At 33.9% G+C, this 72,089-nt stretch overlaps 1 protein-coding gene and 2 long non-coding RNA genes across 7 annotated transcripts; all 3 read left to right on the forward strand.

The window, feature by feature from the left end:
- The first annotated feature begins 20,876 nt into the window (after window positions 1-20,876).
- On the forward strand, window positions 20,877-28,439 carry LOC140183812 (uncharacterized). Its single transcript, XR_011880045.1, has 4 exons — window positions 20,877-21,455; window positions 22,873-23,092; window positions 23,594-23,634; window positions 24,506-28,439. It is a non-coding gene; the product is annotated as an uncharacterized lncRNA (long non-coding RNA).
- A 3,764-nt stretch (window positions 28,440-32,203) lies between these two features.
- Window positions 32,204-34,748, forward strand: LOC112790566 (uncharacterized). 4 transcript variants are annotated; one of them, XR_003196685.3, is made up of 5 exons: window positions 32,515-32,871; window positions 33,265-33,382; window positions 33,680-33,884; window positions 33,999-34,118; window positions 34,304-34,748. It is a non-coding gene; the product is annotated as an uncharacterized lncRNA (long non-coding RNA). The 4 variants fall into 4 exon arrangements; XR_011880048.1 differs by having other exon boundaries at window positions 32,505-32,871; window positions 33,265-33,884; XR_011880047.1 differs by having other exon boundaries at window positions 32,518-32,871; window positions 33,999-34,748.
- An 11,519-nt stretch (window positions 34,749-46,267) lies between these two features.
- LOC112790567 (probable flavin-containing monooxygenase 1) lies at window positions 46,268-50,251 on the forward strand. Of its 2 annotated transcripts, XM_072233154.1 has the most exons (6): window positions 46,320-46,873; window positions 46,957-47,008; window positions 47,724-47,961; window positions 48,408-48,583; window positions 48,759-49,117; window positions 49,653-50,251. In XM_072233154.1, the coding sequence occupies exons 1-6, from the start codon at window positions 46,803-46,805 to the stop codon at window positions 50,005-50,007; spliced, it is 1,251 nt and encodes a 416-aa protein (XP_072089255.1). In that variant the 5' UTR covers window positions 46,320-46,802; the 3' UTR covers window positions 50,008-50,251. The 2 variants fall into 2 exon arrangements, with proteins under 2 accessions (XP_025688804.1, XP_072089255.1); XM_025833019.3 differs by lacking the exon at window positions 46,957-47,008 and having other exon boundaries at window positions 46,268-46,873.
- The last annotated feature ends 21,838 nt before the right edge of the window (window positions 50,252-72,089 follow it).

The following is a 72,089-nucleotide window of genomic DNA, read 5'->3' on the forward strand; positions in this document are numbered from 1 at the left end:
TTTAATTTGATTTTTAATTATTATTTTATTTTCTAATTATTTTATGAAATTACACTACTAACCCTACTTTTAATGAAAACACCTAAACTACTCCACACCACCCGCAAACCCTAACACCTTACCCCACTCACCCTCAGCACACATGAACAAAACACTCACCCACTCACTGCAACAGAAAAGAAAGAAGAAAAGGGAGAAAGAAAAGATAGAGGAGGCAGAAGCAGGGGAAGAACAGAAGAGAGGGAAAGGAACAAAGAAGTGGGAGATGCGTCACGGCTAGGGGGCCTCGCTGCCGTTGCTGCCATGCCATCGAGAGACCAGAAGAGAGGGAGATAGAGCGCGGCCCAAAGAGAGAGGGGGAGTGGCCACCGTCGCATCCTCGCCACCAGCTTCGTCGGATCTTGCTATCGAACCCGTCCTTGCCGCTGCCGTTGGAATCACGAACAGGAGAGGGAGAAGAAGATGTGAGCCATGGTCGAAGGGGAGGAGGTGCCGTGTCTGGTAACTGCCGTCGCGTCGCCGCTGTCATCCTCACCTCGCCGCTATCATTCTCATCGCAGGGTCAGTCGCTGTCATTTATGGCAGAGCCAGAGAGAGAGCTCGGGAGCAGAAGAGAAAGAGAGATCTGGGGTTGAGCTGGGGTCCAACCACCGCGCCCAGCATCTGTTCGCATCGCCTTCGCCGGAGCTGCCATCACCGTGACCTTATTGCTTCGGGTCAACCATATCTCTGCCTCTGATGTACCTTGTCATGCCATATTCGTTAGAACTGTTGCGGTTGGAGCTTGTTATTAGAGAAAGCAATTTACTGCCACCATCTTTTAGTCTAGCCAGCCTCATCCCCTTTGTTCCAGTTCCAGTGCCAATTTCTGTTTCTTAAGCCTGTAACGCTTTCTTCCTTACTCTTTTATCATTTTTTCATCCGTTATACTCTGTCCTAATTTATGGTAGCATATGGTTTTATTCTAGTTGTCAATTTATCTCTTGAGTAATCACAATTGGTATTGAGATCGTTGCTGTTGCTACTACTAGAGTTGTGGGTGATGCATCTGCCGTTCCGGTTGTGTTGGAGTGACTACTGCTGCCACAAATTGGGGATAAAGGAAATTGTTACATTAAATAATACGATTGCAACATCGAGGTAGGGGCCTTTCTGAAAATTATACTTTATAAATTAGAATTATTATATATGGATACTGATGTAAGAAAATGTATATTTGGTGATTGTATAAGTCTTATGTATTGTTTGGTTGTCTTGAATAAATACGAATGTTTGTTTGACTGGATTATTGTTCGGTTTTGTGAGATGGAATGTTTTTGAAGTTGTTTCTTTTAAAGACTTGAAATCGAGTTTAATCCGTTGATTGATTTGAGTTGAGTTCATTTTCTTGAAAATATGAAAATGGAATACACTTTGGATTCAGCCTGTTTGCTTTAATTGATTTAGTTTTGAAACCTGTTAAAGTGGGTTGCGGATTGGTTTGGTTGGGACTCGAAAACGGTGGCAGAGTCCAAGTTTTAGGGGAGATGCTGCCGAAATTTCTATAAAATTCCAGTCTTTTATTATCTTTACTTGGATCAATTATGAAAACGATGAAGCTATGTTTTGAAAAGAATTATTGAAAAGAGAATTATGACTTCTCCTTGTTTCCTAAGAAAACTATTATGTCTTTGGGTGCAAGTCATTCTAAGGAGATTTATGCTTTAAGGCTGTTTTAAAGGTAAAAAGGGTTTATGTTTTTGAATTTAACTTAAAGATTTCCACTTGGAGGAGTTTTAGTGACTTTGAAAGAATTTGGGTTTCTTTTCACCAATCTCATTTTTTTGACATTTTAGATAAGTTTTAAAGTATCCTTTGAATTCTAGTTTGGCAAAACAAAAATTGATTTCTGAGCTGTTGGAAATGCTTCAGATTTTATCAACAGGTTGAAACTGGTTTTGGTTCAAGTGAACGAGATGGTTTGAAAATGTGGTTGGAATAAGTGATTACATGACTCGGCTTGGCTTAGATTCTATTTTTATTACTCAAATCAAGAATTTAAGGCTTTACCGATTTTAAACAAATTTGAGAAAATGAGTTATGTTATTCTCCCCTAAAGTCTTGAGACTTGGCTGAGGAATTTTATTACTGATTCCTATATTAGGATGAATGATTTTGAATCCTTCAAAGGATATTTTAATTTGGCCTGGTTTTGGAATTTTTGGAAAGATGATGCTGAGGGTGACTTTGTTTTAGAAAATAGGAATTTACGTTTGAGGAAAAGTGGCTTATGAGCCTGAAAAGATTTGTGAAATGGGAATTTTAAAGCCAAGGCTGGGAATAATTGATTTTGAATTCAAAGTAAAGTGAACTGGGAAAAAGTGATTTATGGCTTGAATGATGATTTTATGAGTTTGATGATGTTGAATGGTGGAAGTGTTGTTATGTTATGAGCAGAAATGGCTGTATATAATAATGAATTATGGCTGATTATGGAATATGTTATGAGCCGGATGGCTGAGTATGAATATGGATGATTTTTGAGTTGATAAAGTGATTGTTACACTTCTAACTATCTGAGATACGAGTTTCCCTGGGTAAAAGCAGTGGCTAGCCACCACATGCTCCAGGTTGAGACTCGATACTCTGCTGACCCTATGTCGTAGGTGTTGTCGGACACTGTGAAAGTTTTGGATGAGCTCTCCCCCGTGGATAAACACCAGTGTGGGTGTTGTGTGATTATGATTATGATTGTGAATAACTCGAGTTGGGGATGCACGACAGATGGACAGTCTAATGGTTAGCTACCTGGACTTGTCGGGTTGGCTTTATAACTGACATATAAGACTCATCAGTCACTAGGACAGGCCTTCATCATATGCATCTATGTGACATTGTTAGGGTGTGCATATTGTACTTGGTTTGCCTATGTGATTAATTGTGTTTAACTGCTAATTGTTCTACTTGATGTAACTACTTGTTTGTGCTTGAGCTTTCCTACTTGTGTTTGTGATAGAAACTCTGTTGGATTGTGATCGATCGGTTAGGGATTAAATTGTTTAGGCCTAGGGCCATGACTGAATTTGAGATGGGTCGAAGGCCGTGTTTGGTTTGTGTTTTTGGCTTAGAAAAGTATGAAAAACTAAACTGGTTCAGCATAGACTTAATAAACCTATGCTTGGAGCAGGTTGGTTGGTACGCAAAATCGTGATCTCACATACTTTCTTCACAACTCCGCGTAGCTGACCAGCAAGTGCACTGGGTCGTCCAAGTAATACATTACGTGAGTAAGGGTCGATCCCACGGAGATTGTCGGCTTGAAGCAAGCTATGGTCATCTTGTAAATCTCAGTCAGGCAGATTCAAATGGTTATGGGATTTTGATAATTAAAAGACAGATAAGACATAAAATAGGATAGAGATACTTATGTAATTCATTGGTAGGAATTTCAGATAAGCATATGGAGATGTTTGTTCCTTTTGAATCCCTGCTTTCCTACTGCTTTTATCCAGTCATGCGTACTCCTTTCCATGGCAAGCTGTATTGCTTGGAAGAGTGCTAGGAGGAGTTTCAGTAACCTTTTACTCAGCTGACCCACTTGTGCCTCTAAATTTCTAATGGAGGATCTTGTTTCATTCATGAAACTTAGTATGGTCTTAGATAGATCAGAGACTATGGTTGCTAAGCCAGAACGACTCTGCTCAGAGTTCTCTGTCTGTTGTTGAGAAGATGATGGAAAAGGCTTGGTATTGCTAAACCTATTTCTTCCATCATTATTTTTGTTGAAGCCTTGTTGAGGCTTCTGTTGGTCCTTCCATGAGAGATTTGGATGATTTCTCCATGAAGGCTTATAGGTGTTTCAATAGGGTTCTCCCATGTAATTCACCTCTTCCATTGCAGGGTTCTCAGGATCATAAGCTTCTTCTTCAGAAGATGCTTCTTTATTACTGCTGGATGCAGCTTGCAATCTAGTCAGATTCTGAGAAATCATATTAACTTTCTGAGTCAATAATTTGTTCTGAGCCAATATGGCATTCAGAGTATCAATCTCAAGAACTCATTTCTTCTGAGTTGTCCCATTGTTCACAGGATTTCTTTTAGAAGTGTACATGAACTGGTTATTTACAACCATTTCAATGAGTTCCTGGGCTTTTGAAGGCGTTTTCTTCAGATGAATAGATCCGCCTGCAGAATGGTCTAATGACATCTTGGATAACTCAGACAGACCATCATAGAAGATACCTATGATGCTCCATTCTGAAAGCATGTCAAAAGGACACCTTCTGATCAATTGCTTGTATCTTTCCCAAGCTTCATAGAGTGATTCACCTTTCTTCTGTTTGAAGGTTTGAACTTCCACTCCCAAGCTAAATTCTTTTGAGGTGGAAAGAATTTAGCTAAGAAGGCATTGACCAGCTTTTCCCAAGAGTTCAGGCTGTCTCTAGGTTGTGAGTTCAACCATATACTAGCTCTGTCTCTTATAGCAAAAGGGAAAAGCATAAGTCTGTAGACCTCGTGATCAACTCCATTGGTCTTAACAGTGTCACAGATTTACAAAAATTCAGTCAAGAACTGATGAGGATCTTCCAATGGAAGTCCATGAAACTTGTAATTCTGTTGCATCAGAGAAACTAATTGAGGCTTAAGCTCAAAGTTGTTTACTCCAATGGCAGGAATAGAGATGCTTCTCCCATAGAAGTTGGGAGTTGGTGCAGTAAAGTTACCAAGCACCTTCCTTGCATTGTTGTTGGCTTTGGCCATGGCTGTTTTGTCTGCTTCCTTTTCAAAATTTTCTGTCAGGTCCTCTTCAGAGTATTGTGCTTTAGCTGCTCTTAGCTTCCTCTTCAAGGTCCTTTCAAGTTCAGGATCAGCTTCAACAAGAATGCCTTTATCTTTGTTGCTGCTCATATGAAAGAGAAGAAAACAAAGAAAGTAGAGAATCCTCTATGTCACAGTATAGAGATTCCTTGATGTGTCAGAAGAAAAGAAGAATAGAAGGATGAGGTAGAGAGAAGAACTTGAACTTATAGAGAGGGAGGGGTTCGAATTATTAAGAGAGGAGAAGTGTTAGTGATTAAATAGAAAGAGATGAGAGATGGAATTTTTTAAAACTTTTAAATAAAATAAAATTAGAGTTTAAAACAATTAGTTAATTAAAAAGAATTTTGAAAAAAGATGTTAGTGATTTTTGAAAATTAAAAGTGAGAAAAGTAGTTAGTTGGTTTTGAAAAAGATAAGAAATAACAAATTTTGTAAAGATAAGAAGTTAGAAAGAGATTTTGAAATTAGAATTTGAAAAGATGTGATTTGAAAAAGATATGATTTAAAAAGATATGATTGAAAAATAATTTAAAAAGATTTGATTTTTAAAATTGATGACTTGACTAACAAGAGATTAAAAGATATGATCCTAAAATTCAAATATTGAACCTTTCTTAGTAAGAAAGTAACAAACTTGAAATTTTTGAATCACAACATTAGTTGTTAGCAAGGAATTTCGAAAATTTAAAAAAAATGAAAAAGATTTGATTTTGAAAAAGATATGATTGATAAGAGAGGATATGACAAAGATAAGATTTGAAAAATTAGTTTTAAAACTTGAAAATTTGAAAAAGATTTGAATTGAAAACAAAATTACCTCCTTGGTGCTATCCTGGTGTTAAACGCTCAGAATGGTATCCATTCTGGTATTTAACGCCCACTTGGCTACCTCCTTGGGCGTTAAACGCCCAGCCAGGTACCCTGTCTGGCGTTTAAATGCCATAAATCCTTCTTTACTGGGCGTTTTGAACGCCCAGCTTTTTCTCTGTGATTCCTCTGCTGTATGTTCTGAATCTTCAATTCTCTGTATTATTGACTTGAAAAGACATAATTTTGAATTTTTTTGAATTTTTTAATGATGAGAGAGAAAAACAACATAATGAAATTAAACATGAAAGACTAAGATCAAAACAAAGAATGCATGCAAGAACACTTTGAATGTCAAGATAAACATCAAGAACACTATGAAGATCATGATGAACATCAAGAACATATTTTTGAAAAATTTTTAAGAAAAGAAAGACATGCAAGACGCCAAACTTAGAAATTTTCATTCTAGAGACACTAACAATTTGAGAATACACATGAGAAACAACAAAAGACATAAAACAAGAGAATTTAAAGATCAGACAAAGAAAATCATCAAGAACAACTTGAAGATCAATGAAGAACACAATGCATAGATTTTCGAAAAATGCAAGAAAAATAGAAACATGCAATTGACACCAAACTTAGAATTTGACACTAGACTCAAACAAGAAACACAAATTATTTTTTATTTTGTGATTTTATAAATTTTTTTGTATTTTTTTCGAAAATTATTTTTGGAAAAGAGAATAAGAAACTCAAAATTTTTAATAACAATTCCAGGAATCATGCAATGTTAGTCTAAAGCTTCAGTCTAAAAAGATTAGACATGGCTAGCCAAGCTTTAGTAGGACATTACATACAACAGCTAAATTGATGGGAATTAACTAGCTCCTGTGATGATAAAAGCATCATCTGAAACTCTAGAATTCATTCTTAAAAATTCTGAAGGAAAAAAGAAATAAAAAAAGAAAAATACCTAATCTAAGCAACAAGATGAACCGTCAGTTGTCCAAACTCGAACAATCCCCAGTAACGGCGCCAAAAACTTGGTACACGAAATCGTGATCTCACATACTTTCTTCACAATTCCGCATAGCTGACCAGCAAGTGCACTGGGTCATCCAAGTAATACCTTACGTGAGTAAGGGTCGATCCCACGGAGATTGTCGGCTTGAAGCAAGCTATGGTCATCTTGTAAATCTCAGTCAGGTAGATTCAAATGGTTATGGGATTTTGATAATTAAAAGACAGATAAAACATAAAATAGGATAGAGATACTTATGTAATTCATTGGTAGCAATTTCAGATAAGCATATGGAGATGCTTTGTTCCTTTTGAATCTCTACTTTCCTACTGCTTTCATCCAGTCATGCGTACTCCTTTCCATGGCAAGCTGTATGTTGGGGGATCACCGTTGTCAATGGCTACCATGCGTCCTCTCAGTGAAAATGGTCCGGCTACGGGTTACGTAGGGCTAATCATCTGTCGGTTCTCACTTGTATTGGAATAAGATCCAATGATCCTTTTGCGCACTGTCACTGCGCCCAGCACTCGCGAGTTTGAAGCTCGTCACAGTCATCTCATCCCAGATCCTATTCGGAATACCATAGACAAGGTTTAGACTTTTCGGATCTCAAGAATGCTGCCAATTGATTCTAGCTTATACCACGAAGAATTTGATCTCATGGAATGGAAGACTCTGTTGTCAGGAGAGGCAACCATGCGTCATGGACCAGGAGGCCAAGAGATATACATTCAAGCTTGTTTTCAGGTAGAACGGAAGTGGTTGTCAGGCACAAGTTCATAAGTGAGAATGGTGATGAGTGTCACTTGATCATCACATTCATCATGTTGAAGTATGAATGAATATCTTAGAACAAGAATAAGCTTGAATTGAATAGAAAACAGTAGTAATTGTATTAATTCAAGAGGAACAGCAGAGCTCTACACCTTTATCTATGAGGTGTAGAAACTCCACTGTTGAAAATACATAAGTGATGAAGGTCCAGGCATGGCCGAATGGCCAGCCCCCTAAACGTGATCAAGAGATCAACGGTGATACAAAGATAGTCTCAAAAATGATCTAAAGATCTCCCCATGTAAATACAATAGTAAAAGGTCCTATTTATAATGAGCTAGTAACCTAGGATTTACAGAAATAAGTAAATGATGCAGAAATCCACTCCTAGGGCCCACTTGGTGTGTGCTTGGGTTGAGCATTGAAGCTTTCACGTGCATAGGCTTTTCTTGGAGTTAAACGCCAGCTCTGGTGCCAGTTTGGGCGTTTAACTCCAGCTTTTATGCCAGTTCTGGCGTTTAACGCCAGAAAAGGGTAGAAAGTTGGCGTTAAAATGCCAGTTTGCGTTATCAAAACTCGGGCAAAGTATGGAATATTATATATTATTGGAAAGCCCAAGATGTATACTTTCCAACTCAATGGAGAGCGTGCCAATTGGGCTTCTGTAGCTCCAGAAAATCCATTTTGAGTACAGGGAGGTCAGAATCCAACAGCATCTGCAGTCCTTTTTCAGCCTCTGAATCAGATTTTTTCTCAAGTCCCTCAATTTCAACTAGAAAATACCTGAAATCACAGAAAAACAGACAAACTTATAGTAAAGTCCAGAAATGTAATTTTTGCATAAAAACTAATAATTATATACTAAAAACTACCTAAAAACAATGCCAAAAAGCGTATAAATTATCCGCTCATCATTGGTCATTCACACTGTATAGGAAAAACCTCTTGAAAGGCTTTTGAATTTTTGAAGAAATAACAGTTTCCTCTTTCAGAAAAGATTTAAGATTTTAATGGGAAAATCATCGGGCTTTGAAAGTATGCATAAGGCGGTTATTAATCACTATAATGGTTTTATTTTCACGTATCCTGTTATAATAATTCTCAAAAACCCTCTACTGAGAACCCTTTCGAGGATGATGTTCTCACCCCTTACAAATTTTTTCTTTTCAGGATATGGACGCAGAATTCACAAAGAGTTTACCTAGTTGTTGTTGTCGTGATGTTTTGTATTGTTTTAGTTATTATTTATTGTTTCCTCGCCTTTATCTTTATACATTCTGTAAGAGGGATAGGAATTGTGTAAGTTAATGCTTGTAAAATTATATATATATATATATGTGTATTCTTTGTGAGTTTTGTATGTATGGATGTTTGTTGCCTATCAAAAAGTGATTTGGAGCGGTTATACGATTTAAATTTTTAAACAGGCTCATATTTATGTATTAAATACTCTGAGAGTCATCGTAACACCAGAGCTATCAGAGTCGCGCAGCCGGAAGCATGAGCTTTGATAGTTAGGGTGTTACAAATTCTAATTATTCTTGAATCAATATTAACAACCATTAAAACCAAATCCAACCAGTCGCAAGTCAGTTTCACGGCCACTCCGGTACATCAAATAACTAAAATCAACGTACATCAAACACTTATTTTCAATAATCAGAATACAGCCACAACCAACCAATTCAGCATAATCACATAAATCAGAATTTTAAACAATTCATCAAAATCGAAAACCAACATCAGTCACAGCCTCAATTCAACCAGTTGCAATTCAATTTCATCAATTAACCACTCAAAACAACAAAACTAGTCACACGGGACATTTATGAATTATTTGCACTTAGTCACTAAACTTCAATGGCATTTATAGATTAAAATGATTATTTTTAAAATAAAATCCCCTACCTCAATGTCACAATTAAAAGAAATCAAAGGCGGGATTACAATGAGGCAGCTGGTTGGACCACTACTAGCTACGCAATAGTTTCAGTCAAGATAGCAGCGGCGTTAGCTCCCACAACAGTGATCGTGGTTGCTATGAAACGAAGATTTCGAATTTAATAGAATCAAAAGCAGAAACAGCTTTGGAAATTTTAAAATAGAGCACAGGCCAAAGTCGAATTAAAATAAGAACAAGCAGATTAATAAGATATCGGCAGAATAGGACGTGTAACTGGAGCAAAAATAAGGGAAAAAGCTAACCCATAATAGGGGATGTTGAACCAAATTGGAACGGGAACAGGACAGCATTGATTTCCAGCAATTCTCTGCGGTGGTTCCAGCAGCAGCAACATCCCGTTAGTGGCTCCAATTCACAATAACTCCAACAATCGACAAAAGGAAGACTAGACGTAGAAACTACGGTGTCTGTGATAGCTCCAACTCGACGACAGCAGCGGTGCCATCCCCTTCTTCTTGCGTGCAGTGGCGATAGTGATGGCTACGACGGCGGCGGTAACCCTAGTGATGGCGAAGGCGGTGGTGCGCAACAGCAGCAGAGCTGCCTCCCTCTCTAGCTGCTGCATTCTCCTTCTCTCTTGTGTCTTGCTCTTTCGCGCGCTACTCTTCTCTCTTCCTCACCTCTATGACAGTGACGACCCCTTCGACTTCACGGGCGACGGCAGTGCGCGGCGAGCTGGCATCGCGGCGGAGCCTCCTCCTCCCTTTGTTCTCCTTCCACGGCTCTAGCTCCCTCAGTCGGATCTCTCTTTCTCCCCTTTTCCCCGGTTTCTTTTCTTTCCTTTTTTTTTGGTTTGCTGAAGCTGTGTTGTGTGTATATGGGGGAGAGGGGCTGGTGGTGGGTGGGTGAGTAATGAAAAAAGGATGAGCCTGGCTCACCGAGGAGTTGACAGGTTAGGGGATATACGTGTGTGTATTGTAGATATTGGGATTATGATTAGTGAATTTGGAATTAGGGTTTAGAATTGAGAATTTAGGATTTGAGTAAAGTTTTAATTTAAAACCAAATTTAATCAATATAATTAATTTTAAGAATACTATTTTATTTTTCAAATTACAAATTATTTGTAATTAAACACTTTAATTTAAAATTATAGATAAATAAATTTTCTTTTAGTTCATAATATTAATCAAAATTTTAAATTATTTCAATTTAAATTATATACCAAACTCTCTTTCATCTCCAATTACTAAAACTTTGAATTTTAATTAAGCAAGAACCATTAATTTCAGTAAATAAAAAATATCTAATTATAATTAAAATTTATATAAAACCAAATTAATTTAAAACTCGAAGTCTCATAACCTTTCTAAAAATAAAATCATATATATATAAACATAAATAATTCATTATTTATTTTCTAAAAATCTGGGGTCTCACATAAAAACCACCAGAGTCTGTAATAACAGTATTGAGTATCTCATCGAATACTAACCTTTGCTCATGAGTCATCTTTTGTTCCGTATATAAGTTTGTATGAGTCAACTCATTTGTGTGATATGCTAACTCCTCCTCTATTAGGTTATTCTGAAAAAGGCAAACATCAGACATCTCAGGGTATGACATTGATTGATAGTCTCTTAAAGATCTTGCATTATTGTTGAGTATCTTCTCAATCTCAATAATGTAGAGGTTTTTCAACTCGTCATCAGTCATGTTTAGTCCTAGCAAAGCACATGGTGGTTTTATGAAATATTTAATAAGTAATTCCAAAATAAAATATTAATATTATTAATAAAAATTAAAATAATAAGAGAATACAATCTTGATATAAAAAAAGACATAGTAAAATACCTTAGTTTTTTAAAGCTTTTCTCCTCTCATATAGTATTCCTTCAGCTAATAATGTCGAAGTTGCGTTCCAAATATGCTCTGGGTTGCTAATGCTATTAGATATCAGTAGCATCTCAAATAATTTTCTCAATTGATGACCAGATGCAAGTTCAGCTACCTCACGTGCAATATAAGAACAGCACCCATGACCCACCACGTACATTTGCTCCTTCTTCTCTATTCCTATTCCATCATAACTTCTAAATTAATCATTATTTTTTGTTATGTATGTATATCCATGTAGTTCTCATTTTCTCTTTCTATTTTTTTCCAACCATTTCACCAACTATCCAGTTTGAATTTAACCTTCTCGTTCCTCCGCATCTCTACTCAATAAATAAATAACTAAATGGTCAGTTCAACTTCAATGGCTGTTTTAATTTCCTTTTCATTCTCATTTATTTAGTTATGTAAATATATTTTACAAAAAATAATATATATTTTTTTATAAAAGTTTTTTTTTTCAAATAAATATAAGTTTGATCTCATAATCAATAAATTTAACTAATAGTTAAAATCTTTTTTTCGTTTCTTTAAATAAAAAAATTGAAAATAAATAGCTTATAATTAAAAAGAGAGGAAAAGATGAAAGTATCTCTATTGTTATACATAGACAATCTAAAAAATAACAATATAAATGGAGTAAAGAGAAAATTTATAAATGTGACAAATAAAAAAATTTAAATTTAAAAATCAAAACAGTTAAGAAGTCACTTAATTAGGTCCTCCCACCTTTGATTGTCCCATCCTTGATGCATATCCTCATTGTAGCCTCAATTCCCTACAACATAGTTAGAACCAAACTCATAGCCAAAGTGGTGAGAATTCATAGTAGCAAGAGCAAATGAAAACAAAATCTAATAAGAAGAAAAAAAACCGAATCCTAAAACTAGCAAAAACTAGCAAACAAACCAAAAACCAAGCTATTTACAATATTCACATATGAACAATTACTAATAACAAGCACACATTGTAATTTTCTAGCAACGATACAAAAAACTTGATGTGAGGATTTATATCGGTTCGGAATTTAACAAAATAATTTCGTTGTGAGCATAGCCCAAACCGACAATCGATCCTCAAATCAAAGTTTAATTTTTGGTTGTCACAAGTCCAACCCAATAAAGATAATCGAGAATATTAGTCTTGGGTCGTTCTCCCTAGGAATTACAATCGAGTGCTCAATTATTGGTTATGAGATTAAAGGGGGTTGGGTTGATACAATAAGAATTAAAAGGGCAAAAAATGTAAAGCAAGCAACTGAAGAAAGCAAGTAATAAAGAGAGACATTCATGGCAAGGATTGAGAGTATAGGCTTTCTATCCTAGTCATTAATTATCATACAATGATTAACAAGAGCTAATCTTATTAAGTCATCCCCAACATCGGAAGAAGGTGTAATGTTATCTTCACATTGAGAGAAAGTCAAATAAGACTAGTTAATCTCAATCCAAAAGTCCTAGTCAACTTACTAATTGAATTAGCAAGAGATTAGAGTCAATGAAAATAATATTAACTAACAACTCTAGATCACCAACATAAGTTGGGTATTGATGACTCAAGATTGCCTAATTTCTCTTTCCAAACCAAGAATGCTCAAAAACTACTTTAAAATCCAACCACTAAAATCCAACCAAGTATTTTGTCAAACACTTGGGAGGTATAAAAGGAAAGCATGATAAAATTGCAATAATAATAAAATCTACAACTACCTAATGTAAGAAAAGTAAGAATAACAACTCAATTAAACAATAACGGAACATAAAACATGAATTGCATTAATAGAAAATTCAAATCCAACAAGAGTTCATCAACATAAAAGAGGCATAAAAAGGGAAATTAACACTATAAACTAAGAGAACGAAGATGTAGGAACAAGAAATCGCAAAGAAAACTAGATGAAAACAAGAAATTAAACCTAAATTTAAGAAGAAATTAAACTGAGAACCCTAATTTCAAGATAGAAGAGGGAGCTTCTCTCTCTCTCTCTCAAACTAACCTAAGGCATGCTTCCTACACTAACTAATTGCTCCCCGTTTGACCCATCTTGAATTCTGCATGAAATAGCCTTAGAAATGAGTTGGATTTGGGCCTCGAAAGCTCAGAAATCGCCCCCAGCATATTCACTTTAATGAGGTCACGTGATCAGCGTGACGCGTGCGCGTGGTCGACGCGTGCGCGTCGCTGGCAAATTCCCTCTTCACGCGTACGCGTGGGTCACGTGTGCGCGTGGCCATGAATGTCCTTCTCACACATATGCGTAGATGACGTGTGCGCGTGGCCTTGATTCCTCCAAATGCTCATTTCTTCATGAATTCTCCACTTTGCATGCTTTTCTTTTCACTTCTTCCATCCAATCCTTGTCTTATAACCCTAAAAATCACTCAACAAACATATCAAGGAATCGAATGGGATTAAAGTGAATTAAATTTAGCTATTTTAAGGGTTAAAAAGCGTGTTTTCACTCTTAAGCACAAAATTAGGGAGAATTACAAAAAGATGTTATTTCATTGAATAAATATGAGATAGGTTGATAAAATTCCCTAAATTAAGCACAAGATAAACCACAAAATTGGGGTTTATCAGTACTCTTAAGCTGTAGCTCAATACTATCCGGGTCAAGACTCGTAAAGAACTCATGTAGAATAAGGGGTTATACTTTCGTTCCACCCGATTCATAAAGATGAAGAACGAGAATACATCATAGAATAGAATCAAACATATATGAAAGTAGAAAGGTAATGATATTAATCCATAAGAATGACCAGAGTTTCTATCCTTAACCTAGGAGGTTTAGCTGCTCATAATTTACAGAGAAAATAGAAGTAGTGTGTCTGTGCTTCTTCCTTCCTGGGAGGCATAATCCTCAGGAGGAAGGAAGTCCCTTATTTATAGTAAATACTAGACCTAAAAGATGTTAATTTAAATTTAAAAGTTACAAAAATATGACTAGGTAAGCTAAGTGGTGCTAAAATCCACTTTGGGGCCCACTTAGAGTGATTTGGACTGAAGACTAGCATTAAACTTGGATTATGGCACTGAACTTCGCTGGTCCTGCTCCCTGGCTGGCGTTCAACGCCAGTTTGGACGTTTAACTTGGGAGGTTGGTCCTGTTTGGGAGTTCAACGCCAGAAATGGAGTAAGTTGGGCGTTCAACGCCCGTTTTGGGCAGTCCTTTACAAAGAAAAGTATATACTATTATATATTGTTGGAAAGCCTTGGAAGTTAGCTTTCTAACGCTGTTTAGAGCGCATCAATTGAACCTTTGTAGCTCCAAAAATGCATGTTTGAATGCATGGAGGTCAGGATTTGACAACATCTGTTATCATTTCTTTGCTTCTGAATCAGACTTTGCCAAAACTTGTCCATTTCACCCAAAAATCACCTAAAATCATAGAAAAAATACAAAGGTTCAAAGTAGTATCCAAAATATGATTTTTGCACTATAACCTACTAAAACATAGTAAAACTTAATAAAATATAACTAAAAACACTAAGAAAATAGTACCAAAAAAGGTATAAAATATCCACTCATCAAGCATAGGGATGGAGATCCTAAACACTCTAATGGCAACCATGTGCAATATTTTCTCAATTAATACTAAACATATATTGAACCAATTTCTGTATTACATATTAAAAAGGTAATATAATAGTTTATGGGCTCAAGGAAATGAATGTTCATCTTCATCTTCTTTAGAACTTGATCTATGATTTATTACCCTTTAACTAATTACTATGTTGACGGACCAGAATATCTTAAAAAAGTTTCTGAATGACTATAATCATGGTTAAAGAATATTGGACTAAGAATAACCATCTCATTTATATGAAAATAAACATATGTCCCAATGCATCAACCTACATTGCTTACTTTGTTAGACTGTTCACCTTCCATGTCGCAAGGATTGAGAAGTTTGTCAATTGAATGCGTGAAATTATCGTGGGTGAACGAAGATGAGGCATGACAAACCGGTTCAACCAAATTGGACTCCATTGAAGTGGTTGTGAGAGGTGACGTACGTATGAAACGGCAGCCGCAAATCTCTCTTGTATTCGGACGGATCTGTTGGAGATGAAGAGGCGGTGACAGTGGATGCGGTGGGCTGCAGGGGGCTGCCCGGTGTACGGGTTTGTGGGCTATGAGAAAAAAATTTTAGGCGAACAGCAGGCTACTCAGACGTTGGCGTAGAGGTAGGCGGCGTTGGCTGCGGCTTGGCGGCGATGGCTGGTGTCCAGAGCAGCAACAGTTGAACGAGAGTACGAATGAATTAGCAGCTAGTTGAAGGAACACAATTCACCAATGAAAAACGCGCCGTTAGAGGTGATGAAACGTGTAACTGCACAATGTGCAAACTCTGATTTTTTTAAATTTGAAATTTGGTTATTATTAAAAATTAATTAATCATGCAATGACTTAAATTTAAGATTAATTTACTTTTTTTAATTTTCTTGTTCATATTGTTCAACGATATTATTGTCTATCTATATTTTTTTCATAATTATTTTAAACAGGGAGACTAGCAATATGAATCTCTCGTTTTAGAATACTATTTTTTTTAAAGAGAGATACAAACAAACGAATAAAGCAGAAGACATAAATCTTATCCACATGTTTATTTGGTTCTTGCGCACTGGATCACCTATTCTGTATCTATATCAATTGTATTTATTCATTGTAAGAAACGTAAAAGACATTATTTAAAAGAGTTGATAGTTAACTTAGTTTTTGAAATTACATCCTATTTTAATTTAGTTTTTAAAAATTTTAATTTATTCAATTTAATTTCTCAACTTAATATTTATAATTTTCGTTAGTTTTTAATTTTATTTTTGTCACAAAATCATTAATGGAGTGTTAAGATAGACTAATAATTATCATATTAAACTTTCTAACGATTATTTAACGTAATAGTTAAATAGAATTAGGACTTTAAATACTTTTGAAAAATGACAAATTGAGAAAAAATAGTTTCAATTATTACTTTAAATAATTGTTAGAAAGTCTAGTACATAGAATGGCTGTCAGTCCATATATGCAACGGTTTTGTGATAAAAACAAAGTTAGGACTAATGTGAGTGGTGAAAGCTAAGTTAAGGAACTAAATTGAATAAATCGAAACCTTAGGAATTAAATTGAGATGCAAGTGTAATTTCAGAAACTAATCTGAGTATCATCTCCTATTATTTAAATTAAAATATCTAATTCAAAATTCTTTAAAAATTGATATGAACTATTACTCTAAAATAATTAAGTTTCAAGATCTTTAGGCCTAACGGATTCTTTTGCTAATTGCTAGATATTTACCAATACTACAAATAAAGATCTTTTGCAAGTAAATATATGACTATGGTTGAAATACTAAGATGTTATATATGAAAATTTGTTTGATTGTAAAGATAGTTATAAAAACAAAAATGTCATAAATACTAAGATACCTATCATTGTATTTCCGAATCCAAAGGCTATTATATATAGCCCAATTTTTGGCTTCTCTACCATACATTCATAGCTACTAAACATGGAAAAGAGAGTGGCAATCATTGGGGCAGGAACGAGTGGCCTTCTTGCCTGCAAATACACTCTTGAAAAAGGGTTTAATCCAATTGTCTTTGAAGCTGAGGAAGGTGTTGGAGGCCTATGGAGGCATACCATAGAGTTTACAAAGCTTCAAACCACCATTTCAACCTACCAATTCTCTGATTTTCTATGGCATTCTTTTGCGAAAGAAGAAAGCCCAAATAGCCAGCAAGTGTTACATTATCTTAACTCTTATGTTCAACGTTTTTCTCTCTTTCCTTACATTAAGTTCAACACAAAGGTCATGGAGGTAGAGTATGTAGGAGAGTCTAGTGAAGAAATGGAGACATGGGAATTATGGGGTGGTAATGGTAGGCCCTTTTTCTCTAAGGGAACATGGCATATTGCAGTCCAAGATACCAAGACCTTCTCCATAGAGGTATGTGGATAAATAGTTTTTATATTCTAGTTTAATATTTTTTTTATTTTTTGACGAAAGTAAATATGAATTCCATTGAATTATAAACAATACAATTATAGAAATAGGGATTTGAAATAAGAAATGAGTGTTATCTAACATTCTAAAGTGAAAAGCTTAATCAATTTGAGTTGATCTAATAGTTAGCTTATTAGTTTACTTAAGCAGGTATTAGGGATTTAAATCACACCTTATGTATGTAGCAATAATCTATTGGCCATTAATCAACTCTTAAATGGAGTTTAGATTTGCAACAAATTAATTGTTAGATTGCCATATTGGTATATCATGAGAAACCAAAAAGTAAAAAACTTAAATAAGCTAAGAAGAAATTAAGTTAAATTTGGGAAAGAAGCAACTACTCCAAGTGATTCCCGAAGCAGCCTCTACAACCTCTCTGTCCATGATTACTTTCTCAAAAGACAAGGCGGTTTCTAGCTTTCGAAATGTTTCAGCAAATTAAGGGAAACAGAGAAAGTTTACGCTCACCTTCCATCTCCTGTACAAGTTGCGTCTTTGCCTCTAGCCATCATTGGCCAAATAGAGACACTTAGTGGATTAGAGAGGCAATGCAGGGTTGATTCCTCCTCTGTTTAGCATCAAGTGCAGTTACATGCCACTAGTGTGGCTGCAAATCGTTGGCGAATGAGTTAGAGAATGGGAAGCCTCCCATGTAGTGCCCTCCACACGAAGATCTTGGTCTTGTTTGGATTCTTCAAACTCCGAACAAACTTCGAGATTGGTTTTTGCTACATGATAGTGGGACAAAGCTATAGAGACATGATGAAAAAAAGAACTATTTAGTAATTAAATGCATTATCATACTTCCCACTTTTGTCCAAAGACCGAACCAACTCATAGTCGCCATTAATTGGAGCTATGGCTCGGATTCGTAGGCCAATCACTGGCAAAAGTAAGTTCTGTATTAAGTATTGGTTCCATGAATGCCCGTCAACAGATAAATCTTCCACCCAGTAGCCTTGAGTAGCTTCATTTGTGTTCCTTGGAAAAGTGGGAGCTTGTTTGAAAATCCATGAAACAATTAAAATTCTTTTTTTTTTTGGAACAAATAAAAAGGAATAACTTGATTTTCTTTGAGAATTTTTATTTTTATTTTCTTATTTATAAATTAGATAAAAAATAATTTTAAAATTAATTTTCACATAAAAAATTTAATATGTCAAATATAAAAAATATTTCTATTTATATATTTTAATAATAATAGATGTTTAATAAAATATTTTTATCAAGAATAAAATTGTAAAAGAAAAAAAATTAACTCATTTAAGAGTTATTCCAAACTAAAAAATTGAATTCTATTCTATTAATATGATAAAGTCATTTTAAACCATAAATTGAGTGTCAAATAAAAATGAATTATATTCTTAAAAAATAAAATTCTTTTCTCATGTACAAATAGTTCTAACAAATTCTAAATGAGTAGGATCTAAAAGCCATGAATCTTGAAAAATTAGGATATAAACTTTCTCCAACATAATTTTTTATCGACTATTAATTTATTATCTATTATCTATTATAATATATTAAAAGAGAACTCAAAATAATATTATGGTGAATGAATGACACGTAAAATTCTAAATTTTATATAAAATTGTCATGTCACTTATTGCAACAAGTCAATAACATAGAGAAAAGCATTATTTGCTTAGAACTATATTTATATTATTGTAGAGAATAGCATCTATATAATCAATCTAACATTAATCTTATAACTTTAGGCACTAAATTATTTAATTCTATAAAAAAAATATAGTATAAAGATATTAATTCATAAGAATAGTCTAAATTCTAATATTGTATATCTTATTTGAAAAAAAATTATTTAATGAAAATCTTTTTATATATCTATCTATCTAACTATCAATTTATTTATAATGTATAAAAAAAATTAAATAATAACACAATTAACTCTTGACATATTACATAGCTTTTAATATCGTAACATAAACAATTAGGTAGCGTTTGTTTTGAAGTACTAGGACAGAGACTGAGAGACTGAGACTCAGTATCATGTTTGTTGGGTCAGAGACTGGTACTAAAATTTCTGTCTCTGTCCCCAAAATTTCAGTATTTCAGTACCTCCAAAAAGTAGGGACACAGGGGACTGAAATTTTTAGAGACGAATATTGAAATTTTAATAACATTTCATACCTAAAATAACCTCATTTCAATTAATTAATTCCAATTTTACCCTTTGTACAAATTAAATTAGAGCTTCATTCTTGTTTCAATTTCTGTCTCCTACTTTGTACTAAACAGAATACTGAAATTTATTTCAGTCTCTGTCTCTAAGTCTCTGTCTCTCAGTATCAGTCTTTCAGTCTCTATCTCTCTACCAAGCGCTACCTTAATGACCTTATCATTTTATAATTTTCACTTTTTCTATCATCACATTATTTTTTATTCTTCTTTTATAGTGTGTAGGCTTATATTTTATTTTTTTTATTTTTTATTTCTGGGTAATTTACTCTATACCTTTTAGTAGGAATGTTTTTTTTAATAGATATAAATTGATTAATAAAATCAAATACATTTTCTCATTTTATTCTTACTTTTATTCATATTTACTATATAAATCAACATTCACTTTATACATCTTTTATTTTTATTTCTTCTCATGTAATCTTATGCCTCACACTCATTCTTTTCTATTTTGCTAATGTTTTGTATAATTATTTAAAAAATTAGGTTGATTGCCATAATTCTTTATTTTAGTTTGCTAAAAATTTTCTTATTATACATTGAGTAATGAATGCCTAAAACACTTTAATATATGATATTATTATGATGTTTTTAAATCTTTTTTCTATTTTTAATCAAACTATGTTTATCAATTAGATATTATTTTTATCATCTATATATTATTTTTTAATAATTTATATTTTAATATTATTTAATTATAATAATAATATTAAAAATTTATGATATCATGATTCATGAAAAAATAGATGTTATTTTTAATTATTAAAATATAATATTCATATTTGCATTACATTTAATTTTGCATTATAATATTTAAATTTGCTAAACATATATATTAGATAATAAACTTCTTTAAATATTAAAATGTATAATGTATTTATAATTAAATTTAAAAATAATTTTTAAACTTTTGTTATTAAATAATTTTTTATATATAAAATTAGTTTATTTTAGTTCTGTGCGCGCGACGGATTTAAATTTGGTATTTTATAAAAGAGAAGTAAAATGTGTCATAAACTTGTTTCTTGTTGTTTTCTTTTGAATAATCTTAATTATACAACTAGAATTAGACAAATAATCAACAACTCATGAAAAAGTTGAAAATGTATGTGCTTACGTTCATTCCTTCATTATGGAGGGGAAGCCATTTACGACTTTCCGCAAGTAATTGCATGTGATAAATGCTAACTGTATCTTATTTTACTCTTTTCTTCTAATACCATTATAATAAAACGTGAAACAATTGGCCTTAGGATCAAAACAAGTAATTACATCCTACTAGCACTTTTAAAATATTAACAGGCGGCATGTGTATGGTATGGTGTTAAAAATATTTTTTAAATTAAAAGAGTGTAGAAAGATTGAACGCGCAACTATGGTACGGTGTTCAGTTCCTTTTGGGTCAAGTAATCACTCTTTTTATAGACCGTAATGGAAATGGAAAAGACTCAATACAAAATTTATACAATAAAAATAGCAGGAGAAATAAAAAAATGTAAATTCTTTTGTCTGCTTAGTTAGTCAACATGAACTTGCTGTTAATATCTCTTTAATAAGCTCAACTCTTTTGAGCTTTTCTAATATGCACAAAAAATAATGGGTCGCACTAGTGTACAGATCAAACTTGGTACACACGTAATGACACGTGTTGGTCCCATGTTGCAGTTTGCAGCTGGCCCAGGGGGACTGGTGGGAGCTGACGGGAGGTGAAACGGAGCCGGCTTGGTGGGGTGAACTTCAACGGAATTATAAAGATTACTCGTTCCGTTGGTTAGGGGCTCTCGTCATGGACCTTGTTTGGGTCCGAAAAAAAAAAGATTCACTTCCATAGTGTGATAAACAGGGAAGGAAATCCCTAGGTTCAGTGCGGAGGACCACCATCGCTGGTGTTATTGCTGCCGCTCTTGTTGGTGGCGCGGGATAAGCCTGTGGTCGAAGTCGTAGGAGGCGGTGAAGGTGGTGAGCCACTGCACGAAGCAGCAGTTTCGCCTTCGAGTTGTGGAGCGGGGGACCAGCGATTCGTCATCTGGTAAGTAAGGAGTTGCCTGGCCCTTTCCTAATCCTCCGTGGTTTTAATTAAATAATGGGCTCATGTATAAGATTATCTGGTATTAATAAATGTTGTCTTGGTCTTTGTTCTGTGGTTGTATATGTGTGAAGATACAGTGGATAAGATAAGTAATTTGTTGATGTTGTGGTAATTAAATTTGCAATCCATTTCTAAGATTAGAAAAATATATGTTCGAGGAGGCAAAGAAAAGAAGGAACAAGTACTGCAATTAGGAGATATACAAGTACGGAGAGTTAAATTTCGTCTTATGCATGATGATTCTTGCTTGTGAAAATGATTATTATTCTGGGAAGTAAGCGGATGGTAGGTAGGATGATGAAACTTAGGTTTTTTGTTTCATGTGAGACATGCCATGTAATGGGAATCACGATGAAACTTGTATAGGAGGTATAGTAAGACGCTGAAGTACATGTTATTGGTTCAACTTTTTTAATTGCTGCGATTATTTGGTGGAGAGGGTGTTTCACCCTTTTGTTTATAGTTGTAGTGAGAACTCTTTTATGTCTAGGATGGGGTTTGGCTTGTTAGTGTTTCTAGTGAAGTTAGTTAAGAAAATATATAGTTAAGAAAATATATAATTGCGGAGGTTTAGTTAGGGGGTAACATGAAACTGAAATTATATATATATATATATATATATATATATATATATATATATATATATATATATATATATATATATATATATATAATGAACATGAATTAGAATTCAGTTAAAAATTTTATTTTTTTCAACTTATTTCAATTAACATTAGTCAATTTTTTTAAGAATATGTTATTTTTCGTAAATTTTAAACTGTCAGCTCCGTAAAAAATTGAAAATTTTTATAACTAAAATATAATTAATTCTCCATAACTTAAAGTCAGCTTTTTATAATTTTTTTATAACATATAAATAATATCTTTTAATCTCAACTAATATTTGAAGTCCCAAAAAAAATTATTTATATTTAGAAACCCTAAACATCGATTGAGTAAATTAATTCATTATTTTAAAAAGAACATTAGTTTTCGGAACAAGGAAACGAACATAAGCTTTGATCCCAACGTCAATGTATATGCATGGTTATATATCAACGTAGGGAAAAAACTAATGTCGGGTATCGTACCTAAAATTAATTTAGTTGTCCCAATTTTTTGAAAAATATTTTATTAAAATTATAATCTGGGCATTGATAAACCCCATTTTAAAGGTTTATCTTGTATTGATTTTAAGAGATTTTATCACATTTTATCCACATTTATTCGATGAAATAGTATGGTTTTGTGATTGTCTCCTTATTTGTGCTTAGATGTGAAAACATGCTTTTAGACCCTTAATTTGATGATTTTTATTCACCTTTGATTTCACTAGATGCCTTGATGTGTTTGTTAGTGATTTCAGATTGAAAAGGTTAGCAATGGATCAAAGGAGTAAAGGGGAAAGCATGCAAAGTGGAGAAATCATGAAAAGTCAAAGAAGTTGAACTCGCCCATGGACGCGCCCGTGCACCTGACGCTTGCGCGCACCTTGCGAATCACCCCATGGACGCGTACGCGTGTTGTGCGCGTACGCGTCGGTGTTGGTTTATGATTTTTTAATGGTGAATTATATGGTAAAGATATAAGTTTACAGATTTTTCCTTTAATAGAATGAAAGAGATATTAATAAAAGTAGGACCCACATTTTAAATAATAATAAAATAATAAAAAATAAATATAAAAGGAATTATATTCTCTCTCTATACCACTCACATCTGTACACTAGAGTGCCCCTTTTTTAATAAAAACGTGGCCAACGAATTCTCAAGGGTTGTGGAGCCCAATCCCAACCAACTTTGGCGCCAGAAATGCTATTTAAAGCCAAGGATTGAAGAGCAAAGGGGGGATTATCTCACATTAGTTCATTAGGATTAGTTTAGAAGTAGTTTCTAGAGAGAGAAGCTCTCTCTTCTCTCTAGAATTAGGATTAGGATTAGGTTTAGTTCTTAAATCTAGATTTTAATCTTTGCTTTCATCTTCTTCTACTTCTATCTTCTCAATTCCTTGTAGTTACATTCATTCTTCTTCCATTCTTTTGTTGTAATCTCTTATGTTGTTCTTGTATTTTGTTGCAGATCTACTTTTGTTCCTTCTACTCTCTTTCAATTCAATAAAGGTAATTCATAATAAATGTGTTTCTTTTAATTGTTATTGTTAATTCCTTTCAATAATTTTTGTTAGATTTTATTCTTGTTGTCAATTTACTATGCTTTTTTTTGTGCCTTCCAAGTGTTTGCTGAAATACTTGGTTGGATTTTAGGGTAGGTTTTGTTCCTCTTGGCCTAGGTAGAGTAATTAGTGACTCTTGAGTTATCTAATTCCTTTGTTGATTGATGATTAGAAGTTGCTAATTGATTTGAATGCCTCTAAAACTAGTCTTTCCTTTAGGAGTTGATTAGGACTTGAGGAATCAAATTGATTCATCCACTTGACTTCCCTCCATGGTTAGAGGTTAACTAAGTGGGAGTAATGGACAATTTGTTATCACAATTGAGGAGGATAACTAGGATAGGACTTCTAGTACTCATATCTTGCCAAGAGCTTTGTTAGTTGTTAGTTTATTTCCTTTGCCATTTATATTTCTTGTCTAAAATCTCAAAAACCCCAAAATAACTCACAACCAATAACAAGACACTTTATTGTAATTCCTAGGGAGAACGACCCGAGGTTCCAATACTTCGGTTTATAAATTTAGGGGTTTGTTTTAGTGACAAACAACTTTTTGTATGAAAAGATTATTGTTTGGTTTAGGAACTATACTTGCAACGAGAATTCATTTGTGAAATTCTAAACCATCAAAAATTCAATCATCAAAATGGCGCCGTTGTCGGGGAGTTGCAATGGTGTTATGTTATTGGTTGTTGTACATATGTGAATATTGTGAATAGCTTGTCTCTTGTTTGTTTACTAGATTTTATTAGTTTTATTTTGTTTTTCCATAATGAATTCTCACTTTGGCTATGAGTTTGGTTCTAATTATGTTGTAGAAAATGTGGACTTCAATGGTAACATGTACCAAGGATGGAACACTCCAAGATGGGAGGAGTCTCAAGGAATTGATCACTTCTATTGGCAACAACCTCCGGATACTTATAGTTATAATTTCCCTCCTAATGCATGCCAATTCAATGGCTATGGTGACTCCTTTTATGAAAATCAACCACCACCATATGCCTATGAATCTTATCCTCAACATGATGCTCAACCATACTCATAAGCCCCTTTCTATGATCCATATCCATCATATAATCAATCATCCATGCCATATTCTTATGACCATTATGAGCAAGAACCTTTAGAGCCACCACAACCATATCAAGATTACTACCAAGAACCACCTCAATGCACACCATATCCACAATTTTACCAAGAAGAACCACCTTCTTACCATGAACCCTCTCTCCAACATAATGAACCTTCATACTCACCCCAAGCCCCAATAGACAACTCTCTCACTTTGTTACTTCAAGGACAAGAAGCCATGAAGGGGATACACTTGAGTTTGTGACCAATTTGACCAAGGTGGTGAACACTTTAGCCCACCAATGTTTGAATACTCAAGGTACTTTCGTGACCACATGTGAAAAATCAAAAGGAGAGCAAAGCATGAAGGAGAAAATGGAAAATCTGGTGGGAGAGAAAGAATCGGTAGTAGGAATAGAGCAGTTGGAGAGACCCACGGCTATTGAAACAAAGAAGGAAGTGGTTCAAGATCTAAGAGATGTGGAATTCCCAAATGAATCCCAACAACCTCCGGAGCATATCAAAATTGAAGAATATGAGGAGGCTAATCAAGAAATGAATTCAATCATGGAGGGATTTCTATTTACATTTAATTTCCCCTCCATTGGGATAATAGAAGAGTGTGCACAACCACCCATACCCTTGGTAAATAATGAAGAAGAGAATAAACCGCAGGAGATATACCAAGGAGAGAATGTTGGCACGGTGTACATTGAGATTGAAGAATATGAAGAGGTCGATCAAGAGATGAATTTATTCATCAATGAATTCCTATCCAAAGTTGAATCACCTCTCATTGGGTAAGAAATCGAAGTTCTTGAAGAAAACACCGAACCAAGAAAAAGGAAAGAGGTTGAAATTGAAGAAATTTGTCAAGAGGTGGAAATACACAAAGAAGAGCACAAGGAAGTAGACCTTGCATTGCCTAAGTGTGGGGAAGTCTCCCTTCCCAAGTCACCATCCAACATATCATTCAAGTGGGTAAAATCCTTATCTCTAAGCTTTATTTTCTCACTTAAATATGGTTTAATTGGAAATGATGGTCAACTTAGAGCTCTTTGTGGAGTTAAGAGTAGGAAAGAATTGTGTAGTGGTTGAAAACGTCATTCTAAGCTCATAACGGGTGTAAGCTCAAAATTTAAGAGCAATGGTTGGTGTGGAACCAAATGGCATGGGTCTAGGAAGTTGTTTGGAAGCTTCTTTGAGAATTCCAAGGCCATACCACCCGAATGGAATAATGATGATCAATTTAAGGACGGGTGTCAAAAGGAAGTGTGGGACCCCGGATCGCACAAGGAAAATCAAATTTGGGAGCCCATGGTTTGTGAAGAACCCCATCAAAGCTTGGAGATATTGATCTTGAATGATGGAGCTCATTGGAAGTACAAGCATTGGTGGAAGTTCCAAGATGAATACAAGCACAAGCCACCTTGATAAGGAGCTCCCCATAAGTCCAACTTAAGGACAATAAACAAAAGTGCTAGGTGGGAGACACCCCACCATGGTAACTTCTTTTCATTTTCTCTTTTGTACATATCGGTAAAAGTAGTTTAATTTCATGTTTTGATTAGTTCGTTGAGTTTAATTAGCATTTTACCATGTTAAATAAGGTTTTATGGTATTTTGGTAGCTGTTTGGAGGTTTGTAATGCTTGGATTGGTGCAACAACATAGCAAAAATTTTTGAAAAACAGAGCACCATCCACGCGTACGCGCACTGCGTGCGTACGCGTGCATCAAGCGTTTTGGACCATCCACACGCGCGCGCCATGCGTGCGTATGCGTGGATTGAGAAGTTCCACCCTCCATGCATTCTCCAGAGAGTTGTGCCTGCGCCGCCCCAACATTGTGCCTTTGGCACAAACCCCCTTGCGCGCACGCGCACATGACGCGTACGCGTTACTCTCGAAATAAGCCATCGACGCGCGCGCACCATGCGTGCGTACGTGCGGATCTCCTTTTCTCAACACTTTTCTTTTCTTCTCCTTTTTCCATTTCTTTCCTCCCCCTTTCTTCTTCCCTTCTCCTACACCTCATCCAATACTTCCAAACACCATTGATAACCATTTATTTTAGTTAGTTAATTAGTTAGTTAGTTACTTGATTAGTTAGTTTTTCTTTCATTTTCTCTTTTTCATTGTAAGTGTTGGATTGTTATTTTTGATTACCATTATTTGCTGCTAATTATTAACAAGGGATGTTATCTTAACCTCATTATGTTTATAATCTTTGTTGGATTCTATTGTTGAGGTTTTTGCTACTTGGTTTTGAGTTTTCATGCCTACCTTTTGAAAAATACCAAGTAATGAGAATTGCCTTTGAGCTTGTGACTCTTTTGAATTGCATGTTGTGGCTAGCCATCATGTAATTGGAATCTTTTTCCTCTATTGGGCAATTTCTTGATGGATGATGTTATGCATTTACCTTAATGCATTGTGTTTATGATCATATGCATCCATATATGTTTGACTTGAATGCTTTCATGCTTCTTTAATGCTTGTTTCACCTTACAAGTTTACTTCAAGCATCTCAAGCACACTAGGATAGGTGAAGTGCATGCCTCTTTTGTGACATAACTTTTATGCTAATGTGTGTTATACATCGTGCAATTTAGAATTCACACACTTATTTGTCATTAATGTCACACTAATTCACTCACTCAATTCTAGTGATTTACCTCATTCGAACAATGTATGCTTCCTTGCTTTTGTATTTCCTCATCTTATGGTGTTTATTTCTGTTTTTCAAGATGGATGCACCACAAGTAATAACGGAAGCAAGACTAAGAACACGCAGCACCGGTTGACCTACCAGCTGAAGGTAGCAATCCGGAGAATCGCCGTATCCCCTTGTTCATCTTAGAATGCACCGAGGACGGTGCAAACTTTTAAGTGTGGGGAGGTCGCCCCACCGGTCGGCGATTTTGGGTGACAAGTTTCTAATCTCAACACTTTTGCATTTCATTTTAGGTTTTATTTGGATTTTTTATTTGCATTTTTCCTATTTTTGCACACATATACAAAATAAGCTTAGTCAAAATAATGAAATTTTTCAAGATTTCTATCTATAGAGCACCAATTGATTTGAGTGAAAAACTTTTTCATAGAGCTTGCTTGAATTATATATCTTGTGGAACATGAATTTTTGAGCTAAGAACACAAGCAAGTGAGATTTGAGCCTAATGGTGTGGTTACATCTTATAACCACTTATTTTCCTTCTTGTGTGCATTAGTCTCTTTCTATGATTGTAATCTTTGATTTGTTTGAGTCTTTATGTCCATTACTTTGTGTATTCATCCATTTATATGATTGAGGCCATCATTTCATTAGCTCACTTACCCAAATAACCTTACCTTTTATCTTCCATTGTTAGCCAATTTGCGCCTACGCTTAACCCACTTGTTCTTAATTTTAGCACAATACAAGCCGTAAAGCGAAAAACAATAAATGTCCTTATTTGGATCTTTGATTAGCTTAGGCTAGTGCGTGTATTAATCAAGTATGGGAACCTTGGGACATTGGGTGAATAAAAGGGTAGTTTAGTATTTTTATTGAAAATATTGGGAATTGGGTACATACTCATGTATTAATCAAATGTAAAACCTTATGCATTGATGCTTTTGTAGATAAAAAAAGAAAAAAATGAGAAAGACAAAATAAAAGAAAAAGAAAAGAAAAATAATATGGAAAAAATATAGAAAAAGAAAGAAAAAAAGAAAGAAATAAAAAGGGGACAAAATGCCCCAAAGTGAAGCTCAATAAAATCAATGCATAAGTGTTGTGAAATGAAAAGGGATACATGAGTATATGAAAAAGTGAAGGATGAGTAGTTAGGCTAGCTTTAAAATTGTATAGGATGTCATAGATTAGGTGGGAAGTCTAAGCTTATCAAAGATTCAAACTTCAAACTTCAAACTCACTTGACCAAATATGCATCCTACCTTGACCCTTACCCCATTAAAACCTAAAGAAAAGACCTCATGATAATTGTATGCATGCATGAAGTAATTGTTGATTGTTAGATGAAAAACAAATATTGGAAAGCATGATTAGAGGAGAATTGAGTGAATCAACCCTAAACACTTGAGCGAATAGAGTGCAAACACATCTGGTGAGGGTTTGATGCTCAATTACATGGTTCCACTTACAATAATCTCTTCATGAAAGTTTGTAAAAATATTTAATAGCTCAATTCAATTGTGGATTAGACTTGCTAGTCCTTAGCCCTTGTGCATATATGCTTCTTGGGAATTGATTTATTTTGACCAAGCAATTGCATTCATGTAGATAGTTGCATATAGGTAGATTGCATTTAATTAGTTTCCATTGAATAAATGCCAAGCCCTTTACTTCATTCCTAGTTTAAGCTTGAGGACATGCTTGGTTTAAGTGTGGGGAGGTTGATAAACCCCGTTTTGATGGTTTATCTTGTATTGATTTTAAGAGATTTTATCACCTTTTACCCACATTTATTCGATGAAATAGCATAGTTTTGTGATTGTCTCCTTATTTGTGTTTAGATGTGAAAACATGCTTTTCGACCCTTAATTTGATGATTTTTATTCACCTTTGATTCCACTAGATGACTTGATGTGTTTATTAGTGATTTCAGATTGAAAAGGCTAGGAATAGATCAAAGGAGTAAAGGAGAAAGCATGCAAAGTGGAGAAATCATGAAAAGTCAAAGAAGTTGAACTCGCCCATGGACGCGCCCGCGCACCTGACGCTTGCGAATCACCCCATGGACACGTACGCGTGTTGTGCGCTCGGTGTTGGTTTATGATTTTTTAATAAAAACGTGGCCAACGAATTCTCAAGGGTTGTGGGGCCCAATCCCAACCAACTTTGGCGCCAGAAGTGCTATTTAAAGCCAAGGATTGAAGAGCAAAGGGGGGATTATCTCACATTAGTTCATTAGGATTAGTTTAGAAGTAGTTTCTAGAGAGAGAAGCTCTCTCTTCTCTCTAGAATTAGGATTAGGATTAGGTTTAGTTCTTAGATCTAGATTTTAATCTTTGCTTTCATCTTCTTCTACTTCTATCTTCTCAATTCCTTGTAGTTACATTCATTCTTCTTCCATTCTTTTGTTGTAATCTCTTTTATGTTGTTCTTGTATTTTGTTGCAGATCTACTTTTGTTCCTTCTACTCTCTTTCAATTCAATAAAGGTAATTCATAATAAATGTGTTTCTTTTAATTGTTGTTGTTAATTCCTTTTAATAATTGTTGTTAGATTTCATTCTTGTTATCAATTTACTATGCTTTTCTTTTGTGCCTTCCAAGTGTTTGATGAAATGCTTGGTTGGATTTTAGTGTAGGTTTTGTTCCTCTTGGCCTAGGTAGAGTAATTAGTGACTCTTGAGTTATCTAATTCCTTTGTTGATTGATGATTAGAAGTTGCTAATTGATTTGAATGCCTCTAAAACTAGTCTTTCCTTTAGGAGTTGATTAGGACTTGAGGAATCAAATTGATTCATCCACTTGACTTCCCTCCATGGTTAAAGGTTAACTAAGTGGGAGTAATGGGCAATTTGTTATCACAATTGAGGAGGATAACTAGGATAGGACTTCTAGTACTCATATCTTGCCAAGAGCTTTGTTAGTTGTTAGTTTATTTCCTTTGCCATTTATATTTCTTGTCTAAAATCTCAAAAACCCCAAAATAACTCACAACCAATAACAAGACACTTTATTGTAATTCCTAGGGAGAACGACCCGAGGTTCCAATACTTCGGTTTATAAATTTAGGGGTTTGTTTTAGTGACAAACAACTTTTTGTATGAAAAGATTATTGTTTGGTTTAGGAACTATGCTTGCAACGAGAATTCATTCGTGAAATTCTAAACCATCAAAAATCCAATTATCAAGCATCACTAAGAATTAAATTGAGCAACAATTACTGACACATGAGTAAACTTATTGCGAAAGGGTCCGCTTGTAAAGAAATAATTTACATTATATTATGTCGAAAAATGTTAGAAGTCAATAATAGTACTACCAAGAACAGCTAATTCTCAACTTTAGAACATAACTAATACAAAGTTACACATAACATTAGTCAGTTCTAATACAATAATATTTTAATTTGAACCAATATAAATACCAATCCATGAGAATAGTAAATTTTAATATTAGTATGCAAACAAATAACTTTGGTTACAACACTAACATTACAATAGAAAAAGATTAATACGTTTTTACTTAAGTTTATATTTCCATTCATAATAGTGCATAAAAAAAATTGTCAACACTTCAGGACCGGTTCAATTAGTTTACGGTCCAAAACAAAGCACAAACCGACCGGATTACACCCCTATAACTAATATCCTTCTTCTTCAACGAGCAAATCTCAGATCCAGTTATAGTCACCAATAACCACGAAATTCATTAATTTTGGAGTTTTTTTTCTAAACGGTTCAGTTGAACCGATCTCTACCGATTCTAAGAAGTTTTCACATGCTTTGACCGATTTTGACCGATTCTAACCAAGTTTGACCAGTTCAATTCCTTTAGCTGTTCCAAGATTGCACCAGACCAGTTGCGAGTCCAGTTCACTAATTTTTGTAGTCAAAAAATCCGGTCCAGACAGATTCTTACAACTATGCGATTCATTTAACCTTTCTTGCCTTCCACCAAAGGCCACGTCGTCTATTTTCTCCCGGCACTCCTACTCTTTGGTCACAACATCCAACAACGAAGAAAGGAGGAAACGGAAGGTGCAGAAGCTACGGTGAGTTGTAGAACATGAGGCGTGTTTCCGCATCCATGCAACAAGAAAGGGCTAATACCAAGAGTCTAGTCACACCAAGAAATATCGTGGTTCAGCTGTTAAGCACAATGCAGCCTACATCCAGTCTCCATCACAACTATGATGAAATTTCACTATAATCATGCTTGATTACAAACACCAATTCTCCCTAGGAACTACCCTTCCTATCCGGGACAAGTTTAGAATCTATCACTAATCCTGAAATTGACTTGGTCACCTGACAAGCTTTCAACTACTAAGTGCTAACCCAACTTACAAGGAAATTTCCATAGAATCATAAAATACAACACAAATGTACAAATGACCTCTATGACATCTATGGCTTTTTCTTTTAATTTTGTACACTCTATCTTTTTTTACTCTATGGCTTTTTCTTACAAACCTTACTGTTTGCCTTTTTCCATGAGACTCAAGACAGACAAATTAAACAAAAACGCTTGTATGTGGAGAATAACTCTAAAAAATATTTGAATATGTAATTTTAGATCTTGTATATATGAAATTATAAATATTAAACTTAAAATCCTATTATGTGAATATTGACTTTTTTTTGTCTAGTTAGTAATTGACCTTTAGCATATAAAGGAGGAATTTCAATATTTTAAGCGTATTCAACTAAATTGAACTTTTTCAGTTTTTCTATAAATAGGATAGATCATAACATCATAACGAGTCCATTAGAAAGAAATAAAGCAGATCAAAATACCATAGACAAGCCCATAAAACTTAGATGCGTCACTTGGAAAAAACGGAGCCCAACACAAGAAGTTACACTTACACTATTACACCTCTTCTCACATAATGTCAGCTCACTTACCGAAGCTATCAAGTCAGCCACATTCTTCACAAAGAGTCTATCAAGTTGTTCCTTTCTTGGAAACAAAAATCCACGTGTCAACAGAATATGTATGCAGAAGGAATCTCTGTAAATCTTTATAAGTTTTGCATCTGTATTTTATAATTCTCCAAAATAATTTGCAAATGTACCTCATATTGGGGTTTAATAATAATAATAATTTTCTTATCTCTACCACAAATATGTTTAAAATCCATCTAATAAAACCCTAATTCCTCATCGCACTTTTCAATCTATCCACAAAGCCACTGCCACCTGCTCCACTCTTCTTTGGTCTCTGCCATCACAGTCGCCGTCCAATCCGGCACTCGCTACCAGTCTCAGCCCATCTCCCGGCGTTGCTATTAGGCTCTTTCTCTCCGTCGTTCATTCTCAGTATCTCTATTCTATCTCCTCTCTTCTCTCTTCGAGTTGTCGTCAGTGCCGTGGTGCTTCGTCTCCTCCTTCATCCTCCACTTCCAGAGTTCCAATGGAGCCTCAGCCTCAGGTATAAATTTGCTTCATTGATTTCGCTTTTTTTGTTCCTTTTATGTTCTTATTGTATGAATCTGCTTCATTGAACTCATTCAATTATTGTTTTTGTTCTACTTATTTTTTGTTTAGATTTTTCATACGAATTTGTTTCATTGATTTCATTCAGTTATTTTTTTTGTTCTGTTTATTTGGTTGCTTGAATTTTTTTGGGTTCTGTTTATGAGGGTTAAAAAATTTTGAAATTTGTTCTTATGATTCTGATTTCAATCTCTGTGTTTATGATTCTATTCATGATGCTCTAGTTCTATTTTTTATTTGTTACTGCTGTTTGATTTGGTTTAGTCTATTTGCAAATTCAAAAATTAGTATTGTGATTCTGTTTAAAAATTCCATTTCTATTATATAGGATGATCATGAGGATGTTAGGAACGTGGATGATGACAACTTTATAGACGACACTGGGGTGGAAGCTGGTGGTTACTATTGGCAGTGATGAACTTCGTTCTCCTGGTGATGCTCCTCAGGTTGGTGATTAATTCTCCCAAATTTTTTCTTTTTACTGCTAGATTCTCCTGTAAGCAGAATAGTAGATCCATTGTGTTTGATATCCTTCTGATTAGGATAATATTTTGGTACCAGTAGCATGTTGTAAACCAAAATATGTGATGGATGTAACTTAAACTTTCTTATCATTTCAAGCTATTCGGTCTCTGTTTATGATCTAATTAGAGACAATTTCTTCAAGAAATCAATTATGCGATTTGTTGGAGTGTTTTACTATAAAGCTTTTGACACCTGACATATGTTGATTTTCCTGGAAGAGGATGATGAAATTAAGGATCTATTCAAGATAGGTAAGAAGAAGAAGAAGAATGAGAGAAGTCTTGCAGAAATAGCTTTATTAGTTGAGAACGTCATGGCTGAGCTTGAGGTCACAACTAAAGAGGATGCTAAACTTAATAGACAGGGGAAGCCTACCATTAATAAACTAAAGAAGTTGGATATTCTAACAAAAATTCTCTCGAAGTAAGCTGTTAATTTTCTGTCAAATTAAGTGTGCTCTAGTATTTCCTCAATACTATATGTTCAAGTGCATATTTTCTTTGGTTATTTTCCACCAACTATTTGTCTTTTTTGCAGGAAACATCTCCAATTAGAGTTTCTGGATCATGGAGTACTAACTTTGTTGAAGAATTAGCTTGAGCAGGAAGTTTATCAAATATTAACATACGCATAACAATTCTGAGTATTTTAAATGATGTACTGAGCTTTCACCATTATAAATATTTTTTTATTCAATTTCCCTTCTCCATCATTATTTAGCACCTGATTAATTGGACATGCTTTGCAGTTTCCTAATGATCTAGAGCAGTATGACAGAAGAGAATAGCTGAATCATACTGCGCTCTGTTTTAATGAGTGATTTTGTTTTTTGCATGGGGCAGGAACCATGTCTGACTTCCGCAATTCACATTCCTGGAACAAACACGATTCAGACTCTTGGAACTAACCACTAAACACTGATCGATATTTTGGCCAATCAGAAAGAAGAAAAAAATAAATGAAAATTCGTTCGCCATCAAAGAACCGGATATTTTTTCCATGCAAGTTGTGACAGCACTAACATAGTAAACTTGCTCAAACTATAGCATAAACATTGCTTGTCTCGTTTTGATTCTGCATAACAAAATGTTAAAGGAACTATAGGGAATCTAGAAGAAGCGAATTCTACTATGCAAGTTGAGTAGAATTAGGAGTCAATTATCAGGGCTTTGAATAGTTTGTATATTCTGAATTACAATTACTAGGTATTTTTTGAAGTTTCTTGTGAACCACCATATGTTCATTAATTTTTTATAACTATGCATGAAAGTCTCTAAATTTTTTGAAGTTCTTATATTAATCCTTCTAATTTAATACAGAAAACCAAAAATTGGAAATCAATTTGATAATTAAACTATGCAATATTATCATTGGTGATCAATTATAGTTTTAATCCTCATCTTATAGTTATTTTAATTTTAGTCTTGTTTCTTATAGTTTTAATCCTCTTCTTTGTGCATTTTTAGTTGAGTAGGTGATCAATTATTTCTATCTGTTACTTTCATTATTCACGCATAAAGCCATTAGAAATTACAAATTTTAAATCTAATGGAAAAGGTACTGATAATTCACATGCAATTTGGGTGGTAAATCTAAAAAATATGAATTAACTTTCTTTGATAATATTACTTTTCTGTAAAATTACACATTGATCTTATTAAGGTACTTTTGAGGAACTGAAATTTCAATTCTCTTGGTTTTATCTTCCCAAGCAATTTCCATCTTCTAGGTTTAATCTGTCCTAGCAGTTTCATCTACTCTTTTTTAAACTTTTTTGTAGTATACCAGCTCCCACCTCGCCATCCCAAGCCATACCTGTATATCAATATAGTGTTAACTCGAAAAAATGAATTATACATATGACCTGCTAAATTATAAAATTGAATAACAATGATAAAGTCTTTTTCAACTATATATCAAAAGATGTAATCAAGGACTATCAATCTATCATAAACTGTGCATAGAGTACAGAAAAGTGACTAAATTTAAGTCCTCCTTAATAGTTTTGTTTATAGTTTTTGCAATTTTCTTCCACCACTGCCAATTAGGGTGTTCTACATCTAATCTACTCATTTTTCATTAGGGTTTATAACAATCTTCATCCATGATCAAACCACCTAAAAAGAGATTCTATGGTATTTTTTAAAACAAATGCTACCCCAATTATCTTTCTGATTCATTCATAACTAAAAATATCATATCTAATGTATCCTCACTCATCTCACAATATCTTTATTCAAAATTGGCCATTCTATTGTTGACTTTTAACTTTACCCTACTCTATCTCTGCAATATGCTCAATGCTGCTTTTATTTTTATCCCAAACCCAAAACACCAACCTTTAACAGACCCTGTTCGTACTTTATGCAATGTATAAGAACCCAAAGTTACAATCCAAAGAAAAAAAAAAGAAAAAAATGTGAAAAGAAACAAACAAATTCTCACTCTATTTTTCACTCGGCCATTTCTCAAGAACAACAAATCTCAAACCAGCAAACACAAATATCAGCTTATCAGCATTGCAAAAATGGAGATATTATCACAATTGTGGACACTGTTAGGGTTACTCACTGTTTTGCAAAATGTGCTTCTATCTCGGATTCTCTCTCTGTTTCACTTTCTATACGAATCAGCGCAAGATCTGCTATCTCCTTACGTATACATTGAGATACTCGAGTTCAACGACTACTGCGGCGTCGACCTCAACGAGTTGAACTTAGTGCGGATGAAATGAATTCATGAGATTTCGGTGGAATGAGAAAAAAAATGACGAGAATCGCAAGAATTTTGATGAAATTGCGAAATTGAATAGAGACATGGAGGGTACCTGGTGTGGAAGATGGGAGAGGAAGAAGCCGCAGGGTGATTGGTGGTCTTCCATGAAGGTGTTGATAGGTTTTCTTTTTGGAAAGTTCTTTTGGGAGCTGAACCGAAATTGAATAAAGATAGAACAATATGAACTGATCCGAGGGTTTTATTATTGGGGCAAATTTAAAATATTGAAAGATTTGTTATTTTTAGTATAAATTTTAATAAATTATTTATAAATTAAATATAAATCATTAGATTTGTTATGGATCTAATCTAATGCTTTAAATTGGATGGTGCATCAGATAAGCTCAAAAGACTTGAGCTGATTTTAGACAGACCCGTAGATTCGGGATACTCTCTTATTTTATAGTCTGAGGCTATTTAAACTAACTAATTCAAAATTTTCCGATGTACTAGTATTAGCAATAGCAAGTGCATCTTTAAATCTATCTATTTCAATTTTTTCTTTAGTTATTCACTATAACAGTTATGATTTGGATGGATCGAGCTTATAAATTATTAACAGTTTGAAATTTGCTATTCCGAACATAATGAATATGTCATAATTCAATTTTTACAAATAGAATATTAAAATAAAATTAAAAAATATATATATTTCATTTCTTTTATATATTATCATTTCGAATTTGCATAGTAATTTCTTTTTCTTTTGGTCAGATATTTTTTGTCAATAATAAAAATTAAGTATCATTTTATCAGTATCAAAATCTTTCGAGTATTAATTTGATATTTATTTTTATATATTATTCAATAGTAATTTTTGGTAAAAAACCAATTATCAATATTTACATCGCCTACTCTTATAAAAATCTCAATCATAATTTTTCGATGATAATTCTGATAATTTTTAGCGAAATTTTTTTGTAACACGAAAATATTATTTATTACAAATTTTTTGTCACTTAAATTATACGAAAAATATTATATGTAATAATATTATATATACTTTTTTGTAAACTTTTCTCTCTTACTATTTAAAAGTGAAAGATAAGAAAAAATGTGAAAAGGAATTCTTCTGATATATAAGAAAAATATACACCTGAGGTAGACCATATTATTCAAGTATTATTTCTCAAACTATATATATAAATTCAAAATGATTAAATTTAACTAATAATTCAGCAAGTGCACCAATAATTTCATAATTCAATCACGTATATATCCTGACCAATTAAATAATTGATTTGGTTTTAACAAATATGTTCTCGCTCAACTTAGCTGGTTTCACTTTTACAGATCTCATGTCTTAAGAATAACATTTCTAAAATGGGTAGTGGTAATGTAAATAGTATGTTTAAGTAAAAATGAATATTGTTTATTACAATAAAAGTAAAAAATAAAAAATAAAAAATTATGTGCAATGCACACCTCTCTAAAACATTTAGTTATAATTTTTTACTCTTTATTCTTCAGATCAGACTTCACCTAACTTCACTTTTTATCAAAGAAATTTCCCTCTACGTACAATATCTACAAGATATTTTTTGCTCGTTGAGTTTGTTTTTGGAATGAATAATTAGATTCCGAATATGTCTTTCAATTTTTTCTTCTCCTAGTTAATTCTATAAAGGGTGATTTTATATCATACAAAATTTAAATAAAATTAAGAAAAAAAATATCAAAAGAGATTTATATAATATAATATAATATAAAAATTAAATTTTATAAAATCAATGGAAAATGAAAAAAGAAGTACTCACTCAATTTCCATCTCCACCGCACAATGAAGGCACATTGCCATTAAAGTACCTTATCTACGTTTTCTGTTCTTGTCCACTCTATCTACATTATAGATGAGAATTTGGTGTGTGTGTCCAATCCACTAAGCGTAAAAAGACAAATGCGTTCTATTTGTCTTATTCTTTTTTCTTTTTTTTTTTTGGTTTGGTAGAAATTTTAGTCATCACGTCACGGGAATGGAAGGAGAAAATAAGTAAAAACAAAATTGAAAATTGATTTTAATTTGTTGTATAAATTTGAAAGGAAAAAGTAGGGTTGTTAGTTATTATGATGGTGACAATTACATATAAACATATCTTTAAGTACATCTCGCTCATAATTATCATAATCGAGCTGACAATGAATTCGGTCACACAATCGAGTCACCAAATTATTGGTTTAACCAATAAATTTTTAATTAAATCAATTGATCCGGTCTAACTAAATATAAATATAAAATTATAAAAAATAAATTTAAAATTAAAAATTTAAAAGTATATCTTCACAAATATATTAACAAAAATTTGGTATTAATTCTTCAATATAACTAATATTATAAAAATATATAATAAATTGGTTATTAATATAAAATATTTTTTCAATTTAAATAAAAAAAAAACATAACACAATAAGTAAATGAAAGTTCAATGATAATTTATGGTAACAAAATATTTAAGAATATTTACTTATTTTGGTCCTCAACAACTTTTGGATCAGATACTTTAGTCCCTAATTAAAATTAATTATTCGATTGATCCATAATAATTAATTTCGTCAGTCATTTAGGTCATTGGCTCCGTCAACTCTAACAGAAGACAAAATGGTCTCTGACAACTCCAACAGGGAACAAAATGATCCCTAACAACTCTAACAGAGGACAAAATGATCCCTGACCCATTTGTTCGAAAACGACACTTTTCTTCCCCAATTTTTATCATATCTCGCATAACCCTAATATTCATACTCTCCTTCTTCACCTTCACAGTCTTCTTTTCCATCTTTTCCTTCCTCTTCTTCAGCTCCAAGATCAAGCCATGGTGTAACCGCCAGGCGTGTCGCACCTACCTCAACATGTCATGGACCACACACTTTCTAAATCTCTATGACTAGTACACCCACCTCCTCCGCACTTCACCCACTAAAAGCATTCTGCCTCCACGTCCTCGACAATAGCATCACCTCCAACCCCAACAACGTCCACCACATCCTCAAGATCAAGTTCCACAACTACCTCAAGAACACACCTTTCTCCACTCTCCGACAGCAATATAGATTGTTAGACATTAGGACATCATGAGAAGATTCTCTTTCGACATCATATGCGAATTCTCATTTGGAATGGACCTCGAGTGCCTCATTCATTCTTTCCTGAAGTCCAAGTTGGCAGACAGCTTCGACCTCGTATTCAAGCTATCAGTACAACGAGCAATGTCGCCGTTGTTGCTCATATGAAAACTGAAGCAATTATTGAATATTGGTTTGGAGAAGAAGCTAAAGGAAGCGATTGGAGTAGTGGACAATATGGTCATGGAGATGATAGGACAAAGGAAGAAGGAGATGGCGACGACGACGACGGGTCTTAACAAATCAGACTTGCTGTCTAGATTCATGGGATTCATCGAAGACGACAAGTACTTGGGAGACATAGTCATTAGTTTTCTGAGTATGAATTGGTTGAGAATAAGTTGAGGATTTTTCTTCTTGTGAACATTGAAGTTACAGAGTGTGCATTGTGTAGCTTGAAGTTACAGTGTTAGATTGTTGGTGTTATGCGAGATATGATGGAAATTGAGAGAGAACGGTATCATTTTCGAACAGAGGAGGTCAGGGACTATTTTGTCCCCTGTTAGAGTTACTATGGACTATTTTGTCTTCCGTTAGAGTTGATGGAGTAAATGACCTAAGTGACTGACGGAGTTAGTTGTTAGAGACCAATCGAGTAATTAATTTTAGTTAGGGACTAAAGTGTCTGGTCTGAAATTATTTGAGGACCAAAATGGGTAAATCATGTACTGTAAAATAACTGAAATCCTCTTAGCAATGTCAGACTTGAATCAGTTGCATTTGTTGCAAGCCTTATTACCACCAGGCTTGAGTTGTGTTCCTTCTCATGGAACCATCCTACTTCATTCCTCAATTTAACTTTCAGTAACAAAATCAAACTGCAGTGATGAATTATAGTAATGAAATTGAAACAAAAAGAAAGGGGAAATTTGTTAGAACTCACCAAATCGAGTTGCGCCAAGGAAGCTAACGACGAGGCTCCAAGCAAGAAGACAAAAAAGACCAGCCCACCAGGACCTGCTGCCTCTGCTTCCGGCGACGACGAGCGTAGGCGAAGGCATGCGACTAGGTTTCGTATGGTTCTGTCTGGTTCTGCCGCCCGCGAAGCGAGCCCAGGAAGGTAGTGACTAAGCTTGAGACGGTGAGGACACAGAGCGCGACAAGCACAATTCCAAACAGCGAGTGCCAGACCAAGAGAAAAGTGACACACCAGAGACGAGAGTGCCGTGAGAGAGGTGAGAGAGCTTGAGGGAGAGAGTGGCGAGAAAGAGACCCCAGAGGAGAGACATTAAGGCTTGAGGGCAAGGGTGGGTCACTGCAGATCAGATTAGGGAATTTGGGGTTGGGGGTGGGGGTGGGGTCGAGAGAGCAGAGAGACGAGGATGGGGCTGGGGGTTAGAGGCATTGGGGTTTCATTAAAAAAAACCAGACCGGGTTAAATTAATCGGCCCGGTTATCAGGTTTAATGAAATCCTATCGGGTCAAACCGGATTTCACCGGGTCTACTACATACCCGATTCAATGAGTGGCTCGCTGGTGCACGAAATTGTGTATGCCAATATTAATGGACTATTTCTCACAGCTTTGCACAACTAACCAGCAAGTGCACTGGGTCGTCCAAGTAATACCTTACGTGAGTAAGGGTCGAATCCCACGGAGATTGTTGGCTTGAAGCAAGCTATGGTTATCTTATTATTCGTAGTCAGGATATAATATCAATAATAATTTTTAGTTTCAATTGTAAAAAGTAAAAGAGCATGAAATAAATACTTATTATGCGGTAATGGAGAATATGTTGGAGTTTTGGAGATGCTTTGTCCTTTGAATTTCAGCTTTTCTCTTGTCCTACTCTTCACACATGCAAGGCTCCTTCCATGGCAAGCTGTATGTAGGGCGTCACCGTTGTCAATGGCTACTTCCCATCCTCTCAGTGAAAATGGTCCAAATGCTCTGTCACAGCACGACTAATCATCTGTTGGTTCTCGATCATGTTGGAATAGAATCCATTGATTCTTTGTCATCACGCCCAACAATCGCGAGTTTGAAGCTCGTCACAGCCATTGAATCCTTGAATCCTACTTGGAATACCACAGACAAGGTTTAGACTTTCCGAATCCTCAAGAGTGGCCGCCAAAATATTCTAGCTTATACCACGAAGATTCTGATTAAGGAATCTAAGAGATACTCATTCAATCTAATGTAGAACGGAGGTGGTTGTCAGGCACACATTCATGGATTGAAGAAGGTGATGAGTGTCATGGATCATCACCTTCTTCATAGTGAAGCGCGAATGAACATCTTAGATAGGAACAAGCGTGTTTAAATAGAAAACAGAAATAATTGTATTAATTCATCGAGACGCTGCAGAGCTCCTCACCCCCAAAAATAGAGTTTAGAGACTCATGCTGTCAAAAAGTACCAAATTCAGATCTAAAAATGTCATGAGATACAAAATAAGTCTCTAAAAGTTGTTTAAATACTAAACTAGTAACCTAGGTTTACAGAAAATGAGTAAACTAAGATGGATAGTGTAGAAATCCACTTATGGGGCCCACTTGGTGTGTGCTGGGGCTGAGACATAAGCTTCTCACGTGCCTGAGCTGTTTCTGGAGTTGAACGCCAGGTTGTAACCTGTTTCTGGCGTTGAACTCCAACTTGCAACCTGTTTCTAGCGCTGAACGCCAGACTACAACATGGAACTGGCATTGAACACCAATTTACGTCGTCTATCTTCGCACAAAGTATAGACTATTATATATTTCTGGAAAGCCCTGGATGTCTACTTTCCAACCCAATTGAAAGCGCGCCAATTGGACTCTTGTAGCTCCAAAAAATCTATTCTGAGTGCAGGGAGGTTAGAATCTAACAGCATCAGCAGTCCTTTTTCAGCCTGAATCAGATTTTTGCTCAGTTCCCTCAATTTCAGCCAGAAAATGCCTAAAATCACAGAAAAACACACAAACTCATAGTAAATTCTAGAAATATGAATTTTGCCTAAAAACTAATAAAAATATACTAAAAAGTAGCTAGAACCTACGAAAAACTACCTAAAAACAATGCCAAAAAACGTATAAATTATCCGCTCATCACTCGCCCTGGTTCGGTGACCGGGTAACTGGGTTTTGGGTTGAACGGGCCAGGTTGAGCCGGGTTTGATAACACTGATCCCGCTACATATTTAAGTATTTTTGACAACTAAATTTAATCAAGTTAGTAAGTTCAATAAAAATAAGTTTTATTAGTGAGAGCGCATTAGACATACTCTAACTCTCTATTAACGTAAACATTCGTATCGTACCCTTCTTCGTGTTCCTTCTTCTTCTTCGCATATTTTCTCCTCATCGTCTTTCTCTTATTGATGCTACTGTTGATTCGTTTTTTCTCTTTTTCTTTTCATCTTAGTGATTGTGCAGCATCATGTATTTTTTCTTCTTCTTTTAATTTATTTCTTTTTGAGTAAAGTATCGTTTTTGTCCCTAACGTGTGGGGTAAGTCCCAAAGATGTCCCTAACATTTCAATTATCCTATTAAGTCCCTAACGTTTCAAAATTGACTCAATATTGTCATGCCATTAGGGATCCGTTAACAGCATTGACGACGGGACAAAATTGAGACGATTTTGAAACATTAGGGACTTAAATAGGACGAAAACATTAGGGACAAAAATGATTTATAGAAATATATTTTAATTTTATCCTTCAATAATATTAATTTTTACTATACATAATATTCAATTATTTTTTAAATTACAGTTAGTCACATTACTTTCATTTTAAATAAATTAATTTTTTTATAATTTTTTTCTTAAAGTAATGTAATTTTTTATAAATAAATAAATTTTACACTTTCATTCTAAATAATGTCATTTTACTTTCATTGCTTAATCCCATTACTTATAATTTTTTTAATAATTTTACACTTTCATTCTAAATAGATTAATTTTTTTATAATTTTACATTTAAAGCAACGTAATTTTTTTATAAATAAATAACTTTTACACTTTCATTCTAAATAATATAATTTTACTTTCATTACTTAAACACATTACTTATATTTTTTTTATAATTTTACATTTTTATTCTAAATAAATTAATTTTTTTTATAATTTTATGCTTAAGTAATGTAATTTTACTTTCATTACTTAATCACGTTACTTATAATTTTCTTTTATAATTTTACACTTTCATTCAAAATAAATTAAATTTTTTTTATACTTTTACACTTTCATTCTAAATAATGTAATTTTACTTTCATTACTTAATCATATTACTTATATATTTTATTTAATTTTACACTTTCATTATTAATAAATTAATTTTTTTTATAATTTTACGCTTAAAGTAATATAATTTTTTATAAATAAATAAATACCTTTTTTTATAATTTTATACTTTCATTCTAAATAAAGAATGTAATTTTACTTTCATTACTTAATCACATTACTTATATTTTTTTTTATAATTTTATACTTTCATTCTAATCCTATTACATTATTTATTTAGAATGAAGTGTAAAATTTATTTATTTTTAAAACAATTATATTACTTTAAGTGTAAAATTAAAAAAATAAATTTATTTAGAATAAAAGTAATGTGATTAAGTGTAAATGTGATTAAAAATAATTGAATACTATGTATAGTAAAACATTGATATTATTGAAGAATAAAATTAAAATTTATTTCTATATCTCGTTTTTGTTTCCAACGTTTTCGTCCTATTTAATTCCCTAACGTTTCAAAATCTTCTCAACTTTGTCCCGCCGTCAATTTTAGTAATCGATCCCTATTGGCAGGACAACATTGAGTTAATTTTGAAATGTTAGGGACTTAAACAAGACGATTGAAACGTTAGGGACAACTTTGGGACTTATCCCAAACATTGGGGACAAAAACGATACTTTACTCTTGCTTTTTTTTCTTATTTTTATTCTTATTAAGATGATAAAACAAAAATAATTGTGAGAAGGTGAAACAAGAAAACGAAGATAAACAAAAAAGAAGATGGTCATAATGACGAAGAAGAAGAGGAAAAAAAGTTTTGAGTTATGCAAAATTTATCAAAAAATACCTACGAAATTTTTTAACCGTGATACAAGAAGTTTCTTAATTTTGACACCGAAATTTCTGAGGAGGTGGAGGAGGAGGAGGAGAGTTTTGAATTGTATAGAATTATATAGAATTGATTAGAAAAATAGCACTAAATTTTTTTAACTGCGACATAGAAAATTTTTTATTTTGACACAAATTTCTTAACCGTGACATAAAAATATATTATACTTTTTTATTGTTAAACTAATTGTGTGATATTTAACTAAGTAGAAAAAGAAGAAGATGATGATGATCATAATGATGGTGATGATAATGAACAAACATGACAAAAAGAAGGAAAAGAATAAATTAAATGAAAAAAAGATGAAGAAGACGAAAAAGAGAAAGAAGAAGAAGAAGAGAAAAAGGTGGTGGTGATGACGATGATGATAGTGAAGTAAAAAATGAGAGAAAAGAAGAAAGACAAAAAGAGGAGGAAGACGAGAAAGAGGTGGTGATGGTAGGAGCAACGATAACGATAACAAAAGAGAAAAATTAGAAAAAGGAAGACCGTGCGCATAGTAAGTAGCGCTTAACGTGAAAACAGCTATAACAACTTGGTTATATTTGATTTGATAATTCACTTAATTGTAAAATTTTTCGTTTTAAGTACCTAAGCTCTTTTTTAGTACACTCATTTCTAAATGTCACTAATATATATTTTTTCGTTTATTTATTTCTCCACATCATATATATTTTAATTAGAAATCCAACTTAACAATTTTAGTCATTTTTAAAAATTCATTTTTGTTACAAAATTTTAAATTTTAAATTTCAAAACCTAATTCTAAATCCGTATTCATTAAAATATAATTATGAGAAAAATAATTTTACAATAAAAAAATTAACTAATAATTTAAAGAATAATAAAAATTTAAGGACCAATCATTTTATTTTTTATTAATTATTATTTTTAGTTATTAGTCTAATATTTTTACTAACAGTCTAACAATAAATTTTTAGTTAACATTTTTAAATATTATTGATTAATTATTAGCCAAAAATATAAATTCTACTAATCTTCTAAAATTATTCAATAAAAAGTTAATTTTTTTATACTTATTCATTGAATTGTCATTATTAAAGAAATTAGTGTGCCATGATCCAAAACAAAATTAAAAGATAGAATGTCAATTAATCTTCAAAGCATTTATCGTTGAAACCCAACTTTATTATTATTATTACTTTAATTTGCTTACGCCGCTACTTGTTTAGTTTTTTGTTGACATAATAACCACGTTTCTTATAAATTTTAATTCATTTTTTGGTATGAATGTTTTCCTTTCCTGATTCCATTAGCAGACTCGCAGTATATGATTGACTTCGCTGTTATTATTTTATTATATTTGATTTAACTTTTAATCTATATGAAACACATATACTTTCTTGAATTATTGTGTTTGCTTATCAAACAAATTTTGAATACCATATTTATTGACATATGTGTTTGTTATATTTAACTGTGTATAATAAAAAATAAAAAATTATTCTCTAAATACGCTTTGATATAATTAAATACTATTACGTATCAGTATGTTTAGTTTTATTCTTTAAATATAGTTTTAAAATAAATTTAGATGTAATATATATTATTATTTATTAAAATAAAAAAATATTTTAAATATTTGATATAATTCAAATAAAATATTAAAAATAATTAAAAATTAATTTATATTTTAATATCAATAAAATATCAAAATATAATTATGATTTATCTAAAAAATACTTTATATTTTATATATATACGTATCTACCTGTCTTATAAAATTTTAAAATTTACCTGTCAAATCCGTATCCGTATCGTATCGTATTGTGTCGTATCCCATATTTGTGTAACTGTCGGTGGATCATACCTTTTAATTACTTCTTTGACCGTGTTTGATATGGGGGATAAAATCTATAATCTATAAATCAAAAGATAAAATAACTGTGTTACAAGATACTTAGGCCTAACGCATTTTCAGAACATAAATATACAGAACCCAAATACTGGCAAGATCTTTTTCAGAACATAAATATACAGAAAAATAGCTAAATTTTCCATAGTTGAATATGGAAAGAAGAGTGGCAATTATTGGAGCAGGAACGAGTGGCCTTCTTGCCTGCAAATACACTCTTGAAAAAGGGTTTAATCCAGTTGTCTTTGAAGCTGAGGAAGGGGTTGGAGGCCTATGGAGGCAAACTATAGAATCCACAAAGCTCCAAAACAAAAAATTAACCTATCAATTCTCTGATTTTCCATGGCATTCTTCTGTGAAAGAAGAGAACCCAAGTAGCCAGCAAGTGTTACATTATCTTAATTCTTTTGCTCAACATTTTTCTCTCTTTTCATACATTAGGTTCAATTCAAAGGTCATAGATGTAGAGTATGTAGGAGAGTCCAGTGAAGAAATGGAGACATGGGAATTATGGGGTGGTAATGGTAAGCCCTTTTCCTCTAAAGGAACATGGCATATTACAGTGCAACATACCAAGAACTTCTCCAGAAAGGTATGCGTATATAATTTGTAGAGTTTGGTCAGATTTTTTATCTTAGGAACCCTAACTTTGATATAAATATTTTGTTCATGAAGCACACTGATTCAGCACCGTGCTAACAGTTCTGCATTTTTCATTTTATTCCAAGTAAGTGCAAATAGCACTATATTCCCTTCAAGTGTTTGGTGAAATTCATCCTAAGGTCTCTTTTTGTCTAATTGACACAAAGCTTTCCTAAACCCCCCCCCCCTCCCCTTTTAAGTGAAGTTAGTGTTATATTCAAGGAGGTGGTGTTTAGAATTATATTTTAAAATTACAAAAAAATTGAGTGTACTATTGTCAAAACTTTAGGAAAGATTAATTTAACTAATAATATGAATGGTTCTAGTAGCAGATATTTCTCTTATTTAACTTGTAATTTTGGATTAAAATTATAAGTTTAGAATAATCAGTCTGGAGAGAGTCACGCCTTTATGAAATTTTAAAATATTCGAATATAATTGTTTTAATTTGGACTTTGAATAGAACGATAGTTATGATTTTAGGTTAAAAAGAAAGTCAATATGTAATGTAAGAAATAAAGAAGAATTGACGTGAATTTTATTAATTATCAAGAAATAGAGTGTAACTGAACTTCATAATATAATAATATATGTGTCTATGCAGGTGAAATCTAATACCACGTTTAGTTTGTGGAAGTATACATTGTTTTCTGTATTTGTCTAATGATTTGCAAGTTCGACTGAAATTAAATTCTTGAATAAAAAAAGTTTTGTAGCAGAGTATACGCCTACATTATGCGCAATGGATTCTTCATTCTTGTAATATACAATACATAAAAGCTAAAGATTTAATTGAGCAGGTGTATGAGGCTGAGTTTGTTATTCTCTGCATTGGGAAATATAGTGGTGTACCTAACATTCCCCTATTCCCTCCTGGACAAGGCCCAGAAGTTTTCAAAGGCAAGGTTTTGCATTCAATGGACTACTCTGCTTTAGACAATAAGATTGCTGCTGAGTTGATTAAAGATAAGAGAGTTGCAGTAATTGGTTCACAGAAATCTGCTATTGATATTGCAACTGAATGCGCACATGCAAATGGTTAGAATATGTTTGTTTTGTTGTTCATATTTTCTCACCACATCTAAAAGTGAAAAACTTCACTTTTCTGTCATGTTTAGTTCAAGTAATAATAATAAGGTGAAATTTTTTATGAATGATATCCTGGTGTAAGTATACCAATCAAACTCTTTTATAGATGTTTTCACCCTATTTTTATTCCTAGACTAAACATATCCAGAACAAAAATGCTATGCGTACATAAGAAATTAGTTATTAAATCAGTCATTATATGTTTGTATATGAATTCATGATTGTTTATTTTATTTTTAATATATATTTTGTATTTTAATATATACTTTATATAAGTGACTGATTTGATGACCGATTTTTGATATACATCTAACATAGATTTGGATGAAATTATATCTTTAGGCACTACAAATTACAAATCTTGTCTCTGATGTCTCTTTCATGTCATCAATTAGGAGTCAAGTATCCTTGCACAATGATCCAAAGATCTGCTCACTGGTTTTTCCCAGAACTCAACATTTTGGGAATTGATATCGAATATTTTTATGCAAATCGTTTTGCTGAGCTTTTAGTTCACAAGCCTGGAGAGTCTTTCCTACTTAGCCTTGTGGCAACTCTGCTTTCACCATTGGTAACATTCTCTTGAAAGCTGTGGCAAATACACATAATATTTATATTTTTTTAGAGCTGAATTTTGAGCGTTTTAATTTTGATTGTCAAATCAATACCTGACAAAACTATGCCTACGAAGAGAAGAAAAACAATTATTATGTTGATGGTTCCAGTTAATTTATTAAGTTTTTTAGAGGTGGGGAGTGGCGAAAGTGGCCGAATCATATCTGAGATGGAGGCTTCCAATGAAGAAGTATGGATTGGTGCCGAGTTACAGCATTCTTCAAGGAATCTCTTCGTGTCGTATTGGGGTGCTTGCTGAGAACTTTTATGACAAATTAAAAGAAGGATCCATTCTCATAAAGAAATCACAAAGCTTTGGATTTTGCAAAGAAGGTTTACTCATTAATGGAGAAGCCAAGCCACTAGAAACTGATATAGTAATTCTTGCTACAGGTTACAAAGGTGATGAAAAACTCCAAAGCATATTCAAATCACATGTGTTCCAAAAATACATCATTGGCTCAAAGTCTTCATCTCTTCCCCTCTACAGGTAACTATTAGCTCCATTGTAAAATGGGCCTTTTATTTTTGGAAAAGGCTTTAATATGTTTATTTAGAATTTGTAAATTGTTTTAGTTGCTTCTTCCAAAAGAAAAAAGTTATTTCAGTTATTTATTTATTCATTGTATTTCAAATAATTTGTTTTCTCATCAATATAGTAGATTTTCTTTCTAACAAAATAATTTTGATTAATTTTCTTGTCAGTTGAATGTGTATAAAGTGAAATATGAACATTTTTTGTATTACTAAATCAGTATTTTATGAACAAACACACATGATTTTAAAAATTATTAAGGATTTAGAAATTAGAGAATTGAATCATGAAAAAATGAAGTGGTTCTCTTTTATTAAAAAGGCTAAAACTAGTTTATATACAGAGAGTTAATACATACAACTAACTCCAAAAATAGACTCATAATTGATTTGCCCGCACAGAAACTCACACTGACAATAACTGTCACTAACCGTATGATGAACTAACAATGATAGATTATATAAATAATTCTCTGATGTGTTACTTTCAGGCAGATAATTCACCCTCGAATTCCTCAATTGGCAATAATAGGATATGCTGAGAGCCTATCAAATCTATATTCCTCTGAAATGAGGTGCCAGTGGCTAGCACATTTTCTGGATGGAAACATTGAGCTTCCAACCATAACTGAAATGGAAAAGGATGTCAAGGTGTGGGATGACAATATGAAACTACATGCTGGTGAATATTATTGGAAATCGTGCATTGCAAATTGTGGCATTTGGTATAATGATCAATTGTGTAAAGACATTGGGTGTAACCACAAAAGAAAAAAGAGTCTTTTTGCGGAGTTGTTTGAACCATATGGACCGAAAGATTATGTTGGTCTTAGTCATAAACGATGAGAACTTAGAAGGATTTTGCTATGTGAGAATCTACTATACTCAACATTTTGACCTGGCGATTCTTGGTTTTATTTTTATTCTAGGAATTTGTTGTATGATAATGAAGTTTAGAGGAAGTATTGAGTGGCTAATGTACTGAGTAATTACTGAACCCATAATGGGGTTCTTATTATGCCCAGGTCTAATGATAAGCTGGTGTGTCCATGTTGACACATTGAAGCTTGAGTGTTTCCATTTGTTTCTATGGATGTGTTGCGATTGGAGTTGCTAGCCTTCTACAAAGAAACCCTGCTTCAACACTTTCACTTGGCACGCCAGGCCAGAACTATTTTTTGGTTTATTAGAGGCCTACAGCCTATAACTCTTTTTTGGTTTGTTAGAGGCATCTCCAATAAAAAAATTCAATTAAATTTTATGTACTATTCACTTCTCATTAAAAAAAATCAATTCCATATTAAATTTTTGTGTTATAAATAGTAAGTAAAAATTAAATAATTTATTAGAGCATATTTTCGCAAAATACTTCTATTAATTTTTAATTTATAATTCACTTGTTATAAAATATAATTTCGCATCAGTTTTTTTGTTATAAATGTTAAGCAAGAATTAAAAATGTCTCTCTTTTTCTAATAGAATTGGAAGGATAAATTATTTATATTATATAGTGTATTCTAATAAATGTTATATTATTTAGATATTGATTAGATAAGATGTAAGTTAATGTTAAATTTAAAGTATTTTAATTATATTAAAAATATTTTACAAAAAATTTACTTGACAATTTGTATATCATTTTCATATAATTATTCAACTAAAATGTAAAACAAATTGAAATTTTGTTTATTGCTTTTTTTAAGAATTTGAATTCATTTATTTTTAAAAAAGGCATATATTTTTTGTATTAGAGATATACAAAGTTACATCTTAACCTTTATTTGTCATATAGTGTTTTTTGGTTTGTAAAACAATTAAAGAAAAATGAATGAATGAATAACAATGAAAAACATCAAATATATAATATAAAATTATAAAATAATTATATAATTATGATATATTGAAATGTGTCTAATAAAAAAATGTACTAAATTTAAATTTAAAGGAATTTTTGACAATTGATATGAAATATTAAGAAAGGAAGAATAATAAGAGTCTTACCATATTTAAATAGATCAAATAATGTAGCAATAAGAGTCTTAATATGTATAAGTTGTAAAATATAAATATTTGTAACTGATATTTTCTATAATTATTATTATAACATTTTTAATATATGTTTATTACATTAATTAGTATTTTATGTTTCAATTGAATAATAATAATAGATAACAGATTCTTTTAACTTTTAAAAAATCTTTTATTAAAGTATAATTAGTTGATTCCTATCTTTTGTCAAATTATTAAAATTGCTGATATAGCATTATTAGTAAGAAAAAAATGACTTTAAACTCGTTATGAAAAAATTTAATTGATATCAATTTTTGTATATTATAAATAGATAAATAAACTGTAGTCCTATTTTTTTATTTAATTAAAATAAAAATTAATTAATATAATTATTCAATATCACACGGCAAGTATATGCTGCTGTGTGTTTTTTTTTTTTTTTTTCAAAATCAAGTCCTTCTAATCAGGGCTCGGTTGCCTTGGTCTTCGAATTAGAACTCATCCCTATCTTTTCCAACGAGTTCCATAATTCTTATATCAAATATGTTATCTTTGACTGAGTGTTGTCACTTTGTTATACTTTATGTCGAATGTAAATTATTCATTTTGTCATCCAAGTGTGTTCTTACTGTTAGTAGCTATACTTATGAAGCAGCTAAAATATAGAAGTTCAGTGGGTGAATTTTACTGTTATCATAGCTCTATCTAAGACAAAGTTAGAGTGGTTTGCTCGCAACAGGAAACCTGTTTGAAGGCATAAATGAAGAAGGGCTGTGTTCAAGATTTCAACAGCCCCAACTCCGGAAAAAAAATATTAATGATTCATATAAATCATTAAATGACTCCACAAAATTCAACGAATAATTAACAATCCCATTATATAGAAAAGCTTATTATCATATTATTTTTAGGTTGTCTATTTTGTGTATCTATTTGTCTTGATCCGTTGGATTTTTTTCCAAAAGTTGATTATCATTCTAACTATATCTGCCACACTTTACCACACAATTCATATGATTTCTAATCCCACGCTCAGTTCATCTTCTGCGTATTTTGTCCTTGTCTTATTTCTATTCACTTTTTTGTTTTCTTGAAAAAATCTTGCTCCCCATCTTTAATCCCACGCCATTCTCGAATCGTTAAGAGGCCTACACAAGTTGATACTTAATTAATCAAGCTATTCAGAAAGTAGCCTAATGGGAATAGCACCAAATCAGAGTTGTAGATTCCTAAGATTCAGAATTCCTAGGTAACTCATTCAAGTGTTCAACAAATACAGATGATGAGTTTGGAAACTCTAAATTAATATTTGTGATGACTAAACATTATTAAAAATAATTAATTACAAAATTATTAATCTGATTTTCATTTAACATATATTGATTAAATAATTTTGTTGTAGGTTTTAATATTGGGCCGAAAAACAAATTTCTGGTGCAAGCCCAATTACATTCGGCCTTTGGTTTTAATAATATATGATGAATATGGCCGAATTGATTCTTTATGTTACTTGGGCCAAATTTAATCTATTAAGGTTACAAGTTCAAGTTGAAAATGTTTTCCTATTTGCTTTATGCATGTTCCAAAAAATTTATCAGGAAAGCAAATGTTACTATTGAATCAGAATTAAATGATTGAAACAACTAAACCCAATCTAATTCCTCATGCATGATCCGAAACAAGTGGAAGAAAGAAAGCAAAATTGCTTTCAACAGATCCAAAAATTCAAACTTGTGTTGGATTTCAAATTACATTCAACTATCATTTATTGCATGGGAACTATGAGAGAGAAATTGACAAATTGATTTGATTGCAAGCACCAAGGCTACACGCTTGTCAGCAAAGAGAAAGGGAAATTGTTTCTTTTATTCTCTATCTTTTGTTTCATTAACCACTATTCATAATTTCTCTTTCCTCTCTCTCATCCATCTCTTTCTCTTCTTCGGTCATTAACCAGGAAACCATGAAAGCAAAATGGAGCTACCGAAGTGGAGGAAGAACACTCTACAAGGCCATCACAATGATGGCAAGAAATAATACTAAAATAAAAATGAGCTGTGGCTGAGATTTTCACCAAATATGGTTAGATTTGGTGAGGTAATCTTGAGCTCTTCATGCTGAAAAAGGAAGAAGAAGATTCGGCCAGCAAGGTGAGATTCTTGGAAGCATGGCTTGTCTCTGATTCTGCTCAACCACCACAGGAAGTAGCTAGAGTGGCGAAGTGATGGAAGAGGTAGAGATTAGAGCAGATCAAGCCATCATCATCATGAAGCATCATGGGCCAGAAATCCATCTTGGAGAGTAAGCCAATGATGGAGAGCTCGGATTGATGAAGAATGATGACCAAGGAAGGACTAGAGGTATTTGCATGTTGAATTTTGCATGAGTTATCTCTTCTCTCTCTGTGGCTGAACCGGTTTTTGTTTTGAAGGAGAAAATTTGAGAGTGCAAGGCACAGAGTTCTCAGAGCTACCTGAGCTAATAGTTTTCTCTTCTCCTTCAATGTATTATGTTTTGTAATTTTTCTGTTTAATTTTGTCATGTCTTGAGTCTCATGGAAAAAGGCAAACAGTGAGGTTTGTATGAAAAAGCCATAGAGCGGAAAAAGGCAGAGAGTGCAAAATTAAAAGAAAAAGCCATAGATGTCTTGGAGTTCCTTTGTTCATCTATGTTGTGTTTCATGATTCTGTGGAAATCCCCTTGTAAGTTGGGTTAGCACTTTACAATTTGTAATCTGGAAGATTATAGTGAAATTCTATCATGTTTGTGATGGAGACTGGATGTAGGCTTAACTGCACTTAGCAGCTGAACCAGGATATATCTGGGTGTAATTTTCTTTCTCTCCTACTCCATTTCTGTTTCTACTGCACAGGAGCAAAAAATAAAAAATGTCTTGTGCCAAGTGACGAGACAAAATGAAAAAGTCTCGTGGCTAGGGACGAGCTAAAAATAGAAAAGTCTCCTCTGAGTTCAGAAAGTGTTAGCAAGCAAAAAAAGGGGGCTAAGATTCAACCCCCTTTCTCTTAGCCACTGAAACCATCAATTGGTATCAGAGCTTGGTCTCAAAGAGATCAAGCTTTGCAGCTTGGAGTAAAGATCCTCATAACAGAAAATAGTGGCTCAAATGTGGTGTCCTATAATCTGACCGAAGGACAATCAAGCAACAGACCTCCTCTTTTCAATGGAAAAAATTATACCTATTGGAAGGAGAGGATGAAGATATTTGTACAAGCAGTGGATTATAGACTTTGGAAGATTACCCTAGAAGGGCCTCAATTTCCAACTACCACAAGTGCTGAAGGAGTAGTCACTCTCAAACCAGAAGCAAGATGGACCGAGGAAGATAGGAAGAAGGTAGAATTAAATGCCAAGGCAGTAAACCTGCTCAACTGTGCTATCAGCTTTGAGGAATATCGACGGGTATCACGATGCACAACGGCAAAGGAAATCTGGGACAAGCTACAAATCACTCTTGAAGGAACTACCATTGTAAAGAAGACTCGGACAGACATGTTGAACATGGAATATGAAATGTTTATAATGAAGGAAGGAGAGTCCATTGATGAACTGTTCGAACGGTTCAACACCATCATTGTTGGCTTAGATGCTCTAGGAATTACACATTCTGAATCTGTGCTAGTGAGAAGAGTGTTGAGATGTCTTACAAAAGAGTGGGAAACAAAAGCTTTAATTATTTCTGAGAGCAGTAGCTTAGATTCCATGACAGTTGATGACTTGAGAGGAAATCTTCTTGCTTTTGAAAACACCTATTTGAAAAAAGATTCAAAAAAGAAAGGAATTGCTTTTTCTTCTATGACTAACCCTCTGGATGGTGAATCCAGTGATAACTCTTCTGGAAATGAGTTTGTGTTGTTTGCAAAAAAATTCAGGAAAATGGTGAAGCTCAAAGGCAAAGGCAGCAGCTCAAGAAAGATGAAGAAAGACCTTAGCAAAGTAACCTGTTACAATTGCAAGGAAATGGGGGCATTTTAGATCCAACTGTCCCAAGTTAAAGAAGGAGGAGAAGCTGAAAAAGGGAAAGAAGAAGGGACTGATGGCCTCATGGAAAGATTTGGAAAATGACTCAGATGATGATGATGAAGAATCGGAGACCAAGTCACAACCGTGTCTCATGGCAGATCATGTAAATCAGGTAGTCTTTCATAACTCTAACACTGAAGATCTTCATCTTATGATAGACCACCTTTCTGAAAAAATAAGATGTTTTCTGTTGGAAAATCAAGAACTTGAACAACAAATCACCATTCTTAAAGCTGAAAACAGTTTTCTAAAAGAGAAAGTGAGAGAGGCCAAAATTGCTTGTGATCTTGTTGAAGAAAATAAGCAGTTAAGAACCCAAATTAGAAGTTGTGAAAGTGACCATTCTATCCTTGCATATGTAGACTGTTATAAAAGAAATGAAGAGTTGCTTAAAGAGGTTAAAAGGCTTAAGGAAGACTTAGCCAAGTTTACACAAAGTTCTGAAAATCTTAATCAAATTTTGGCTAGTCAAAAGCCTCTTTATGATAAAGCTGGGTTGGGGTTTTATAAATCTGAAAAATATCATTTTGAAAACATTGCTTCATCTTCAAATGATACAAGGTATCAAGACCCAACCTACTTTAACAAAACAGCAACTCCAAGATTTTGTAGGCTATGCAATCGAAATGGACACTTTCCTATTCAATGTTTCTTTGGTGAAAGAATGATTGGTGATAAAGTTTGTAAAGTTGTTTTTGATTACAATGGTTTAGGACATAGAAGATGGTTTAACGTAAAAGGATTCAAAAAGATTTGGATACCAAAGGTCACTTAAGCTTGTTTTGTAGGTGTGCCTAGCATCCAAAAGGAAGGAGAATATGTGGTATATGGACAGCGGATGTTCTAGGCATATGACCAGAAAGACAACCTTCTTCATAAAGCTTGATGAGTATGATGGAGGACTTGTCACTTTTTGTGATGATGCAAAAGGAAAAATAGTGGCTGTTGGGAAAGTTGGTAAAAATTTTTCATCTTGTATAAATGATGTTCTTCTTGTAAATGGTTTGAAACATAACTTACTTAGTGTTAGTCAATTGTGCGATTTAGGTTTTGAAGTTATTTTTAAGAAGTTTGTTTGTTTGGTTGTTTGTGAGAAAACTGGGGATATTTTATTTGAAGCCAAAAGATGCAACAATGTGTATGGATTAACTCTTGAGGATTTAAAGGAACAAAATGTAACATGCTTTACCTTTTTTGAATCTGAAAAATGGCTTTGGCATAGAAAGTTGGGTCATGCTAGCATGTACCAAATTTCTAAGCTAGTCAAAAGGAATTTGGTTAGAGGAATTCCAAACATCAAGTTTGATAAGGATTTTACTTGTGATTCTTGCCAATTGGGCAAACAAGTAAAATCTTCTTTTAAATCAAAAGATGGAATCTCAACCAAAAGACCATTGGAGATGTTACATATTGATCTTTTTGGTCCTACTAGAACTCAAAGTTTAGGAGGCAAACACTATGACCTTGTGGTGGTAGATGATTACTCTAGATTTGGTTGGGTACTTTTCCTTGCTCATAAGAATGATGCCTTTCATGCCTTCTCCACCCTTTGCAAGAAAATTCAAAATGAAAAGGATTTGAAAATTTCCCATTTGAGAAGTGATCATGGAAGAGAATTTGAAAATCAAGATTTTGAAAAATTCTGTGATGACTTAGGGATTTCTCATAATTTTTCATGCCCTAGAACCCCCCAACAAAATGGGGTAGTTGAAAGAAGGAATAGAAGCCTTCAAGAGATGACTAGGGCTATGCTATGTGAGAATGAGATTCCTAAATTTTTATGGGCTGAAGCTGTGAACACAACATGTTATTATTTGAATAGAACAATCATTAGAAAAGGGTTAAAGAAAACCCCTTATGAGCTATGGAAAGGAACCCCTCCAAATCTTAAGTACTTTCATGTTTTTGGATGCAAATGTTTTGTGCTTAATAATAAAGAAAATCTTGGAAAGTTTGATCCAAAATCCTATGAAGGAATGTTTGTTGGATATTCCACCACAAGCAAGGCCTATAGAATTTATCTCAAGGAGCATAGGACTATAGAGGAATCCATACATGTTACTTTTTGTGATTCTAACTTAATTCCCAGTACTGTGATAGATAATGATTCAGATGGTGAAGAAGCTGGAACAAGCAAAGAAAATCCCAAATCTGTTCAGAATGAAGAATCTGCCAGTCCAGTTTTGTCTCGTCAGATTGGAGGAGACATTTCCATTTTGTCTCCTGAGCAGGCACGAGCAACTGAAACAGTGAGACCACCAGCAGATCATCAAAATTCAACACCTGTCCGAAAGCCTAGAGAATGGAAGTCTATGAGGGGTTATTCTCATGACTTCATCATTGGTGATCCCTCTCAAGGTGTAACAACAAGATCTTCCACCAAAAGGCAAATCGAACCGAGCAACTTCGCTCTCTTGTCACAAATGGAGCCCAACAATGTCCAACAAGCTCTTGAAGATCCATCATGGGTCAAGGCCATACAAGAGGAGCTTGCTCAATTTGACAAGAATGAGGTTTGGACATTAGTACCTCATCCGGATGGTAAGAAGGTAACGGGTACTAAGTGGGTATTCAAAAATAAACTTGGTGAGGATGGACAAGTTGTTCGTAACAAGGCTAGATTAGTGGCCCAAGGTTATGATCAAGAAGAGGGTATAGATTTTGATGAGTCTTTTGCTCCGGTAGCTAGAATGGAGGCAATTAGATTGTTTCTTGCCTATGCCGCCTGTTCATACCCTGGGTCGAGCTATCCGACCTGGGATGATTCGAGATAAAGCGACCAACCTCTTCAGGTCAGGCTATCCGACTTCTTCTCAAAGAGCTCGGCCAAATCGACAGGAGAGCCCAGTTAAGGGCCCAAATAGAGGAGTATGACCCGAATCCTAAGGCAGCCCAAGCCTATAGGATAAAGGCGGTTCCGTCAAAGATACGCTGACCTCAGCTCAAAGATAAAGATAAGATAAGATAACTAACTTATATTATCCAAAAAGGTCACATCTTACCACTATAAATACACTGGAGCACCCAGGTATAACTCATAATCTGATTCTACTCAATACCTGCTTAATACCCTTGCTAACTTAAGCATCGGAGTCCCTTGCAGGTACCCCCCACCCTCCGGGGATGAATGATCAGCACCATCACCAAGTCCAACAAGTCGGACACCACAGCTCCGACCAGCACAGAAGATCTCGTCCGAGATCGACCTACAGTTTCAGGTTACCTTCGGAACACCGCCCATAAAGGTTTCAAAATGTTTCAAATGGATGTTAAGTGTGCTTTCCTTAATGGATTTGTTGATAGAGAAGTGTGTGTGGCACAACCCCCCGGTTTTGAACATAAAGAGTTTCCAAATCATGTTTTCAAACTAACTAAGGCTCTTTATGGTCTTAGACAAGCTCCAAGAGCTTGGTATGAAAGGCTAAGTGCCTTTTTGTTGGAAAATCAATTTCAAAGGGGTACCACCAACACTAATTTATTCATTAAAGCATCTAATGATGATATGCTCCTTGTTCAAGTTTATGTTGATGACATTGTATTTGGATCGGCCAACATTTCCTTGTGTGAAAAGTTTGGAAAACTCATGACTATGAGATGAGTTTAATGGGAGAGCTTACATTCTTTCTTGGCCTCCAAATTAAACAAACTCCTAGTGGCACTTTTATTTACCAAAGAAAGTATGCAAAAGAGCTTATTAAAAAGTTTGGTCTAGAAAATTCCAAATCAATGGGAACTCCAATGCATCCTAATACAAAACTTGAAAAGGATGATGATGGCCAAGATGTGGATGAAACAAGGTATAGATGAATGATATGTTCACTTATGTATCTTACCTCCTCTAGACCTGACATTGTCCAAAGTGTGGGTGTATGTTCAAGGTTTCAATCTCACCCAAAAGAATCCCATCTTACGGCCGTTAAACGCATCATTAGATACATTAAGGGAACTTGTAATTATGGGCTATGGTATCCTAAATCTAATGACTTTTATGCAGTAGGGTTTTGTGATGCAGATTATGCGGGAGATAGAGTGGATAGAAGAAGCACCTCCGGCATGTGTTGCTTCCTTGGAAGCTCACTCAACATGTGGTCAAGCAAGAAACAAGCCACAGTGGCTCTATCCACAGCTGAAGCTGAATATATTTCCGCATCTGCATGTTGTTCACAATTAATTTCGTTAAAAACACAATTGGAAGATTACAAATTAAAAATCAATAGTATACCCTTATTTTGTGATAATATGAGTGCTATAAACATTTCAAAAAATCCGGTTCTGAACTCAAGAACCAAGCACATTGAGATAAAATATCATTTTATTAGAGAACATGTGCAAAAGGGTACTATTGATATTCAATTTGTAAAATCTAAAGACCAAATTGCTGATATTTTTATAAAATCCCTCTATGAAGACAGATTCTGTTCACTAAGAAAAAGTTTGGGAATTATTGATCTTGTTTCGGTTGATAATTTGTGAATTTTTTGATTCTGTTTGTTTTTGTCTTGTAGGAAATCAGGAGACAAAATTAAGGACGTGATGAACTGGCACTGATATAGGGGGAGACAGATTCTGATATTAATGATCATGGGCCCAACCAATTTCTTTTACCCACTCCATGACTCTGGCCCGTTTAAGTTCTTCATCATATTTAAAAAAAAAATAAAAAAAATAAATAAAATAATAATAATTTTTTGGAGATTATCACATCATATCTTAATAGGAGAGGATAGTAGAAATAAGGGGTGACTGATCTAATGTTACTTTGAATTTTCTGATGATTATTGCCTGCCAATTTTATTCGATCTGATATGTTGGCTGAACTTTATGTTGATGGATATTTTTGCTTGATTAAATTGTTTGGCAGGAAATTTTTTGAACATGTTGAGTTTTGGTTACCTGTTGCTGCTGCTGAATGCTCTGTTATTTTGCTCTATATGTATTTGACTCAGGGGAACTATTTTTCATTTGTCTTGGATGACTGTACCAAACTTAACTTGATGCCGTCTTGTTTTATGCTTGAATTATTATGGATTGCATTGCTTTTTCTCCATTTTTTTGCAGGGTCCCTCCTTGATGACAAAAGGGGGAGTAGAGAAAAAGGGCTGAATTGAAACTGCTATGTTTCATTAACTTGTTTTGCTTTGTATAATTTGTTGCCCTATTTTGCTCTGTTTTATGCTCTGATCTGGCTCTATTTTGAGCACTTTGTGTTAGTGGATTAATTTCGAGTTGAACTTTGATTGTCATTTGCTCAAATGCATGTGTGCTGACTGGACCATTGTGTTTTGGTGAAAAACAAATATTCTGCCTTTTGTATGTTGTTTTCATTTATTTTGCATGACCCCTTGATGAAAAAAGGGGGAGAAGAGCTGAAAATTGAAATCTGAAAAATAGAGGTGGAAAACAGGGGATGAAATTTTCAGTTGAAAATTCATGATTACCCTTGTTAAAAAGATGCATGTTGATATTGCATTTGTTTCACTGAGTTTACTGCTGCTGGAAATGCATTTCGTTTTGATGTATGACAATACATTTGATTACATGAATGCTTGGTTGTTGATAAATATGCATGTTATATTGAATATTCTGAATTTCTCTTGGTAAAATGTGTTTACTGTGCTTATAATACATTTTATTTACCTTGATAAATTGATTTATGTTCGATTTATTTTTGGCAGTTCCTTTAGTTCTTAATGTTGAAAATTGCTGTGTTTTGAAAAATTAAAATACTTTTCCTACCAAGTTTGCTCTGATTTATTGGAAAATATTTTTGAACAGCAAGTCTCCTGCCAAAAATAGATTTTTTTTGATTATGGTGAGTTTGAGCAGATAATCAAATTATTGATAACAAATGAGTTTTATGTATCACCAAACTCTGCTCATAAATCAAGCATTCAACATTTCAAAAATTATATGTTGAATAACATTGTTACTTGAAGCTTGATTAAATTGTTACAGGTTAGTGCTTCCCTTAATAAAAATGACATATATTGAGGGGGAGCCATGTGACAATTTGAAAGGGGGAGAAATTCAAATTCAAAGGGAGTATTCTTTACTCAATCTTTAAATTTCTTTCTATTTCAATTTTAATAATGTTTGTCATCAAGGGGGAGATTGATGAGTTTGGAAAACTCTAAATTAATATTTGTGATGACTAAACATTATTAAAAATAATTAATTACAAAATTATTAATCTGATTTTTATTTAACATATATTGATTAAATAATTTTGTTGCAGGTTTTAATATTGGGCCGAAAAACAAATTTCTGGTGCAAGCCCAATTACATTCAGCCTTTGGTTTTGATAATATATGATGAATATGGCTGAATTGATTCTTTATGTTACTTGGGCCAAATTTAATCTATTAAGGTTACAAGTCCAAGTTGAAAATATTTTCCTATTTGCTTTATGCATGTTCCAAAAAATTTATCAGGAAAGCAAATGTTACTATTGGGCCAGAATTAAATGATTGAAACAACTAAGCCCAATCTAATTCCTCATGCATGATCCGAAACAAGTGGAAGAAAGAAAGCAAAATTGCTTTCAACGGATCCGAAAATTCAAACTTGTGTTGGATTTCAAATTACATTCAACTATCATTTATTGCATGGGAACTATGAGAGAAAAATTGACAAATTGATTTGATTGCAAGCACCAAGGCTACACGCTTGTCAGCAAAGAGAAAGGGAAATTGTTTCACTTTTATTCTCTATCTTTTGTTTCATTAACCACTATTCATAATTTCTCTTTCCTCTCTTTCATCCATCTCTTTCTCTTCTTCGGTCATTAACCAGGAAACCATGAAAGCAAAATGGAGCTACCGAGGTGGAGGAAGAACACTCTACAAGACCATCACAATGATGGCAAGAAATAATACTAAAATAAAAATGAGCTGTGGCTGAGATTTTCACCAAATATGGTTAGATTTGGTGAGGTAATCTTGAGCTCTTCATGCTGAAAAAGGAAGAAGAAGATTCGGCCAGCAAGGTGAGATTCTTGGAGGCATGGCTTGTCTCTGATTCTGCTCAACCACCACAGGAAGTAGCTAGAGTGGCAAAGTGATGGAAGAGGCAGAGATTAGAGCAGATGAAGCCATCATCATCATGAAGCATCAAGGGCCAGAAATCCATCTTGGAGAGCAAGCCAAGGATGGAGAGCTCGGATTGATGAAGAATGATGACCAAGGAAGGACTAGAGGTATTTGCATGTTGGATTTTGCATGAGTTATCTCTTCTCTCTCTGTGGCCGAACCGGTTTTTGTTTTGAAGGAGAAAATTTGAGAGTGCAAGGCACAGAGTTCTTAGAGCTACCTGAGCTAACAGCTTTCTCTTCTCCTTCAATGTATTCTATTTTGTAATTTTTCTGTTTAATTTTGTCATGTCTTGAGTCTCATGGAAAAAGGCAAACAGTGAGGTTTGTATGAAAAAGCCATAGGGCGAAAAAAGGCAGAGAGTGCAAAATTAAAAGAAAAAGCCATAGATGTCTTAGAGTTCCTTTGTTCATCTATGTTGTGTTTCATGATTATGTGGGAATCCCCTTGTAAGTTGGGTTAGCACTTTACAATTTGTAATCTGGAAGATTATAGTGAAATTCCATCATGTTTGTGATGGAGACTGGATGTAGGCTGCACTGCACTTAGCAGTTGAACCAGGATATATCTGGGTGTAATTTTCTTTCTCTCCTACTCCATTTCTGTTTCTACTGCACAGGAGCAAAAAATAAAAAATGTCTCGTGCCATGTGACGAGACAAAATGAAAAAGTCTCGTGGCTAGGGACGAGCTAAAAACAGAAAAGTCTCCTTTGAGTTCAGAAAGTGTTAGCAAGCAAAAAAAGGGGGCTAAGATTCAACCCCCCCTTCTCTTAACCACTGAAACCATCAACAGATGAAGACACTAAAAAAGAGCATGATCTATTCCCATGTTTTGATATTTTCATTTTTTTAACCCATTTCTTGGGTGTAGTCTCCCAATCATATTAGAAAATAAATTGGAATTTTTGTTGATTAGAAAAACAGTCTGGTATTGAGGGGAAGTTCTATGGTGTGGATAGTGAGAGACATCCAGAGGTCTGAATCTGATGAGGACGAGCTGTCACTTAAACGTGTGTAAGAGAACAGATTTAGCCAATGGTGGAACCTATATCAAAAGGCTGTTAGAATTTGATGGATCCAGGTTTTAATATTTCTTGTGTTAGATGATTAAAAATATAACGAAGAATGGTTAATGCTTTTTTTTTTGGTTAATGCTTAATGGCATGTACTTTCGTTTTCAGCCAATGGGCTTGAGAGGATGCTGTTCTTTTATTTTATATATATAGACTAGATTTTTTGGGCTGACTAAAATATGAAGTTGTCCCTGCCACTAATAGTTATATGAGTCATGAATGTTCAAAGTGGTATACCCAAGAAAACAAGTTGCTACCAAAAAAGATTAAAAGTTTCCTAACAAAAAAAAAAGAAACATTAAAAGCTTGATACTTTAGGAGTGTGTCTAAATAATCTATTAACGTAAGATGCAGATTTTATAACCCACACTTACTAACCGACAAGTGCACCGGGTCATACCAAGTAATACCTTACGTGAGTAAGGGTCGATCCCACGAGGATTGATGGATTAAGCAACAGTTATTGAGTGATAAGCTTAGTTAGGCAAGCAGAAATTGGTTTTGAAATGTTCAAAAGGTTTAAGTTCGAATTCAGAATATCAAAAGTATAGACAATTAAATAAATTGGAAATAAAATATGGATAAACAGTTAAGGCTTTAGAGTTATCTATTTTTCCGGATTAACTTTTCTTACTAACTATTTTAATTATGTAGGATTTAATTTATGACAAACTATATGTGACTAGACCCTAATTCCTTAGACCTTCCTATTCTCCTCAAATTCATTAACTGTCAATTCCTTGGTCAATTAATTCCAATTAAAGGGTACATGATCAAATTCCAGTTTGCATGCCACAAAAATTCTAATTACCCAAAGAATAAAAGGATTATATGTCACGTATCCCGTTAAATCCAGATAATTAGAATTTAGGAGAATATGTTTTCAAGCTGTTGTTCAAGTATAGAGCTTTTCCAAGTTATACAAGAACCCAAATAGAAAGAGGGTCATACTTCCGTTCCACCCAAATTCATAAGATAAAGAATGAAAACAATTCTTAAATATAAATCCAAAAAATAAATTAAAATAGAAAAGTAATAAAATCAATCCATACAAATAGACAGAGCTCCTAACCTTAACAGTGGAGGTTTAGTTGCTCATGGAATGTAGAATGTAAATTTGTATAGAATTCCCTAATGGAATCCCTCTAATGTAATGTACCTCATAGAAGAGAAGTCTCCCCTTTTTATAACTAATCCTAATTAATTTAAAATCTAATTATCTAAAGATAAAAATAATATCTTTTCCTAAAAGATAAGATTCGAATTTAAATTCGAATTAATTAACAGAATTTCAGTTGATGGGTGGAGACCACTTGCTTTGTCCATTCCGCAGCTTCTAATCTGTGTTTTCTGGGCTGGAAAGTGGGTCAAAACAGCCCAGAAATCATCCCAGCGTCATTTGTATTTTTGCAGATCGCGCATGTGACACGTCCGCGTCGTCCACGCATTCGCGTCATTTATGCATATTCCAGTCCACGCGTTCGCGTCAGGCACGCGATCCCGTCATTGCAATTTCTTCATTCCGCGCGGTCACGTGAGCTACGCGTCCGCGTCGGTCTTCGCTGGTTATCTCTTTGGTTTCTTCTTCTTCTCTGCAGAAACTTCATCAAATCCCTCCGAATGCTACCTAAAATAAATAAAATTGCACAAAACTCAAAATAGTATCGATAGTGGCTAAAATATAATTAATTCTTTGTTAAACTCAATAAATTAGACGCAAATTCACTAGGAAAAGATAGGAAAGATGCTCACGCATCACAACACCAAACTTAAACTGTTGCTTGTCCTCAAGCAACCAAAACTAATATAAGTTTAGGATGTGAATTTGCATGAGAATGAGAGTTTGGTTAAGCTCGTGTCTCTTTTTATAGTGGGGTTTATAACTGTAATCCTGAATAGGTTTGGCATCTCACTCTCCTTTAAATCAAGAGGATGTCACTGTCATCTGGAATTAGAATCCGGATAATATTATGAATTCTCTTTTTATATTTTAGTTTAATCCTTGAACACAGTAAAATTTACTTTAATTTATTTTCTTTGGTGCTTTGCACCTTAAGCCTAGCCGTGACTTTAAATGTTTTGTCTCAAGGATTACCTGACACAGAAACACCACATGCACTTAACTGGGGAACTCTCTTTGAGTCCTGATTTTTCTTTTAGTTACTCCTAGACAGTGGTGCTAAAAGCCTTTGCATACTCTGTTAAACGCACTTGGTCTCGACTCTAAGTGTTCTGTCTCAAGGATTACTTGACACAATCACACCACAAGCATGTGACTAGGGAAACAACTCTTTGAGCTTTTAATCATGTCTGACCTCCCTAGTCATTGATGCTCAGAGCCTTGGACCTTGCTTTTATTATTATTTATTTATTTATTTTTTCTTTTGCTATTTCTTTTGCTTCAAGGATTAAATTTTTGTTTATTTCAGAGAAGTCATAATAATTCTCTAAATTCCTGTTCCTTATACATCAACATCTCTTGATTCAAATTCAAATATGCACTGTTCATATCATGCATTCAAAAATCACAAAAAATACCACCACATTTAAGTAAATAAGACTATTCTTAGAATTAACTCAATTTCTCATGCAATACATCACTTCTTTTTCTTTTCTTTTTGGATTCAAGTTCAGTGAGTGGTACATGAAACATGTTTTCAGCATGAAAAAAGAAGAAAACTAAACTAGTCCTAAGATTCTAACTAATAAAAGATCATGCAACAAACAAAGCAAAATAGCAGAAAACTGGAACATTACGTAGAAGAAGAGGGGGAGGAATAAAAATGAAAGGAACTCAACCACCTTAGTTATCATAGTGGTCACTTTATTCTTCAGGTTGTGCTCCTCAATTAAGATGATTCGCCTCCCTTTTGTACCTGAAAACCAATAAGCGCAGCGTCCAACAACACAAAACTTAAAGGTTTGCTTGTCCTCAAGCAAATAAGAACTGAAAATAGAAGAGACAAATATTATGAGGAGAGAAAAATAAAAGGATAAAAGAATAAGAGAGAATTAGGATTGGGAGAGAGAGGAAGAAAACTGGGCGGCGCAAGCGACACGAACGAGTGCAGCACGCGTACGCGTCGGTCACAAAATTTCCATAATGACGCGTTAGCGTCAGGCACGCGATCGCGTGACCTGGGTTTTGTGCGATTCGCGCGAAGCCAGCCGCGTGCCCGCGCGACTTTCTGTTCGCATGGCTTGGGAACCAAAATTTCATACGACGCGTTCGCGTCACGCATGCGAACGCGTGGATGGCCATATGTTCAATTGACGCGGACGCGTCAGTCACGCGTCCGCATGACCAAATTTGTGCTTCTAGCACACTTCTTGCCCCAAACCAGCACAACTCTCTGCCCAAACACTCTTTTACGTCGAATTTGCAGGTCACGCATCCGCGTCAGTGACGCGTCCGTGTGAATGGCGAAAATCACACACGATACGACTGTGTGGGGTACGCATTCGCGTGGGATTGTTTGTGCGAAAGGCATGAGTCCAGCACCACTCCCGCGTAATTTTCTGTTCAAATTTATTTTTCACGCACACCCATCTGACGTGTCGGCGTCAGCGATGCTTGCGCGTCGGGTGCTCTTCTCTCTTTTTTTTTAAATATAATGAGGTATTCGGTTCCTGAGATAAAATAGCTGCATGATCAAAAATTAGTAAGAACTCAATAAAAATAAAATAAATGCGAAAACTACTACTACGAAAAATAACTAAGAATGAAAAGAAACGATCATACCACGGTGGGTTGTCTCCCACCAAGCACTTTTAGTTAAAGTCCTTAAGTTGGACATGTGGTGAGCTCCTTGTCATGGTGGCTTGTGCTTGTACTGATCCAGGAATCCCCACCAATGTTTGTAATTCCAATGGCTACCGGGATCCCAAACCAGGCATATAACGCCTTTGAGCAATTTGAAGCAAGTGATAAGGCCCCAAGAGAGTTGATTGTGGGAATGAATTCCAGGGTCCCAAATCTTGCTTTTACGTCCGTCTTCTTGTGGATCACCATTATTTCCACCTGGTGGCAAGCAATCTGAATCCTCACAGAGACATCCAAACAACCTTCTAGACCCATTTAAGTGAGCTCTACACCAATCCTTGCACTTTGATTTGGAGCATGCAATCATATTAAACCTTGCTTGATAACTCTTACCATTAACCATCTTCCTCTTACTCTTAATGCCACAAAGAGCTCTAAATTGACCATTCGTTTCCAATAGCCCATATTCAAGTGAAAAAGTAAAGGTTAATGGTAGGAATTTTACCCACTTGAATGTTGTATTGGATGGTGATGGTGGTTTTGCAAGCTCCACTCCCTTGTGTTCTTCTTTGAATTCTTCTACCTCTTTGCAAGCTTTCTCAATTTCAACCTCTTCCTCTTGGTAGCTGTCTTCTAATTCAATCTCTTCTTCATTACTTACCAAGGGCATTGGAGGTTGTGCATCTTCCTCTTCTTCTAATTGCTTACTTATTTGGCTCATTTGCACTTCCAAGTTTCTTATTGAGGCTCTGGTTTCCTGCATAAAACTCATCATCATCTCCCAATTAAGATCTTCTTGGGATTTAGAGTTTGCCTCGTGAAGAAGATTTTGGGTGTTGATAGCTGGGACTTGCATGCCACCCATCTGTTGAGTAAGTAGATTCACTTGCTCAGTCATAAGCTTGTTCTGGGCAAGAATAGTATTAAGAATTTCTACTTCCATAATACCCTCCTTCTGAGAAACCTCAATATCTGATGGTGACTCTTGATACGGGTAGAAAGATGATAGTTCTTGGTAGTTGGAACATGGGGCATTGAAGTTTCTTTGGTTTTGGCTTTGCCAACCAAAATTTTGATAGTTCCTCCATCCACCATAATATGAATCACTACTTGGGTGTGAGTAGTAACCCACGTGATCTCTCTCCATTATTTTCCCTCAGCACAAAACACCAAAAAAGATTAAACGCACCATGTGGTAAATAGGAAAGCAAAGAAGAAAGAACAGAATTCTAAGAATTAAAATAAAACTAACTGGGAGACACCAAACTTAATTTTAGAAATTAAGAAAAATATTGGTGCTATTTATTAAATTTTTTTTAATTAAAATTTTTTTTCGAATTTTTTTAAAATAAATTTTTTTATTATTTTTAAATAATAAAAGAAAAAAGAAAAAAATAATTTAAAGAAAGCGAAACAGGGGAGGGGGATTGCTAACGCGAAACAAGTAAATAATTTTTTTAGAGAAAGGAAAAAGAATTAAAAAGGAGTAAAATAAAAAAAAGGAAACAGGAAACGAAAGAAAAAAAAACGGAAGAAAGGAATTAATTTTTTTCGAAAATTAATAAAACAATTTTTTTTAAAATAAAATTAAAATTAAAACGCCTAATCTAAACAATCAAACAACTAATAGTTGTTAATCACAGTCAATCCCCGGCAACAGTGCCAAAAACTTGATGTGGATTTTATAACCCACATTTACTAACCGTCAAGTGCACCGGGTCGTACCAAGTAATACCTTACGTGAGTAAGGGTCGATCCCACGAGGATTGATGGATTAAGCAACAGTTATTGAGTGATAACCTTAGTTAGGCAAGTAGAAATTGGTTTTGAAATGTTCAAAAGGTTTAAGTTCGAATTCAGAATATCAAAAGGATAGACAATTAAATAAATTGGGAATAAAATATGGATAAACAGTTAAGGCTTTAGAGTTATCTATTTTTCCGGATTAACTTTTCTTACTAATTATTTTAATTATGTAGGATTTAATTTATGACAAACTATATGTGACTAGACCCTAATTCCTTAGACCTTCCTAGTCTCCTCAAATTCATTAACTGTCAATTTCTTGGTCAATTAATTCCAATTAAAGGGTACATGATCAAATTCCAGTTTGCATGCCACAAAAATTCTAATTACCCAAAGAATAAAAGGATTATATGTCACGTATCCCATTAAATCCAGATAATTAGAATTTAGGAGAATATGTTTTCAAGCTGTTGTTCAAGTATAGAGCTTTTCCAAGTTATACAAGAACCCAAATAGAAAGAGGGTCATACTTCCGTTCCACCCAAATTCATAAGATAAAGAACGAAAACAATTCTTAAATATAAATCCAAAACATAAATTAAAATAGAAAAGTAATAAAATCAATCCATACAAATAGACAGAGCTCCTAACCTTAACAGTGGAGGTTTAGTTGCTCATGGGATGTAGAATGTAAATTTGTATAGAATTCCCTAATGGAATCCCTCTAATGTAATGTACCTCATAGAAGAGAAGTCTCCCCTTTTTATAACTAATCCTAATTAATTTAAAATCTAATTATCTAAAGATAAAAATAATATCTTTTCCTAAAAGATAAGATTTGAATTTAAATTCGAATTAATTAACAGAATTTCAGTTGATGGGTGGGGACCACTTGCTTTGTCCATTCTGCAGCTTCTAATATGTGTTTTCTGGGCTGGAAAGTGGGTCAAAACAGCCCAGAAATCACCCCAACGTCATTTGTATTTTTGCAGATCGCGCATGTGACGCGTCCGCGTCGTCCACACATTCGCGTTCGCGTCGTCCACACATTCACGTCATTTGTGCATATTCCAGTCCACGCGTTCGCGTCAGGCACGCGATCGCGTCATTGCGATTTCTTCATTCCGCACGGTCGCGTGAGCTACGCGTCCGCGTCGGTCTTCGCTGGTTATCTCTTTGGTTTCTTCTTCTTCTCTGCAGAAACTTCATCAAATCCCTCCGAATGCTACCTAAAATAAATAAAATTGTACAAAACTCAAAATAGCATCCATAGTGGCCAAAATATAATTAATTCTTTATTAAACTCAACAAATTAGGTGAAAATTCACTAGGAAAAGATAGGAAAGATGCTCACGCATCAGTACTCCATTATCCCGTTTTCATTCTCTTTTTCCTATGTAACACCCTACTACACACAAGTCTTACACTATAGTCGTAAATTAAAGGTGGTGAGGCATTACGACATATAAAAGCAAAATACATACATAGTACCCGAAGGATAATAATATAGCTAGGAGCCTGTGAAGAAAGGATAAACAAAACAACAACTGTTGTCACATACGAAGCATTAAAGATAAGAAGTGTTGTATAAAGAAACAAAAGAGAAAACCTAGTAAGAACTAGTCTTGACCTGCAAAGAAAAGGCCAGCTAGAATATAACATAACTAAAAGTGTATAAAATAACATCCTGCTTATCCAGAATATAACTCTCTAAGAGGAAAATACAATATAGTATGCAAAATGCGGAGAAAAGTAATACATAACAAAATAAACTCCGAAAGTAAAGCCTTCTTCACTTTGCCAAAAGGAATCTTGCAAACTCAGCAAGGTGCGCCATACCCCGTATCTAAAAAGACAGAAATTTCCATAACGGGTGAGAACCTGAAGGTTTCCGATAGGGTAATAGCTCCAAATAGAGACTATGTAAAATTACATGAACCCACTAGACAATCCAAGTCTCCAAACTCACAAAGTTCAAGCCTAAGGTTATCTCTAATCCCAACAAGATTTATTTACTTTGTTTCATCCTTTATCAGTTGTCTCTAATCTCAATTCTTTCCAACATAATATCATCATTTCTCTCAATATCATAATTATCCATCTCAGTAATTTAATTCAGTAGTAACAAGCACAATTAGTAATCAATGCAAATCAAACATAATTAGAAAACAAGTATAGCAAGTAATACAATTAGCAATTAACAGGGTATTCAGATAGGTAAACTAAATACAATATGCATGCCCAAACAATAGCAAATAGATGCACATCATGTGTAACGATCCAATTTTTAGTATGTCTAGATCATACCGGAAACTGAGCATCACCAACTTGTCTTCCTAATTATTATCTATTATTTAATTATATGAGCCTGATTCGTTGTTAAAAGCGTAGTTATTTTGCAAGATACTTTTTTTTGAAAACATTTGTATTAATAAATAGAGTCATTCATAATCAATTCACAAATGATAACAGATACAACAGTTATAAACAACCACACTTACATACATCTTAAGCAGTTAACAACATTCAGTTATCCAACCTTTATTAGAATAAAGATCTTTAGTTAGAATACCCCTAGATATAACTATATAATAACTATATACATATATATACATACAACATCCCAGGTTCTGACCTATTCAAGAAGTCTCTAAGCTGGCACCCAGGCTAGCCTAGACTCTATACTCACCTAGTCCCTCTAAACTACTAAAACGAGGGAAGGTACGTTCTAGGTCTTCAAAACACAATTCAGGTGGAAAGTCATCAAAAGGCAGAAGATCATCTACTACTCCTCTGCACGATCATACGTCGTCAAAGAGAATCTTTCTGGTACTTCATTGAGTGGCCACAAAACAGCAACATCGTACGAAGGACTTACGCTAAAGTTCATATATAAACGGGGTGTAGATGTCGGCTGGTCTCACAGTATATACGTATAAACAGAAAATGAATCTCGCTCTATTCTCAGTAGACTACCCAAAACAGAACACTTTTGCAAAATGATCATCAATGGACCACGAAAGGATACTCTTGCTTTCATCTAGAGGGGGAAGGGAGAGAGAAAGGGTAAGAATTAGGGAGTTCTTAGTAGGGTCGGGGTTATTAGTCAAGTTCATTAATTTGGTGTTGTTTAGTAGATAAATAGCAGAATATAGAGAAGCAATAAACAAAAAATACAGATAAATAGAGAAACTAGAGAAAATAGA

This window comes from Arachis hypogaea, chromosome 3, assembly GCF_003086295.3.
Source record: "Arachis hypogaea cultivar Tifrunner chromosome 3, arahy.Tifrunner.gnm2.J5K5, whole genome shotgun sequence".
NCBI classification, from domain to species: domain Eukaryota; kingdom Viridiplantae; phylum Streptophyta; class Magnoliopsida; order Fabales; family Fabaceae; genus Arachis; species Arachis hypogaea.

Excerpts from the sequence above, each read along its gene's own strand:
- LOC112790567 (XM_025833019.3), top strand. The coding sequence starts at position 46,436 with ATGGAAAGAAGAGTGGCAATTATTGGAGCAGGAACGAGTGGCCTTCTT. Across the intron at positions 47,962-48,407 it reads TGAATGCGCACATGCAAATG|GAGTCAAGTATCCTTGCACA; the intron begins GTTAGAATATGT and ends GTCATCAATTAG. Across the intron at positions 48,584-48,758 it reads CAACTCTGCTTTCACCATTG|AGGTGGGGAGTGGCGAAAGT; the intron begins GTAACATTCTCT and ends TAAGTTTTTTAG.